General features: G+C 55.1%; 5 protein-coding genes across 7 annotated transcripts; 1 reads left to right on the top strand and 4 right to left on the bottom strand.

The window, feature by feature from the left end:
• Positions 1–20900: 20900 nt before the first annotated feature.
• On the bottom strand, positions 20901–33182 carry FXYD5 (FXYD domain containing ion transport regulator 5). Its single transcript, XM_026010386.2, has 10 exons — positions 33081–33182; positions 32459–32686; positions 31694–31754; positions 30195–30278; positions 29417–29470; positions 27912–28031; positions 24725–24820; positions 23630–23659; positions 23478–23552; positions 20901–21233 (listed from the first exon to the last, which is right to left on the bottom strand). The coding sequence occupies exons 1-10, from the start codon at positions 33180–33182 to the stop codon at positions 21184–21186; spliced, it is 900 nt and encodes a 299-aa protein (XP_025866171.2). The 3' UTR covers positions 20901–21183.
• FXYD7 (FXYD domain containing ion transport regulator 7) lies at positions 32973–42133 on the bottom strand. Of its 2 annotated transcripts, none has more exons than XM_026010369.2 (6): positions 41902–42133; positions 38030–38059; positions 35834–35908; positions 35657–35699; positions 35482–35522; positions 32973–33378 (listed from the first exon to the last, which is right to left on the bottom strand). In XM_026010369.2, the coding sequence occupies exons 1-6, from the start codon at positions 41930–41932 to the stop codon at positions 33356–33358; spliced, it is 243 nt and encodes an 80-aa protein (XP_025866154.1). In that variant the 5' UTR covers positions 41933–42133; the 3' UTR covers positions 32973–33355. The 2 variants fall into 2 exon arrangements, with proteins under 2 accessions (XP_025866154.1, XP_025866155.1); XM_026010370.2 differs by having other exon boundaries at positions 35666–35699; positions 41902–42075.
• Positions 42134–42221: 88 nt separating this feature from the next.
• Positions 42222–46597, bottom strand: FXYD1 (FXYD domain containing ion transport regulator 1). 2 transcript variants are annotated; one of them, XM_026010382.2, is made up of 8 exons: positions 46458–46597; positions 45222–45286; positions 44717–44749; positions 44092–44166; positions 43648–43684; positions 42716–42765; positions 42467–42518; positions 42222–42358 (listed from the first exon to the last, which is right to left on the bottom strand). In XM_026010382.2, the coding sequence occupies exons 2-7, from the start codon at positions 45280–45282 to the stop codon at positions 42496–42498; spliced, it is 279 nt and encodes a 92-aa protein (XP_025866167.1). In that variant the 5' UTR covers positions 45283–45286; positions 46458–46597; the 3' UTR covers positions 42222–42358; positions 42467–42495. The 2 variants fall into 2 exon arrangements, with proteins under 2 accessions (XP_025866167.1, XP_025866168.1); XM_026010383.2 differs by lacking the exon at positions 46458–46597 and adding an exon at positions 45559–45710.
• A 2678-nt stretch (positions 46598–49275) lies between these two features.
• LGI4 (leucine rich repeat LGI family member 4) lies at positions 49276–58447 on the top strand. The gene is made up of 9 exons (XM_026010285.2): positions 49276–51115; positions 51513–51584; positions 51796–51867; positions 53173–53244; positions 53371–53442; positions 53676–53845; positions 55961–56125; positions 56226–56731; positions 57534–58447. Exons 1-9 carry the CDS (start codon positions 50955–50957, stop codon positions 57846–57848), a joined length of 1605 nt encoding a protein of 534 aa, XP_025866070.1. The 5' UTR covers positions 49276–50954; the 3' UTR covers positions 57849–58447.
• An 885-nt stretch (positions 58448–59332) lies between these two features.
• Positions 59333–65367, bottom strand: FXYD3 (FXYD domain containing ion transport regulator 3). Its single transcript, XM_072750852.1, is given in 8 exon segments — positions 59333–59547; positions 59677–59714; positions 60017–60123; positions 60126–60208; positions 60928–60951; positions 61056–61088; positions 62174–62227; positions 65283–65367. Coding segments are annotated over 7 exon segments (345 nt in total). The 5' UTR covers positions 62214–62227; positions 65283–65367; the 3' UTR covers positions 59333–59527.
• Positions 65368–67662: the final 2295 nt, after the last annotated feature.

Raw genomic sequence — 67662 nt, 5'->3', positions numbered from 1 at the left:
GAAATTCAATCCTCCCATCTTTTTTTTGAGGGGGGGGGGTGAGGGTGGGGAGGGTGAGGGGGTGCGGAGCTTCAGTCAGATGCTAATGGAAACTCTCTTCTGGCCAGAGCTTCCTACTCCCCAGGGGCCATGCCCACGTTCCAGGCTCTGGTTCTGAAGTCACAAGGATTTGGTGGGTGTTTCAGTCAGGATTCAACCCGAGAAGCAGAACCACTAAGACATATCTATAAATAGCCAGGAAGGCACTTGTTACTGGATCTGATCTTATGCAATCTGGGGAGTTAGCAGAGGGAGCAGTCTCTCTTAGGGTGTTGCCTCTGAGTCGCCTCTGAGTCTGATGCGGGAACTTGGAGTCCCAGGGCAGGCAGTCAGGAAGGGGACATGCACGTCAGGTCAGGGAGAGCAGGAATTAGCAGGAGCACCCAGCACAGGCTGGACTCCAGAGGAGGGATGGAGCCTCCGTCAATTCCTGTTGCCTCTGACGACCTCGGTGGTGTACGTGTCCTGCTGGAGCCAGAACCCTTTGTGGTGGTGGTGGGGGGGTGAGGTTGGGGGGCGGTGGGGAAGGGGGTGTTGAATACACACCTGGCCCAGGAGCTAGGAAGCTGAAAGGAGGTTCCAGGGGAAGGCGGAGCCCTTTCAGGACCAATGGAGTGAGCCAGCCCATAAAGGACAGCATGTATGAGCTTCTAAGCAGCTGATTCTTACCCAAACCTTGCCCCAAATCTTCCATAAGAATCCCTCCTTTGGGCTCAGCCTTGCTGGAAGCACACTGAAAAAGGCCTTCTGGGAAATGTAGTTCAATGTAAGCAACCGAATACATTACAAAACCACCACACCACAGTCTACCCCTTGTCACCTCGCAGGTACACACGTCCTTAAACCACACTTAATCACCAAAGAGAATAGCAGAGTCATGCTTTAACTAGAGCATACATCTGGGGATCCCCGGGGGGCTCAATGGTTTGAGCGCCTGCCTTCGGCCCAGGGCGTGATCCTGGAGACCCGGGATCGAGTCCAATGTTTGGGTCCCTGCATGGAGCCTGCTTCTCCCTATGCCTGTGTCTCTGCCTCTCTGTCTCTCTCATGGATAAATTAAAAAAAAAAATAGTATACATCTGTGCCAGCTAAAACTCAGAATTTGCTAGCACTTTCCTGAGGAGAAAATAGAATCTCTCTTGTTTTGGTTATGGTTGATGCTCATTCTTCTCGTAGCTGATTCTATACCTTTGATATCCTGTAGTTTACATATTGAGAAGTAAACCTAACCACTATGGACACATCCTGTGTTAGCTAACAAGGGGAAAGAGAGAAAGAAAATTAAAATATGTGTGTTTTTTTTCTTTTTCTTTTTTTAAATATGTGTGTTTTAATAAACACACACACACAAGCATATTCATTCTGAAAAAGGGAAGCAATATTTATTTCTACCTGTATAGCTGCTACAATTCTTATTTCTGTGCGGGCTCACGGCTGGCATTTATAGTTCTGTTTATAACTACCTTTCCCATTACCCATCTGCTGTGGTCTAAATGTTTGGGTTCCCCCCCCCCACATTCATATATTGAAATTCTGATTACCAATATGATGATATTATGTGATGGGGCCTTTGGGGGTGATTAAGTCAGGGGGTGGAGCCCTTATGAATGGAACGCTTATAAGAAGAGACCCTAGAGAGCTCCCCAGCCCCTTGGACCATGTAAGGATATAATGAGAAGTCTGAACCCAGAAGAGGGCCCTTACCCAACCATGCCAGCACCCTCATCTTGGACTTCCAGCCTTGAGAAGTTTGCGAAAGAAATTTCCATTGTTTATAAGCTACTCTGCCTGTGGTTATAGCAGCTAAATGGACTAAGACACCACTCCATGTTCACTCTGCCCTCAGCAGCCACCTTGTCTGGCCATGAATCTCTGGTAGGATTTAAATCAATGGTGAGTTTACCATTTTATTTTTCTTATGTATCCCCTGGGTACAGTGATACGGACAGAGAAACCTTGAATTTGGGTGCCTTAAATTTCGTTTTCTGGCCTATTTGTTCTGGCTAGAACTTCCAGGACTATGTTGAATAGAAGTGGTGAAAGTAGCATCCTTGCCTTGTTCCTGATCTTACAGGCAAAGCTTCCAGTCTTTCACTATCAAGCATGATGTTGGTTGTAGGTTTTTCACACATATCTTTCATTACACTGAGCCAGTGTCCTATTCCTAGTTTATCAAGTGTATTTTTAAATCATGAAAGAGTGTTGAGTTTTGTCTGTTGAGTTTTGTCAGTGCTTTTTCTGCATCAGTTGATATTATCCTTCATTCTGTTTATCCAATCTATTACACTGATTGATTGCCATATGTTAAACCATCTTTGCATTCCAGGAATAAATCTCACTTGGTTATGTTTGTAATACTTTTAATATACTGCTGAATTTGGTTTGCTTGTATTCTGTTGGGAATTTTTGCATCATGTTCATAAGGGATATTGGTCTTGAGTTTTCTTTTTTTAAAAAAATATTTTATTTATTTATTCATGAGGGACACAGAGAGACTGGCAGAGACACAGGCAGAGGGAGAAGCAGGCTCCCTGCAAGGAGCCCAATGTGGGACTCGATCCTGGATCCTGGGATCATGCCCTGAGCCACCCAAGCATCCCGGTCTTGAGTTTTCTTATAGTGTTTTTGTCTGGATTTGGTATCAGGATTATTCTGGTTTCATAGAATGAGTTAGGACATATTCTTTTCAATTTTTTGGAAAAGTTTGAGAAGCATTGGTAATAGTTTTTCTTTAAATTTTTGGAATGATTCACTACTGAAGCCATCAAGTCTGGGACTTTCTGTTGTTGGGAGGTTTTGATTACTGATTCAATCTCCTTACTAGTTGTAGGTCTATTCAGATTTTCTATTTCTTCGTGATTTAGTTTTGTCAAGTTTTGTGTTTCATTTCATCTTTGTCCATTTCATCTGCATTGTCTAATTAGTTCACAGAACTTTTATAATCTTTTTTTTTAAAGATTTATTTATTTATTCATGAGAGACACAGAGAGAGAGAGGCAGAGGCACAGGCAGAGGGAGAAGCAGGGTCCCTGCAGGGGATTCAAATTCCAAGATCACGCCCTGAGCCCAAGGCAGACGCCCAACCGCTTAGCCACCCAGGAGTCCCTATAATCCTTTTTATTTCTGTAGAATTGGTAGTAATGTCTCCACTTTCATTTCTGATTTTCATAATTTGTATCTTCTCTCTTTTTCTCTTAGTCCATTGAGCTAAAAGTCTTGGCAGTTTTGTTCATCTTTGCAAAGAAACAACTTTTTAAACAGTTTTTAATTTTAATTCCAGTTTAATTTCTGGTGTAGAATTTTAATTTTAATTCCAGTTTAATTTCAGTAATTCAGTACATAACCCAGTACTCATTGTGATAAGTGTACTCTTTAATCCCCTTCACCCATTTCACCCATTCCCCATCGACCTCCCCTCTGAGAACCATCAGTTTGTTCTCTATATTTCAAAGAATCAGCTTTTGATTTCATTGATTTTCTCTATTGTATTTCTATTCTCTACTTTGTTCATCTCTGCCCTAATCTTTATGTTTCCTTCCTGTGCTAGCTCTGGGTTTACTCTGTGCTTCCCTTTGTAGTGCCTTGGGCTATAAAGTTAGGTTGTTGATTTGCATTCTTGCTTTTCAACATAAGCCTCTCAGCAATAAATTTCCTCTAGCACTGCTTTCACTCATCCCATAAGTTCTGATAGGTCATGTCTTCATTTTCATTTGTCTGAACTTTCTAATTCCCTTGTGACTTTTCTTTGACCCGTTGATTTTTTTAAGTGTGTTGTTTAATTTTGTGAATTTGTTCAGCTTTCCTTCTGTGACTGGTTTCTAACTTCATCTCATTGCGGTCAAAAAAGATATTTTGTGTGACACCTATCTTTTAATATGTAATGAGACTTACCTGGTAACCTGATCTACAATATATCCTGAAAAATGTCCTGAGTGCGCCCTTGGGAAGAATGTGTATGCCGTGCTTGGGTAGCAGGTCCTATATGTCTATTAGATCTTCTTGGTTTATTGTCTTGTTTGAGTCTTCTGTTTCCCTCCTTATTTTTCGTCTGGTTGTTCTATTCACTATTGAGAGGGAGTATTAGCATCTCCTGCTGCCATTGTAGCATGGTGTACTATCTCTTATTTCTATTCTGTCAGTTTTTGCATTGTATATGTTCATAGTCTGTTACTAGATATGTAAAGTTTATAATTCTTTTTTTTAAGATTTTATTTGTTCATTTTAGAGAGAAAGAGAGGGAGGAGAGGGAGAGTGATAAGCAGACTCCATACTGATTGCAGAGCCTGATGCAGGCTCAATCCCATGACCCTGAGATCATGACGCGACCTGAAATCAAGAGTCAGATGCTTAACTGATGGAGCCACCCACGTGCCCCTAACAGTTTATAATTCTATCTTCTTGTTATATTGTACTTTTTCTTAAAACATAATCTACTACTTTGTCTCTTTTAACATTGTAATTTAAAGTCCATTTGGTCTGTTATGAGTATAACCGCCCTGCTCTCTTTGGGTTACTCTTTGTTGTTGTTGTTTAAGATTATTTATTTATTTATTTATTTGTTTGTTTGTTTATTTATTTATTGGAGAGCGAGAAGGAGAGACAGAGAGAGAGAACATGAAGGGGGGGGGAGGAGCACAGGGAGAGAGAGAAGCAGACTTCCCGCTGAGCAGGGAGTCTGATGTCAGGCTCCATCCCAGGACCTCGAGATCATGAGCTGAGCTGAAGGCAAACCAACTTAGCCAACTGAGCCACCCAGGCACTCCTTTTGGTTACTCTTTGAGAGGAATATATTTTTCCATCCCTTTCCTTCCAATCTATTTTCAATATATTTGTGGATTCCGATTATTTTAATCTATTCAATCTATTTGTGTATTTAATTCTCAGTATGACTTTTTAGATCCAATCTCTTTGGATCTAAAATGAGTCTCTTGTAGATGGCATATATATATATTTTTTATTCCTCCTGCCAGTCTCTGTCTTTTGTCTGGTGAGTTTTTTGGGTTTTGTTTTTTTTTTTTTTTAAGAGCCTGATGTGGGACTCTGTCATGGGACCAGGATCACACCCTGAGCCGAAGGCAGCTGCTCAACCACTGAGCTACCCAGGCGTCCCTTGACTGGAGGGTCTAATTCATTTCCATTTATAGTAATTATTGATAAGAAGGGGTATCATTTCTGCCACTTTCCTATTTGATTTCCAGATGTTTATAGCTTTTTAGTCTCTCATTTCCTACCTTAATATCTTCTTTTTTTAAATTTTTTTTAAATTTTTTTTTAATTTTTATTTATTCATGATAGTCACAGAGAGAGAGAGGCAGAGACACAGGCGGAGGGAGAAGCAGGCTCCATGCACCGGGAGCCCGATGTGGGACTCGATCCCGGGGCCTCCAGGATCGCGCCCTGGGCCAAAGGCAGGAGCCAAACCGCTGCGCCACCCAGGGATCCCAATATCTTCTTTTATATTTGACTTTTTTGTAATGAAGTATTTAAATTTCTTTCTCATTTCCTTTGTGTATATTTGATAGCTATTTTCTTTTCCGTTGCAATGGGGACTATATTTAACATCCTAAAGTTATAAGACTCTGACTTGAATTTATACTAGCTTAATTTCAACAAAATACAAAAACTTTGCTTCTTAACAGCTCTGTTCCCACCCCTTTTGGTTGTTGATGTCATACAATTACATCTTTAGACATTCTGTGCCCGAAAACACAAATTAAGAATTCTTTTGAATGGATTAGTCTCAAATTATGTAGAAAACAAAATGTGGCGTTAGAAACCAAAGTCACAATAGTAGTAGCTTTTAGACTAATAATTTTTAAAATGTCTCTCAGATAAGATAGCAAACAAAAAGTACAGTTATAAATCATTATTAAAATAATGTTAGCTTTGGGATGCCTGGATGTCTCAGTGAATGAGCATCTGTGTTTGGCTCAGGGCATGATCTCGGGGGTCCAGGATTGAGTCCCACGTTGAGCTCCTTGTGGGGAGCCTGCTTCTTCCTGTGCCTATGTCTCTGCCTCTTTCTCTCTCTGTGTCTCTCATGAATAAATAAATATAAATATTTTTTTAAATGTTAGCTTCTTAAATGCCCATATGTGATATTGTAATTTATAATAAGAAATATATATGTAGTCTCCAACCTCATTCCTGCACAGAGCTCCTAAAACCCTCAGAGTGATAAAGATGTCTTTGTTATGTTAATGAGGTGATTCTTGGACCTGTGCCTAAGGATGAGAGACATTGCCAGTGGAGCCAACAATGTGACTAGAGATTTGGAACTTTCCACATTACCACCCACCTCCTGGGAAGGGAAGGGCCTGAAGGTTGAGTTGAATCACCAATCTTGCCTATGTCATGAAGCCTCCATAAGAATCCAAAAAGATGGGGGTTCATAGAGGTTCTGAGTGGTGAAGACACGGACATCTGGGGAGAGTGATGCACTCAGAGAGGACATGGAAAGAGGACCTTGCTCCATGCATCTCTTCTATCTGGCTGTTCTTGAGTTACATTCTTTTATAACCAGCAATAAACCAGTATTCTAGTAAGTAAAATATTTCCCTGAGTTCTGTGAGCCACTCTAGCCAACTAATTGAACCCAAGGAGGAGGTCATGGGAACCTCTGATTTACAGCCAATTGCTCAGAAGCACAGGCGACAACGTGGACTTCTAATTGGCATCTGAAGGGGAGGTAGTCTTGTAGGACTGAGCCCTCAACCTGTGGAATCTGATGCTATCTCAGAGTAGATAGTGTCAAAACTGTGAAATTGTAGGACACCTATCTGTGTAGGAAAATTGCTTGGTGTGGGGGAAAAAAAAACCCACGTCAGAATTGGGTACAGAATCTCACCACGTATTTTCCTTTATTGAGATCTTCATTTCCTTATATGGCTTCCAGGTACTATCTAGTCTTTTCATATCACCCCACAGAACCACTTTAATCATTCTTGTGGTGGAACAAACTCCCTCAGCTTACTTTTAAAATATGAGAATATTTTGATTTTGTTCTCACTTTTGAAAGACAGTTGCTGGATATCAAATTCTTGGTTAACAGTGTTTTTTTTTTTTTTCTTTTAGATCTTTGAATATATCAGCCCACTGCCTTCTGTCTTCCAAAGTATCTGATGAGAAATCTGCTGAAAATCACATTGAGGATCTCCTGTACATAACAAGTCACTTTTCTCTTGCTGTTCTCATGATCCTATCTTTTTCATTTTGGCTTTTGGAAAGTATCTATGCTCACAACTATACCGCCAATGCACATTTCTTTGGCTTTTGAAAGTTTAACTATAATGTGTTTCAGTATGGGGCTCTTTGAGTTCATTTTGCTTCGAGTTTGTTGAGATTATTAGATGTTTATATTAATGTCTTTCATCAACTGTGGGAAGTTCTCAGCCATTATTTCTTCAAATATGCTCTCTGTGCCTTTCTCTCTTCTCCTTCTAGCACTCCCAGAATGTGTGTATTGGCCCACTTAATGGTGTTCCATAGGTCATTTAGGTCTGTTTGCCTTTCAATCTTTTTTCTTTCTGTTCCTCATACTCAATAATTTCCATTGTTCTCTCTTCAAATGCACCAATTCTTTTTTCCGTCTGCTCAAATCTGCTATGGAATCCCCCTAGTGAATTTTTCATCTCACCTATTATACATTTAAATTCCAGAACTTCTTTTAGGTTTCTTTTCAGGTTTTCTGTCTTTATTGATATTTCCATTTAGCTCATATATCATTTTGTTGACTTTCCCCACATATTCTTTTAGTTATTTGAACTTCTTGAAGGCAGTTGTTTTAAAGTCTTTGTCTAGAGCTGGGGAACTGAAATGTCACCAGACATTTTTCAGGGGCAGTTTTGGTTGCTTTATTTTTTTCCTTTGAATGGGTCACATTTTCCTGTTTCTTTGTATGCCTCGTGATTTTTTTTTAAAATGGAGATTTGAATATAATAATGTAATCTGGAAATCAGATTCTCCTCATCCTCAGAAATTGCTGTTTTTTATTATTGGTTTTGTTTATTGTTTTTTTTCTTTTTTTAAGATTTTATTTATTTATTCATAAGAGACACACAGAGAAAAGAAGAAACATAGGCAGATGGAGAAGCAGGCTCCTCACAGGGAGCCTGATGTGGGACTCAATCTCCAGACCCAGGATCACACTCTGAGCAGATGCTCAACCACTGAGCCACCCAGGCATCCCTGTTTCTTTTTCTTTCTTTCTTTCTTTCTTTCTTTCTTTCTTTCTTTCTTTCTTTCTTTCTTTCTTTCTTTTAAGATTTTATTTATTTATTCATGAGAGACACAGAGAGAGAAAGGCAGAGACACAAGCAGAGGGAGAAGCAGGCTCCATGCAGGGAGCCCAATGTGGGACTCGATCCCAGGTCTCCAGGACATGTCCCTTGGCCGAACGTGGTGTTAAACCACTGAGGCACCCAGCCTGCCCTGTTTTGGTTTTTTAAAAAGAAATTGTTATAGGCTGTCTCTGTGCTAAGAATCAGCCTGGAGTGTAAATTTAAGGTCTTCTGAGGTCTTTTCTGATCTTGCATCTTTCCTTTTTCCTTGTTTATGAATGTCCCAGTCTTTAGTATCTGGCTCCCAAAAGGGGAAAAAGAGAAAAATGAAGGTGGGGATAAAAAAGCACCAGCTCTTTAAATCCCCTGGAAGTCACATCAGCTGGAGAGGAAGAGACTGAAACAATGTGAGGGCTTTTGGAAGGTTTATCTGCCCCTTTATCTGCACCTCTGTCATCAGAAGCAGCAGCCTCTGGAAAACAGTATGGAGATTCCTCAAAAAGTTAAAAATAGAGCTACTCTATGATCCAGCAATTGCACTACTAGGTATTTATCCAAAAGATACAAACATAGTGATTTAAAGGGGCACATGCGCCTCAATGTTTATAGCAGCAATGTCCACAATAACCAAAATATGGAAATGTAGACAGATCAATGGAGAAAGAGAATGTGGTGTATATATAATAGAATATTACTCAGCCATCAAAAAGAATGAAATCTGGCCATTTGCATTGACAGGGATGGAACCGAAGGGTATTATGCTAAGCGAAATAAGTCAGAGAAAAACAAATACCATATGATTTTACTCATATGTAGACTTTAAGAAACAAAACAGCTAAACATGGGGGAAGGGAAGTAAAAATAAAATAAGATGAAAATTGAGAGGGAGGTAAACCAAAAGAGACACTGAACGCTAGAAACAAACTGAGGGTTACTGGAGGGGATGGGAGTGGGGGGAAGGGATAACTGGTTGATGGACTTTAAGGAGGGCACTTGATGTAATGAGCACTAGGTGTCATATGCAACTGATGAATTACTAAATTCTACCTCTGAAACTTAAATAAAGAAATAAAGAAATAAAGAAATAAAGAAATAAAGAAATAAAGCAAGCAGCAGTCAGCGATCAGACCACTGATCCTCTATATTTGGAGGACAAGGTGCTTTTTGCCCTCTTTGGACCTGCAGGATGTGTGTAAGCTGCTGCAGAAACATGTTCACAGCTGCTTGCCACAGGGCTGGGGCTGGCGGGTGGGAAGCTGCTACTCTGCTAAGAGCGAAAATTGACTAAAATTAACCACAATTTACCATCCAAGCCTTCCTCTGGAAATTTTCAGACTTCAATAGTCTCCAGAGTTCTAAAATGAGTCTGCCAGTGCAATTGCTGTCCAGGTGGGGAGACAGATTCCTCGTGCTTCCTCCTTTGCCATCTTCCCAGAATCCTCCTGGGGTTTCTTTGTGGGATGATGAAAATGTTCTAATACCAATTGTAGTGAAGGTTCTATATATCTGTGAATATATAAAAAACCATTAGCACGTACACTTTAAAGAAATGGATTGTATGGTGTGTCAATTTTATTACAAGAAAGTGGTTATTTAAACCAAAAAATGCTGCTCTTTCCATGAGGAAAGCAGTTCATTGTAATCAACCTGCCATCATCAAGCTGACTGATCCTCTTGAGGAATGGTGCCATACCAGGGGATTTAGTGCTGGTCTTTGTTGCTGGAAGACTGGGCACTTATCAGCGGCAGTAGCCAGATCTGCCTTTGCGAGAGGAAGTTCTCACTGCTGACCCCACGCACAGTTCCCATGACTCCACCACCGTGGTGACATCGTTAATGAGCTGGCTGGGCGATGACAGGAGTGGCTAGGAAAAGTAGCTGACTGGTGTCCACAAAATGGGTTATTCTATCTTCCTAAAATCTTATTTTCTGAGGTCACTCTGGTGAACATTCGCATGGGACACAATTGTCTTCCTCTCCTGCAGAGGTCTCTCTACTTATCTCTTCCTCAGACCTCTTTGTAGCCGTCCCAACCATCTAGCCAAGCCATTAGTCACAACTGATGAATTGATATGGATCCATATTTCTGGGCATCTCTTATTTCAGTCAAAATGGGCAACCGGGTGCACCGCTCAAATTTCTGCCCATTGGCAAAATCTCCCTTTACCCCCGTCCTTCAAGGTGTCCCAGAATGGGGCTGTAGTGATGCAGCTGTCTACTTCTGGGTGACGCCTCCGTGTCCTGCAGAACTATATGTAAACCAGAGTTTTACTATTTGTAAAACCTGAGGTTTTTTTTTTCTTCTCAGCCAACCATAGAGAACTCTCCATTAGCCATAGGTGAGGTTTGAGAGAGAGAAGGCACTGAAGCAGGAGTCAGGGATCTGGACATAGGGGCATCTTCCTTGGGCAAAGTACTTTTATTGCCCTTCCGGCCTGCTAGAGCCATCTTGTACAAGCCACTTCCCCAGATTGCTGCTGTGCATGCCTGACTATGTGACTTCTTGGATCACACAACAGATAATGACAAGTAGCTCAATTTGCATAGTATCTTAGTGACCAGAGGTCAAATATTTAGTCTTGACTAAAGCCCAGTAGAAAGCCAAGAAGTTTCTCAAAGGTAGAATGATTATTTTCAGAGAATGACATGGCTTTGCTCCAAAATCCTACAGGTCTGCAGTGTGATTCACCTGTAGGGGGCTGCCAGTCTCCAAACAGCATCCCTATCTACCACTGACATGTCAAGCACCAAGTGTCATATCATATTAGCCTGAATCTGCTGCAGAGCTTTCTCTCATTCTGGATCCACTCAAAACTGGCAGCTTTTCAAGTTACTCAGTAGATGAGCTACAGCAGCATTCCCAAGTGAGGTGTATGTGGACTCCAAATTCCAAAGAGGCTCCCGAGGCATTGTGTCTTTATTTTGGTGTCAGGAGGGGCCATGGGCAGCAACTTCGCCTTCACTTAGGAAGGAATATCTCAACATGCCCCAAATCACTGCACTGCAAGAATATTCACTGAAGTGATAGGCCACAAATTTTTGTGGGTGTGATTTATTTCCCACTCTCTGGCATGCAACTGTCTTACCAATGTGTCTAAAGTAGTTGCTACTTCTTTTTCATCAGACCCCATCATCATCATATCATCCATGTAATGGGCCAGCATGATGTCCTATGGAGAAGGAAGGTGACTAAGGTCGGTCCAGACTAGAGTATGACAGAGGGCTGGAGCACTGGTATATCTCTGAGCTGGGGCAGTAAAGGTGTTTCTGGCTTTGCCAGCTGAAAACAAACTTCTTCTGATGGTCTTTACTATCAGGTAGAGATTTAAAAAAAAACACACACACACACATTTTCCAGATCAATAACTGAATAATAGGTCCCGGGAGTTGCATTGATTGCTCCATCAACAAAACCCCATTTGGAACAACAGCAGCAGCAGTTGGAGCCACCACCTCCTTAAGTTTATGATGATCCACTGTCATCCTCTCAGATCCCTCTGTCCTCTGCACAGGCCAGATAGGTAAGTTGATGGGGTTGTGGTGGGAATCACCACTCTTGTATCTTTTAAGTCTTAGTGATGGCCCCAATTTCTGCAATCCGCCCAGGAACACAGTATTGCTTTTGGTTTAGTAGTTGCATAGGCCGAGAGAGTTCTAGTGGCTTCCACTTGGCTTTTCCAACCATTATATTTTTCACTCCATGGTTCAGGGAACCAATGTTGGAATTCTCCTAATTGCTCACTATGTCTATCCCAATTATGCATTTCCACATTGAACAAAAATCCACAGGGTGGATTCAGTGACCAGTTAGGCCTCTTGTGAGACAGAACTTCCCCTAAATTTCGTCGATCACCTGATCTCCACAGCCCCCCTCTGACTAGTGAACCACTAGTTCCTGGGATTCCAGGAACTAGAGTCAGTTCCCTCTCAGTGTCCAGTAATCCTTGGAAAATCTGATTATTTCCTTCCTCCCCACCCCTCAGTGTGCAGCTGCCTGGTAAATGGCCACAGGTCTCCTTGGAGAAATCTAGGAGAAAGATGAACAGCATACATTTTTGGCTGGGTAACAGGGTCCTTCCTCAAAGCAACCTGGCCTCTCCTTTCATCGGAGGCTCTAGTGTACGAAGTGATTGAGGTTGCACGACTCCGTTTTGGTCATTCAGGTCAGGTTCGTTCACTAGACCCAGAACTCACCCACAGATTCAGATCAAGCAAGACTTTAGTAGGCTGCCCACCTATGTCATGTCTGAGGATGCCATGACGAACTAGGAAATGCCAAGGAGCTCTGCAAGTCAAACTATTCCCATTATTGTTTGGCCTTCACTATCCACTGTGGAAACCATGCCATCTTCCCTTTGGTGTGGGAGTGGCCCCAGGATCCCTGCTACCCCTGGTTCCTTCATGCCTCTTGCATTCCCCGATCAACGACAGCCATTTCCACTAGAGTTTCTGACCTTCCAAGAAGAGCCACCCTGGAGCTCTTCAAGGATGCTAGGACTCCTTCTTATGAATTTATTTCTGACAGCCACATGACAGCTAATGATAGCGATATCACTGCGGCTCTCTGACCCCCCAGCCGATGTGTGTGTCTAATAAGCAGTCTTAATGACAGAGCCACTCAATAGTCTAATCTTTCTAAGCCTGTGTAGATTTCTTTCCAGCTTTACTGAGGTTTTATTGGTAAGTAAAAAATTCTGTATATTTAAAGCATACAGTGTATTACTTTGATATATGCATACAAGGTGAAATGATTACCATCATCAAGCTAATTAACATTTTCATCATCTCTGTGTGTGTGTGGGGGGGTGAGAACACCTAAGATCTATTCTCTTAGCAAAATTCAGTATTACTAGAATAAATAGTTACTAACTATGATCAGTATGCTGTACTTTAGATCTCCAGAATTTACTCATCTCATATGACTGGAACTTTATGCCCTCTGACCAACATCTCCCCATTTCCCCCATCTCCCAGCCTCTGGCAACCACCACTCCACTCTCTGCTTTTATGAATTTGATTTTTATAGATTCCACTTATAAGTAATATCATGCAGTATTTATTTCTCTGTGTCTGGCTGATTCTACTTAGCACAGTGTCCTCCAGGTGCCAAGCCTTTTGGATACCTTCCTCTATAGCAGGAGTCAGCAAACCAAAATCCAGCGTGCAGGCTGTTTTGTATGGCCTGCAGGCTAAAAATGGTTCTCACATTTTTAAAAAATTTATTTGAGAGAGAGAGAGTGTGTGCGTGCACGAGTGGTGGCGGTGGGGGGCGGGTTGGGGGGAGAACAGAGGGAGAGGGACAAGCAAACTCCATGCTGAGCACAGAGCTCAATGCGGAGGCTCCATCCCATGACCCTGAGATCATGACTTGAGCTGAAATCAAGAGCTGGATGCTTGACCAACTGGGCCACCCAGGTGCCCTGGTTTTCACATTTTTAATTGAGATAAAAACAAAAGAAGAATAATATAGTGTGACACATGCAAATGATATGAAATTCACATTTCAGTGGCCATAAATAAACTTTTATTGGGACACAGCCATGCTCATTCCTTTACAAATTGTCTTTGACTGCTTTTCTGCCATCATGCCAGAGCTGCAGCTGACACTGGCCTGCAAACCTTAAAACATGTATTATCTGGCCTTTTACAGAAAACGTTTGCTGACTCATGCTCTGTGGGTACATCAAGGAACCTCTGACATTTTGACCTAGTGCAGGCCACGTTTGGGGTTATATGTCAGTCAAACAACCAAGCAAAACATCAGAGATATTCTTAGACCCTTCTAGTCAAACATTGAAGCCAGAATCTCTGTTTAGTGGGCCAAATCAATACATTTGGCCTGATCCAACTTTATATCCCGCCACCACCTTGATTCAGCACACCGAAGACCCATTTCCATACACATCCTGCAGTTGTCTGTTGATATAAATGGGCAAATGGAAACTGGCAATTGTTTCGGCGACTTCCTCATGGGTCATACTTTGTTCCTCGCCCTTTGGGTTCTGTTGAGACTTGAGTCTGGATATAGGTCTTAGAGGCAAGGAAAGGCTGTAGAGGCATCAGCAGCTCCTTGCCAGGCAGCTACCTTAGGGAGGGCCATTTCGGTTTCTTCAAGCAAGAGGAGACTAACCTTCCCAGGCAGGGGTGCAGACTTACTCGACGGGCAAAGAAGAGGTGACAGCCTTATTAGGGTCTGCCCATGCATCCCGATTCCAATTTTTTTGTCTCCTGTTCCTTCCCATTCAATGCCCTTGTGTTAACAAAAGGACCCTGCGAGGTTGCAAGTTCCACGTGGATTGTAATTCAGCCACCCACAGGAATGTCACTTTGGAGTGTGATTTTCAGGACTCTAGGCCCTGTGTCTGGGGGAAATGAGTTTCTTCCCTTGTAGTCACAGAAACTTTCAAGTCCCTTGGACAGCTCTTGAGCTGAGGATGTAAAGCTCTGAGCTCACCGTTTTCTTTCCCTGAGTTTTCCAGCAGTGGTAGAGGCAACCAACCAACTCATCAGGAGCCTTATTTTTACTAAAGTGTTCTATGGAAGCAAATACTCGGTCACCCGGAGCCTTGTCCCTGATATGGGAGGCTACTGGCCCTGATCTGAGTAACTGCTCTGCCATCAGATGCCATGGACATCACTGGAAACAGGGTCATTAATGCCTTTAAATCTAATTAGATCAGAGAACCAGTTGGCAAACCCTGACCACCATCATGGAAAACAAAGAGCCCCAAGGAGTTTGTTGGTGGGGTGGGGAGGAGGCCGAGTTTCTCCCAAGTTAAGGATGTGAGGACTCTGCCTATTTTTATTCAAATATGAAAGGAAAAGGTAATTCTTAAGACCAGAGTCTGTGGACACCTCCAGGGGACAGAAGGCTGAACCTCAGACTTGGAAAAGACATCCGGGAATCTCTCCTGTTCATCTGCTGCCCCAAGCCCTTCTGGCCTAAGACGCTTTTTTCTGCTGTGGTGTCTGAGCGGCAGCCTCCTCCCCCACTCTTAAATCAGGGGAGAGGTTGGAAGTTCCATGAGCATTGTAATTCAGCCACCCACAGGAATATCACTTTGAGTGTGTTTTTCAGAACTCTAGGCCCTGTGTCAATGGGAAATAAGAGTTTCCCATAGAAAACCCCATAACTCATCTGTAAGATTTGTTTTTTCTGGAACCATTCTCAGACCAAATTCTGTATCAGCAGTGCAGAACTACCGACAAACAGATGGACAGATGGACAGATACACACACATACACACACACACACACACAATTTGTTACAGGAATTGGACCCTTCACAACTGTGGGAGCTGGGTAAGCTGTCTCTGTAAGGCTGTCGTCCCGGTGCTTGACGCTGGAACTTGAAGTCCACGGCTCAGGCAGGCGGTCAGGAGGGAAAGAGAAGTGCGCAAGGTCAGGAGGAGCAAGAACAATCTGGAACCTACCAACACGAGTTGGAGTTCATGAGGATGGACTGAACCACATGCCACTCTTGTCACCTGTGACCAAGGGGGCGCGAGGTCCCGCTGAAGCCAGGGCCCTCCACGCAGGGCAAGGCAGGAAGCTGATGCAGAACTTGGAGGAGCTGAAAGAGGAGGAGGTAGGAAGAGATGCAGGCCTGGCTGTTGCCTTCGGCCGATGAGACAAGTCACAGATAAGCGACAGCTAGCGCGGGGAGGCCACAAAATGGCTGGGGCTCCAACCTCTACCCCGCAATCTCCCATGAGAACTTCTCTTGCGGCCCACCCTCACCAGGAGCGTAGAGGGAGGGGAATGCAGGGATGCATGGGTAGAGGGAGGGGAATGCAGGCATGCATGGGTTAAATGTCCCTTAATCCAGCCGAGTGGACACCTCACAGAGCCACCTCATGGGGTGTTTCAAAGCCGGTTTGATCTCCCCACCAGCTGGAACTCGCCAGCCGCACTAAAAGCAACACCTCATTGTCGCAAGCATTGCAAGTCCCTCCCGACACCCCAAGAGAAGCACAAGGTAGGCCCATGTGAAGAAAGTAGACTCCTTCCAGTTAGTGCGATTTGGCCTCAATTCCTCCAGAACAAGAAGCTTGTCGGGATTGTACTCAGGAGCCTGGCCGCATTACAAGAGCGATTCCATTAGGCCTTGGCAAGCCCTCTCTCCCCTGATGTAAGAGTGGGGGAGGAGGCTGCCGCTCAGACACCACAGCAGAAAAAGGGGTCTTAGGCCAGAAGGGCTTGGGGCAGCAGATGAACAGGAGAGATTCCCGGATGTCTTTTCTGAGTCTGAGGTTCAGCCTTCTGTCCCCTGGAGGTGTCCACAGACTCTGGCCTTAAGAATTACCTTTTCCTTTCATATTTGAATAAAAATAGGCAGAGTCCCCACTTCCTTAACTTGGGGGAAACTCGGCCTCCTCCCCACCCCATCAACAAACTCCTGGGGGCTCTTTGTTTTCCATGATGGTGGTCAGGGTGTCATGGACTTAACGAAAAGACTACATTTCCCGATTTCTCTTTGCAGGTAGAGGTGGCCAGTCAGAAGTAAGTAGAAGTCTTTGCGAGGGGATCCCCGGATTCCCTTTTTAAAAGGACGAGACTTACCTAGGGGTGCCTCCCCCTCCACACCTTTTTCTTTCCTTCTTGCTTTTTCTCCTCTGGAGTATGACACGATGGCTGAGGCCCCTGCAGCCGTTTTGTGATCTTGAGGATTAGAGCCACATGCTGAGGACGGCAGAGCAGTAATGACACCAAAGGACCCCTTCTCCGGCCCCGGACTATAGACTCCATCGTTTGCTACGTGAGGGAGAAATAAATCACCTGGTTGAGCCCCTGTTGTTTCTGGCTTATGTCTCTTGACATTGAACATGGTTTCTGCTTCCAGACTTCTTGGTATGTGAGATTAATTAATTAATTTCCTTTGTGGCAATACCCGGTGCCCTCGCTGTAAGAAGATGGTGGTTTCCTACCCTCTTGAACTCAAACGTGGTTGTGTGATTTTCTCTGGCCGATGAAATGCGAGCAGGTCCCTTCTGGCAGAGGCTACAAGAGCCAGCGTGCGTCTCACCTCATTCTCTCTTCTTTCTGTCGCTGATAACCAGAGACGTTTCCGATGGTGACTTCGTCATCAGCTTAGGTCACATCATTGCTCCCAGCCGACCCATGACGACCATGGGGTATGAGTACAAACAGACCTTTGCTGTTGTAAGTCCCAGAGATTTTGAGATTATTACTGTCACTTTCCAGCAAAAATGGGTTGGCTTGATATAGGCGATGAGGAGCTGACAAGCTTTTTGGGAAGGCTAGTGGGGTGGGCTCTAGGCTCACTCTGCGAATGATTCCTGGAAACCAGCCTATAAGGAAAACTTTGCCTCTACCCCCGTGTGTTGCTTGTTTACCCTCACGCTGCCACCACACCAAGCAACTCTCTGCGACACGAGCTGGGTGTCCTACAGTTCAAGTCGACACTGACCAGACTTAACGCAGACCCCACAGGTTAAGGGCTCTGTCCCCTGCGGCTGCCCCTCCCCCACCTCTGATGCCAGTTGCTGGTAGGTCCCAGGTTACCCACAACTTCTGTCAAATTTGACTACAATTGGGAGGTTCCCATGATTCCCTCACCTCGGATTTGATTATTTGCTAGAACAGCCCGTAGAACCAGTTTATCGCACAAGGAAGGATACGATGAAGGATACAGAGGAACAACCAGGTAAAGAGACACGCAGGGCGAGGTCTAGAAGAATCCTGAGAATGGGAGCTTCTGTCCCCCGTGCAGCTGGGTGGGTCACCACCCCGCCAGCGTGTGGCTGCGTTCACCAGACAGGCTGCTCTCTGAACCCTATAATTTGGGGGCTTTTATGGAGGCTTCATCATGTAGGCAGGACGGACCATTAACTCAATTTCCAGCCTCTGTTCCCCCTCCAGAGGATCGGGTGGTGGGACTGGAAGTTCCATGCTTCTGATCATGAGGTGGTCTTTCCGGTGGCCAGACCCACCCAGGAGCCCACCACACTCTGCCTCCTTCGAACAAAAGATACTCCTGTCACCCAGGAAATCCCGAGGAGCTGTGTGCCAGGAACTGGGAGCAAAACCCAACATACCCATTTCCTAAAACCCAACATACCTATTTCCTATTATTTTCCAATAACCGGACCAACCCACTTGGGGAGCTTCTCTCTCCACCTCGGTGGCAAGGGCCTCCCCCACCGCCATCCGCGGCACCTTCAGAATCCTGTTGCTCCGTCTCTGATCCAGGACCTGGAGGTCAGCACCGCCCAAGGCAGAACTGCCTTTTTGTTTCCAATTTTGTTGTGCTCCGTGTTGAGGCACAACTTGCGTGTGTTAAGCACGCAGGTCTGAAGCGAATGGTTCAGGCGGTGTTGACCAGTAGATACCTTCATGTAGCCTGCGCCACCGTCGTGGTGCAGGATGTGTCGGGCCTTCGAGAACGTTTCCTCGGGCCTCTCCTCAGCCAGCGCCACCCCCCCCCCCCCACGGGAAAGGCAACACGATGTAGTAAAGGCAGCCGTTACTCTGACCATCACTTCTTCTTCTTATTCCAGAACTTCCTACCTACAAGCGGTATTACACAGTCTGTGCTCTTTGGTATCAGGCTCCTTTCACTCAGGATACTGCGCCGTGATTCATCCGTGTCGCCGCGTGCACCACTGTTTCTCCTGTTCGTGTTGAGTGGTGTCCCATCACAGCACCTGCCAGCTGTGTTCACTCGGTGTGTGTATAATACATCATGTGCATACACGAATGACACCGCCTCCCGTCGGGGTAGGCATCTGAGTACCAGGTGGTGGATGCCAAGCAAAAATATTTTGAGAATCTCCCCTAGATGCATCCATCACATACTCTACGTGTCACATCTATAATACGCATGTGTCATACATGTCTACGCATGTACAGAGTATATACCACATGTGTACATATGCCATATACGCATATAATACATGCTTGTTTTCAATGGATTTATCCTGTTTATTTTTTTATTTGAGAGAGAGAGAGAGTGCAAGCAGGGGTAGGAGCAGAGGGCAGGGGAGAGGGAGGAGCAGAGGGAGGGGGAACAGGAAGGAGGAGGAAGAACCTCCAGGAGACTCTGTGCTGCACGTGGAGCCTGACACAGGGCTCCATCCCATGACCCTGAGATCGTGACCTGAGACGAAACCAAGAGTCAGTCGCTTAACTGACTGAGCCCCCCTCCCCGGGGGCCCCTCAATGGATTGAATCCTTATGGCTAACTTCTCCTTACATGAAGCCATACTGGTTTTCCATACATGAATGTTCCTTTTAAAATAAATGTATTAAGTTTAAAAAGGAGGTGATGTCTTGAAAAAAGTGAGTAATGATACAGGTAGGATGAAAATGTGCCAAAAATTGAGGAGAGTATATAAAGAGTCAGATTATTTGGGATATATTCTGATATTTTTCTTTTACATTTTATTGTTTTTCTTTCTTTTTTTAAAAATATTTTATTTCTTTATTCATGAGAGAGAGAGGGAGAGAAGCAGAGGCACAGGCAGTGGGAGAAGCAGGCTCCATGCAGAGAGCCGGATGTGGGACTCGATCCCGGGTCTCCAGGATCACGCCCTGGGCTGAAGGCAGCGCTAAACCGCTGAGCCACCAGGCTGCCCTGTTTTTCTTTCTTTTTTAAAAAGATTTTATCTATTTATTCATGAGAGACACACACAGAGAAGCATAGACGCAGGCAGAGGGAGAAGCAGGCTCCCTGCAGGGAGCCCCAGATGGGACTCAATCCCAGGACCCCGGGATCACACCCTGAGCCAAAGGCAGATGCTCAACTGCTGAGCCACCCAGGCGCCCCTCTTTTTCTTTTTTTATGCTACCCACAGCTCACGAAACTGATTTCACAACCCGTGAATAGGCTGTGACCTGAGGTCTGTGAACTCTTGTTATGCAACCACTTGTGAACAGGACCTCGTGTCTTTACCTTGTCCTGATGGCCCTTACCCAGGCTTCAGAGGGCCTGCTCTGGCTTGATCCAGTTGGGTCCCTCTCCAGGGCCTGCAGGAAGTGCCCACAGAGCCTGTGGCCTTTCTCGACCCTGCTCTGGGCCCCGGAATTCCCTGCCCAAACTACCCCGAGCCCCCGTCTCCAGGCCCTGTGTGGCCTTCTTGGTAGGCAGGCCCCTACACCGAGAGGTGGCCCAGAGGCAGTCACTTCGGCAGGGGGTGTAGATGGAGTCTGGATGTGTGGGCTGGGGTGTCCGCACCCATGTGTGAGGCCCCTCATGATGGTGGAAGGATCTGGAGTGTGAAGAAAAGTGGACCGCTGGGAGGCCCGGAGCCAGTTACCAATACCACCTCCCGATGGGCCCTGGACACCCATTGGACACCAGGCTCTGCACACGCACAGGCCAAGGGGCCCAAAGTGCCGGGGGCAGAGCCCAGTGCAGACGTTCCCACTGGCCAGAGTCCCCCATGGCCTGCCCTCCCATCCCTCCTGCCTCACACCAGCCAGGCTGTGTTCACTGTGACCCCGTCCTTGGCTGTTGAGTCTGTGACCCCTCCCTTTATTCCTCAGGGCACCTGTGTCCGTCCTGGCTGCTTCTTCCTGCCACCCCCCCCACCCCAGTCATGAATGATCAGAGACCACGGGCAAGGACCACAGTGCTTTACTTTTCATCTGAACAGAATGGATAATGGGGGGGGGGGGCAGTGCCCAGGGAGCCGGGCAGCCCTCAGGGTGGGCAGGGTGGGGAGCAGAGGGGCCTCGGGCCGTCAGCCCCGGCTCTGGCTCCATCCGGGTCTTCCCTCCCAGGCTGGGCTTTACTGACTATTCTGTAGGAGAGGGGAGGGAGGAGGCTGGGCACGGTGAGCTGGTGAGGACTCAGTCCTGGGGTGCCCATCGATGGGGTTGCCGGCCCCTACTTCCGAGGGCCTCACCTGTTATAATTCCGACATAACTGGGGTAACCGCCTACATTTGCCACCTGTGGGTGAAGGAGAAGGTTCCGTCATGAGTCAAACAACATCCATCACTGCACGCTCTGGGTGCTGGAGACGAGGCCCATCAACCCCGCCGCTCCGGAAGCTCCAGGGCAGCCTCCGCAACCCCCCTCCGCCCCCAGACACACAGGAGCCCTTTGAAAACCCAGCCTCGCTTGTGTGTCACTCATTCATCCAGCGAACATTTACTATGCGCCTACTATGTGCCAGGCTCTGATCTCGACCCTGGGAGCCAAGCTGGGAACAGGAGTGAATCAAATCCCTGTCCTGGGGGAGGTGACTTTCTAGTCGAGGAGATGCTCGGCAATGAGAAAAACGACTCCGTCAAGTGTATGGACAGTGTCAGATGGTGACGCGTGCCAGGAAGGAGGCAGGGAGGCCCAGGGGCCGGGGGCATCCTCATGGCGCTGGCTACAGGGGCCTCACTGAGCAGGGGACTTTTGAGCACACTGAAGGAGGTGAGGGGGGAGCCATGTGGACATCTAGAGGAGGGGTGTTCCCTGGAAAGGCAGAGGGAATGGCCAGTCCAAAGGCCCTGAGGGAGGAGGAGACGGGGGGGGGGGGGGGGGGGGGCTTAAGGCACAGCAGGGGAGTCAGGGGGGCTGCATCAAAGCGAATGAGGGGGGGACATTTCGGAAGACAGGTCACCTGACTGCCGCCCTTGCCTCCTCACCTCTTTCTACTCCCCGCCGGGCTCATGCGGCCCCAGCCACCCCCCCTTCGGCAGGGGGTGTAGAAGGGGCCTCTTCCTGTGGTTATTGCTCAGCTCACTCTTGCCTCTGGGGCTTCACCTTTGCTGCTCCCTTTACCTGTTTTCCTAAACCGTCTTTCTCACCATCAAGAATGAGCTCTGATTCGATCTCTTTAGAGGGAGTGTCGCCCCCATCCCTGTTGGCCTGTCATTCTGCTGTATCTTCCTTACAGCAATGACCTCTCAGCGTCCACTCCGCTCGGTCACGCACTTAGACTATTTACGGTCAGCCCCCCACTGGCTGTGAGGTCCCTGAGGGTGAGGACCAGGGCACAGGGTGAAGACAGAACAGGTGCCCACAAACCGTTGTCACCGGAACAATTTACGGCCCCAGAGCTCATTTTGGGCTCTACACCCACACAGACCTGGGTCCAGTCCTTCCCGAATTTCTGTGTGCCATCTGGACAGACCCCTCCGGTCTCGGAGCCTCACTTTCCCCACAGCGGTGGGGACAGGGCAGGGGGTGCAGACAGGGACCCGCACACAGTCGGGATCAAGGAACAGGTGTTTATGACTGAGGCTACGGTACCCTGGCGCTGGATTCTGCGCTGCCGGCAGGCGTTAGGGACCTCTTCCGGGGGCTGTTCGTGCCCCCCACCCCCGCCCTAGACAAAATAGAAGCTGTGGCGTGTGCATCCTCCTGATGGCGGAGTTGGGCAGGAGCGGGAATAAAACTTGGTGTAAAAAAAGGTTTCACTGAGAGCTTGCAAACTGGCGGCCTGCGTGTTCCAGTTAATCAGCAGCATTTTAAAGGCTGTTTTAAAAATTAGTTTTTCTGCGTGTTCTTCTCTCCGTGCCCCCAGCCGTCGGGCAACACTTACCCCACGCAATGCTGCCCCTGCCCCGCAAGCGACGGCATCCCCTGGCCCCTGGCCTTCTAGCTGAGCCCCGGCAGGGTGGGGGTGACCCCCCTGCCCCCGCCACCCCTGCTCCCTCCTGGTGGGCTTACAGTGGGGCGGGGGCTGGAGCTGCAGCTCCTGCTGGGGGGGCCCCTGCCTATCGGTCTGTCTCCCCAGCAGTCCCTGGCGTGGTGGCTGCCTCCCGTCACCTGTCACCCCTCCTGGCTGCCGGGACACAGCTCTCCGTGGCGGGGACCCTGCGAACAAGCCCAGGGCGGCCTCCTGGAGCGAAGACTATGAGGTGAACGCCCATGCACCCACAAAAACAGAGCCCCCTGCCGACCCGTGCCTGAGCCCAGGTGCCTGAATAAACCCAGCTGGGACCCCAAGAACCAGCCAGCCGCACCCCGCTGACATTTCCAAATTGCACACTTAAGAGCTAAGCAAACGGTGATCATTTGAAGCCGCCGACTTCTGGGTGGTTTATAGGGATCTGCAGCTAATATGCGTCCTTTAAAACAACTCTGTCCCGGGCGCCTTCAAGGACTGAGCCCCCCCGTCAAGGTGCCAGGGAAGGCCTCCTCGCTCCCGATCTCGGGGTCCAGGGGTCCACCGCCCCCCACAGCCCCGGTTCTTACTCGTGAGGATGACAATGCCCGTGATGAACAGCACAGCTGCGACCAGCAGCCCCCGCTTCCGGAGAGTGTCCTCGTCTACAGAGGGAAGAGCGGAGAATGGCAAGAGCTGCCTCCCTGCCTCCCGCCTCCCACATCCTCCGGGGGTAACTCACCGTAGGAGAAGGGGTCGTCCTCGCTGGAACCTGGGGGCACACAGGGAGCAAGTCAGAGTTCGGCAAAAATTGTGGAGGGACGCAGTGGATGGCAGAGTCGGGGGCAGGGGTGGGGTAGGTGTGTAGCTTGGGCCTCGGCCTTGGGCAACTTAGAACAAAAGCCTCCGTGGCACACCCCGTGGCTCCCACCTCCCCACCTCAGCTCCTCACTCGCCCGCTCACCCAGATGCTCCAGCCCCCCCGGCCGCCCTGCTGGTGGCCATGCCCGGCCCCTCTCACCTCAGGGCCTTTGCACTGGCCGCTGCCTCTGCCCGGAACACCCCCGCCCAGACATCCACGCGACTCCCCCTCTGCTCCCTCTCAGGGAGGTCTCCCTGGCCCTTTATGGGAAATACTCTCCAGTCACCTCTGACTCTATCTAACGCTGCTTCATTTCTCTTCAAAGCAGCTTTAAAGCAGCTGATACATAATTCTTATGATTATGACTTATTGTCTCTACCGCCCCCCACCCCACCAGAATGTCTGCTCCACGAGGGAAGAGATTTTGGTCCATCCTGTTCACTGCTGTATCTCTGGTGCCGAGGACACAGTGGGTGCTTGAGAATATGTCTTGAATGAATGAATGAATGAATGAATGAACTCTCTTTGTGACCCGTGGACGTGTCATTCTCATCCATTCAGTGGGGCTGGCTGGGCAGGAAGCGGAAGGTAAGACCATGAGGGGACGGATCAAGGTGTCCCTGAAGCAGAGCCCCCTGCTGGCCCCCCAAACTGATCTCAGGCGCAGGAGTAGGTCCAGCTGAGACCAGAAGAACCTCTCGACTGAGCCCAGACTGAACTTCCAAACTCCAGACTCGGGAGCTCCAGACTCGTGGTTGTCCTCCTAAGCCGCTGCAGTCATGCGTGGATTCATTCGTCTATCCGGACACTTTTTGGCTTTCTACCTTATACCCCCATCCGCCCAGCCCTCAAGTCACGTATCCACCTGACACATGGTCACGGAGCACTAGTTCACGCCGGGCAGGGTTCCAGGTGCCAGAAATACACAGAGAATAGGAAATAGCCTGTTCCCAGTCTGGGAAGAGAGTTACTGACCAGTTGGCCCGACTGGGGGGTCCCGCCTGATGTCTCTGCCTGGAGACTGTCTCTTGGAGAGCGTGGTGCCTTTGGTGGGTTCAGGAGAAGGAGTTGCTAAAAGGTAGCAGAGGGTGGAAGTGAGTCGTAGAGGAAACAGGGGATGATGGGGACGATGTCGCTGCACGTGTGTACCCAGGAGACACTCCCCTCCACGTCTACACATGCAGGGGGCAGGAGCGGTATCCCCCCACTCCTAACCTGGGCGCAGCGGGAAGGTAGGTGTGGAAATATTGACCAGCCTGCACCCCCTGGTTAAGACCAGCTGTCCCATCCCCCTGGCTCCTCCCCCAGGACCTCCTGGGCTGCCTCACAATGGGAGACGCAAAGGAGAGTGTGTGTCTGAGCCAAGCAGGGGGCCCCCAGGACGGGGCCCAGCACCGGGAGACGCAGAGCCTAGGGGTACTGGTTGGTTGTAAAATACTTTGTAGGTCACTTCTGCTCCCAGACCAAAAATACTAGACGGTTCCTCTCCTTTAAAAAGTCGATGCCACGGGGCACCTGGGTGGCTCAGTGGGTTAAGCATCTGCCTTCAGCTCAAATCACGATCCCGAGGTCCTGGGATCGAACCCGACGTCGGGCTTCTGGCTCAGCAGGAACCCTGTTTCTCCCTCTCTCTCTGCCTCTCCCCCCACTTGTGCTCTCTCTCTCTCTGTGTCAAATAAAAAAATAAAATCTAAATTTAAAAAAGCCAATGCCCCAAGGAAAATATCTGCCCTGCTGACACTGAGAAGTGTTCCCAGTGAAGTGGTCACCCCTGTCTGAGGCCCTACTATGAAGCCAACAGGCAGAAAAACTGCCTCACAGAGCCCAGGCTCCCAGGCCAATCTCAGCACCTCACTTTTTTTTTTTTAAGATGCTATTTATTGGAGAGAGACTGAGAGCACTGAGCAGGGCAGAGGGAGAGGGAGAGGGAGAAGCAGGCTCCCCACCTCCAAGCGGGGAGCCTGATGCGGGGCCTCCATCCCAGGATTCTGAGACTGTGACCTGGACCAAAGGCAAACGCTTGACCTACTGAGCCCCCCAGGCGCCCCAGCACCTCACTCCTTAAGTATGAACCGAAGGCAAGGATCCCGAGATGTTCAGCGGGAGGCTCGAGCCAGACAGTGAATGCAAAGGACAGCCTGGGTGCTGCGTGGTGCTCAGGCACGCTGGCCCTAGAGAGCCTGGGCTCAAACGCTGGTTCTGCCGCTCTGGGCTGTGTGGCCTAGGGCGGCACAGTAACCTCTCTGGGCCTCCGCTGCCCTCCTGTAAATCGAGGTACAGACAGTCCCTCCCACGCGGGGGCGGGGCGGGGGGGGGCAGTCCCTCCCACGCAGGGGGGCTGGGAGCCATGAACGAGTGAGCACAGTGCTCACTCTGGGCAAATGCCTCCTGTCGCTGTTACCACGTGCTGGCTCTCAGACCTCCCTGCTTCCAGAAGCATCTTCCTCTTTCTTGGGGGGACCGCTCCCCCCCCCCCCCCCCCCCCCGTCCCGTCTCCCCCCCCCCCCAACGGCCTCCTGGGTCTATCAGAACGCAGGCCACAAGGGGGAGCTTGTGACCCAGTCTCCTCCTTCCCTGGGACCTTCCAACTTCCAAGTAGGCTTGGGAGGCACAGCTGGGAGAAGTTAGGGAGCTCTGGAGCTTGCCCCGGGGGTGGACGCGGTGGGGGGGGGCAGGAGCCAGTTCCTCACCAGGTGGGAGACAAGACCCAGCACCAGAGAAACACAGACGAAGGAGAGAGAGAGGCACTGGGGGCGGGCGGTCCTGCCCAGGTTCTGGGTGACCCCAAGGCTCCTCGAAGGCTTTTACCACTTGGCTCCATGACACCCCCGCCCCCAGCCCACTTGAATGCCTGTCACGCGTAATCAGGAACACGATATAATAACACAGAGTGACTCTGTGTTATTATCAGGACTCAGGTCAACCAGGACTCACAGCAAGCAAAGATGTGAGAAGGTTTTCTCAACGGGGAGGTGTGGACACAGTCACCGTCCCCTCACCCTCCCTCTTTCGGAAAATAGAAGAGTTCTTCTCCGAGACGCTTCGTTTCTATCTGTTGTGAAATTGTTTTAGTAGACAGGCTCTGTCAGAATTAGGGGCTTCACTGCCATCACTGGAAAACTATAACAAGGATAAAAATCCACATGGGGGATGACATGGCCTTAGAGGCGATGGTCTTGTGCAGTGCCCAGTCTGCACAACTGTGCATACATGTCAGCCTGGGAATGGCCCAAGCTACAGTACTTTCCAGTAGGGGCTACTCCTCAAATATGAGTCAGAAAGACCTTGAGGCCACCTGCTACCTTCCCCTCTGGCTCAGCTTCCTTTCCCATGCCTCTAAAATGTTAACTACTCGCTGGTCCCGGGGAGAACTACCTCTTCCCTGACTCCAGGTCTATGCTGTTCAGGCAGAGCTGATCCTGCTCTCCAGCCCCACAGTGGGCACAAGACTCAGGCCTAACCAGTCAGAGTAGTCCATGTCCCCGGCTCCCCCGCCACCCCCAGCCAGACATGGGCATGTGACCCCAGGTGGGCCAATGACAGTCCATTAAACACCTTGGGCTAGAGATGAGAAAGAGAAGCGCTCTACCTGCTGGGTGTGTGACCTAAATAGAACTATGGGACTATCTGTGCCACCAGGAGAACTTGAGGATGTAGATAACAGGGCTGAGAGACAGAGCAAGCCAGTTATGATGACAGTGCTTGAGCACCTTGATCCAGCTGTTCCTGAAACCATGATTCTGGATTTTACAGAACATATATAGCCAATGAATCTATTTTAGCTTTAGTTGCCTTTGCAGTATTTTGCAACCGAAAAGCTCCTGCTCTCACATGAACAGGTACATAAAGGAAAAAAACCCACACCCACATTTCCAAGGCACCAGCCCTATAAAGGAACCTGAATGAGAGTCCCAAGTCCAATCAGGTTTGGGGAATGCTTGCTGCAAATAAGCATTAATAAGACTCCAAGAAGTCCTGCCACAAAGAAATGTGTTTAACTTTAACTCAGAGTTTCCCTTGGACCGCAAAGCAAAACAGATGTCTCGAAAATGTATTAACAACTCCCCAAACGGGTGCTCCGAGAAATGTGCTCGGGGAGCTGCTGACCCAGATAGAGAATTAAACAAAATTTGCATGTTGCCCTTCTAGTTCCAGGGCCTACCTCTCAGGCTGCTCTTGCCCGTTGTCATCGTCGTCGCCATCGCCCCATCTGCTGCTAGAAGCTCAGACGCTTCCGGGGGTTGTGGGGTCTGGGTCCCCTCCATCTGCTCCCATGTTATTCCTACTCGGGTTGGATGAGCGAGGGGAGGGTGAGCAACGAGTGAATCAGGGACACTCAGGTCCACAAAACAGCAAGGGGCCCTCTCCCCTCCCCAGGCTGGTGAAAATCGAAGCTGTTCAGGCAGCAGGTGTCACTGCCTGGGTGGAAAAGGGGGGGACGCGATGGCCCAGGGCTGGTGGTGGGGCTGATCCGTGCAGCCATTTCCCAAGTGGCTTTGGAGACACGTTGTCTCCTCCCCCCACCCTCCCCGCCCTGCGTCGTGTTGTGGGTGAAAGCCAGGCCCTCGGGCCAGGCTCCAGGGTGCCGGTCCCAGCTGTGCATCCCTGACTTGCTGCGACGCCTCAAGTGAGTCACTCCAAGCCTCTGTTTCCCTGTCTGTCAAGTGAGGTTGCTGCACCTCAGCGGGCTTGTGTGGGGATCAAATGATCCCCCAAACACAGGTAAGACATTGGGAACCGCGGCCGAGGTACAAGAAGCGCTTAGAGGCATTTGCTCAAGGAGCGGGGAGCGAGGCTGCTTATTGTGGCAACAGGTGCAGCAGAGGAGACCAAGGTGTTCGGGAGCTGGGCATGGTTTCACCCCCACGCACGGGCCCCCACACACCAGCACACGCGACGCGATCAGTGTTACATGGGAACTGGGAGGAGCCCCCCAACATACCCTTGCATGGGGCGGGTGGAGAAAGTTGCAGGACAGCAATCATTTTGCAAATGACCGGCTCACAAAAACATACCGCGGCCAGCATAGTTTCTGCCCGCAATACCCAGGGGGCACAGCACCACTGGGGGGCCCCCCCAATCCGGTGCTCGCAGTGGGGGCCTCTCAGAGACCAGAGTGGGGAACACAGCAAGGGATTTCATCTCGCCTATATGAATTTTATTACTTCCAAGCAGAACGTGTTTCTGGACGGCTGTATCGTTAAATATTGACGGAGAAAATCGGGGAGCCCTTTTTTGAATTCCGTTATACCGCAAGAAAGAGTTCAAAAGTGGTCTGAACACTCAAAAAGGGGAAAAGATGCAGAGATGCAAGGAAGGCAAGAATGGCCTCGGCACATGGCGGGGTTGTAAAGCTCCATATATATGCCGTGAGCTGGGAGCTGGTTACACGGCGGTTCAGGTTAGGGTTTTCTCTGAAGTTGTACATTTATGGGGGGTTTTAGGGGTACTTTTCTATATGCGTATTATTTTTCATGCTTTCGGAAGATTTGTTTTGAAAGACGTGGATGTGGGCAGCTGGCTGCCCCACCACAAAGTAAACCGGAGGATTCAGAGCTGGGGAACTGAAATGAGTAACCAAGAACCCAGAGTGTCGGGGGAAGAGGGGGAGCAGTGTCTGTCCCGGGCCCACGCTGCCTCCCCCTCCGCCTCCCCCGCCCCGCTCACCACTAGTCTGCAGGCCCATCCGAGGTGTGGACTGGGGTTCCCGGTGGACTGTGTCTGGAGTCCGCGAAACAGGGGCAGGAGAGAGAGACAAGATGCGGAGAAGGTCCGTGGATGGAGAAACAACTCAATTTTGACATCATCGAAATGACTTCGTTAACCGAGTCATTTGCTATCAGCCCTGCCTGAGCCTCAGACCTCCCCTGCCTCAGCCGTCCCCTCCCGCAGAGGCACTCTCCCCTACTCAGAACCCATCTGCCTCTGGGAAGAGCCCCTGGAAGTTTCTTTATGAACCACCCTTCCCTGGCTCTGTGTCCACTCATGCACTGAGGCTGGCTCCAGCCTTGGTGGAGGTTGAACCTGAGACCCGGGACTGGCCGACCGGCTTTGGCCTGTGGCCACAACGATCACCCCACGGTGGGACATGTCACCTGAGCCTGGGCAGGGACATTCAGTCACGGGATGTTTGCTGGATTGGGACTAGGGGGAGTCCCCTTTCCTCTGGCTTCTTAGCAGGTAGGTCTCTAGGGGCCATCCTGGCCCCGTAAAAGGAAAATCCCGCTTGAGAATGAAGCCAACACAGGAGAAATAGAGCCGAGAGGCGGCGACAGGCTCCTGAGAGCATCCTCTGAGCACCTAGACCAATCCGTGCCTGAAGGTCTATCACCAGACTTTCCAGTTGAACAAACCCCAAATTCCCAAGCGGTCCGAGCTTGAGATTTTTGTGGCTTTTGTGATTTGCAGTGACAGGATCTTGACAGATCCATCCCTCTTTCCTTACCTGGGACTGGTGGGGTCAAGGCATTAGTGTTCACACTGGTTAGATCTGCTGGAGAAATGGATGTGGTCTCCTTCAATATCTGTCCTGAGAAATCAAGGGCGAGGAGTCAGAGAGGAGCCTCTGGTGCCCCTTCTCTCACCAGCCCCCCCTACCCTCCCTTCGGAAGCTGTGGGTGGTAACTCGGGACACCTGGTAGAGCAGCGGGAGGACATTTGAAGGGGGGGGTGTATCCATCCTCGGCCCTGGAGGTGTTTTAAGAAACCCCTGAGGACAGGACCTGAACCCCAGCCCGTCTGCCTGTCCTTGTGGGATGGGAGGAGCGATCTAGCCCTGCGAGCCCGGGGCCTGAAGTCGGGTCCGGGCCCTGGTCTCAAATTCTCCTCCCAGCAACTTCCTCGCTCCGCTCCGTGACCTGGAGCAGGTGAAGTCCTCTCTCTGCGCTTCAGCTGTCTCACCTGTCTCACCTGTGGGGACACCTGGATCTACTTCTCGGGGCTGTAGGGAGGGCGAAAGGACACGGCAGAGGGAAGCCTCTCCCCCACCCCTGGATACGCAGTCGGTTACAGCCACTGCCCGCCACCTCCTCTCTGGCCTGGACCCCCTCCCAGGGCTCCCTGGCCTCACCCCTGCCCCCTGCAGTCTGCTCCCCGTCAATAGCCAGAGAGAGCCTGTGGACCCTGGGTCAGGGCAAGGCCCTGCTGGCTCCAACTCCCTCCCCCCTTGCTCCAAATAAAAGCCAAAAGACTCATGGGGCCCTCCCCCTGGTCTGTGACTACTTGGTGGCTGGCTGAAAGAACACATGAAAACCATTTTATCAAAGGCCAACGGGGGCGGCTTCAGTGGAGGGTAGGCCCTGGTTCCAGGGGCAAGAAAGGCGGTCGTCTCCCGGCCTCGCCACTCACTAGCCTCCGGCACAGGGCACTGCCCTTTGCGGAGCCTCAGTACCCTCATCCATAAAATGGGCACGACAGTCCGTATAACCGAGTGGAGATCGACATGAGTTCACACATGCAGCACCTGCCAGGTAGGAAGCCCCTGCAAATGCCCACCCCGGTCCTGCCTTCGAGAAACGCTTCCTAGGCCAAGAGTGAAACACCCCCAACTCTTGGGCGAGCCCCAGCTGGCCCCCCCCCTTGCCTAACCGTGTATCACCCCGTATCCAGGCAGCTGCTTTGCTGGGCGCCCGGGGTTCCTGGCTGCTCAGTAGAAAACTGACACCAATGTCCCCGCCAAATCAAACTCAGTGGGTTCTTCTTGGAGGTGAAATGGAGGATGCTCAGCAGGACAGGCTCTGGCCAGACTCATTGGAAGCGGCCACCCAGGTGCGAGGTGCCCAAAGAGGGTGTAACCCTGGGCCCCTCACCGACACCTCACTTCCTGGTGCTGGCTCAGTAGGAGGGTGAAGACGCAGGGCGGGGCAGCCGAATTCACCAGGTGCCGGTGCCAGTGCCCTCCAGGTGGGGGACTCTGGGGCGGAGGGGGCAAGAGCTCGGCCTTACCTCTGGAGGGGAGAATCAGGCCAACGATGGTGAGGAGACACAGGTGACCAGAGAGCGACATCTATGGCGTGAGCAGGAGCTGGGGTCAGCTATGACGTCACTGAGGCAGGCCCAGGGCTGCAGCCACCCCTCCCACCGGCCCCCCAGCCCGGTGGGATCCTGCAGCCCCTTCTTTACCCCCAGGCAGCACCCCTGGCTTCAAGGGGCCCCTGCCAGGGCGGACAGCTGGTTCCCAGGGCGGGCGGAGGGTTTTAGGAGTGGAGGCCCCGGCACCCACCCCCTTCTTCCATCCACAGGTCCCCAAAGAAAACAAGAAGCATCCGAGCAATCTGGGCTTCCAGGAGCAGCCACCGCACAGGGCCCCAAGAGCTCCCCCTCCCCAGACTGACCCCGCGGGGCCCAGGAGGGCTGGGGGGCCGGTGCCTCCCTCTGGGGCTGTCCCCAGGGCCCAGGAGTCAGCAAGGAGGGGAAAGAGGAAGAATGAGTAATGTGCTCCCGATCTCAGAGGAAAAAGTGAGCTGGTGCGAGGGGCCTGGCGCCGCCGGAGCGGGACGGACGGAGCGGGATGCGGGGCACCTCCGGGCCGGTGGGGGGGCGGGGCGGGGAGGCGGCGGGGGGCAGAGGAGCCGCAGCCCCCGGGGCGCCCCGGCCGGCGCGGGACGTGCGCAGGGTGGGGGCGGCCGCCCGACGAGCGCGGTCCCCCGCACCTGAGCCCGGCCCCGGGCAGAGGGGAGGCGGCGCGGGCGGAGCGCAGGAGAGACTCACGTCCGAGCTGGGGGTCCCGAGCCGGCAGCCTCGTGGGCAGAGGGCGGCGGCGGCGGCGGCCGGGCGGAGGGTGTGGCCAGGGGAGCGCTGGCGGGCGGGGACCGAGACGGGCTCAGTCATTTCCTCTCGGGTTTCCTGGCTTCGGAGCCCGCGGTGGGAGCAGGAGGGGGAGACGCTGAGGGCGACGGGGGGCAGGGGTGGGGGCCGGGCGGCGGCCTCCGCCCAGCGCTGGGGGAGGGAGGGTGGGGACGAGCGGGCAGGTCCCGTGGGTGGGGCTCCGTGGGGGGGCGGGGAAGAGACGAGCCGGGAAGGGGCAACTGGGGAGGGGACGTCGGGCAGGGGAGGGGCGGGGGAGGGGAGGCTCCCGGGTCTCTGAGAGGTGACGGGCCCTGGGGCGCTGGGGGAGGCGAGGGAGGAGGAGGGGGCAAGTGTGGGCGTGGGCAGAGCTCCCGCGGGGTTCAGTTTTGTCCTCTCCCCCCGTTTGGTCCCCACAGATGAGAACTTACAGACAGAACAGGGGAAAAAACCAAATGCACATTTATTAAGCTCAAGACAGACTCCAAGGGTGCAGGGCAACCGATCTTCTTCGGAGGGGAGACAGGGAGGTGCCGGGGAGCAGTACGTGGGGATCCTGGGGGGCTGGGGCTGGGCTCCCGGACCCCAGGAGCTGGAGGCCTGAGTCCCCGGATCCGGGATGCACACGGGCTCTTTGGGGGGTCGTCATTGCCAAGGCCTGGGGAGGGGCAGCAGGGTGCAGCGGCACCAGCCTCGGGTGGGTGGGGCGGCTCATTCGGGGGAGCGCTCCCCGGCGCAAGGCTGGGGTCCCCACCGCCTCCACCCGGTCCTCAGGCTTCCGCACTCAGGCAGGGACAGCAGTGGAGGTGCCCAGGGCTGGTCTTACACGCCGCCACCTCCAGGGGCTGGGGGAGGGAGGGAGGTGGCACAGAGACAGAGAGAGGGGAGCGTCACAGCTGTGATCACCCACCTGCTGCACCTGGGCAAGCAGCCCCCTCCCACAGCCGCTGGGGCCCCCCAGCCTCCCATGGGAGCCAGACCCCCAGGGATTGTCACCCTTGAGCTAACACTGGGGAACTAGGGACCCCTGGGTGGCTTTTGTCCTGCCCCAGGGGACACTGTCACGGAAGGGAACACACTTGAGGCTAGAGACCCCTGGGCCAGGCTGAGCCTTTCTGGGATGTCCCCCTGGTGCCCAAAAGGGGGGGCTCCATCTCCTCCCATGTCCCCAACCTCCTCTGACCCTCCCACCCCAGTCACACACCCTGTCTCCCCAACACGTGGCCGCAGGCGGAATTCCTCTGTTTCTCACCCATCCGGGACCATCACTCGGCTGAGTGGGTCCCAGTCCTGTGACTTTGCCCCGGGAGCAGGGCCACCCCCTCCCCCCCAGGCTCCCGAGAAGTCACCCGCGCACCCCCACCAGGGGTTTTAAATCTCACAAAAACAAAAGGAAACAAAACCCATGAAATTCCACACCAAATCCCCCAGCACTGAGTACCCCAAGGCCCACTTTTTAGCCCTAAGAGCTTTAGGAGAGGCAGGGAGACTCCCCTTTCTGATGTTTCCCGTCCCCGGAAAGGATGCGGCTCCACTAAAAACAGGTCAAGATATTTTTACAGAATTTGAATTAACACCCCAAGGAGTCTCAATCCTGCTTATTCCCTCCTACAGCCTAATCTCTGCCCATCTTCCTTCACCCCTTCCACCCACCTACACCCCCTCTCCCCACCCCCACCCCTCACACTACCACACCCCTCACCCCTGCACACCCCAACCCACTCCCTCCCTCCACGCCCTCCATCCCCCCATGCCCCACACCACTCACCCTTTCACACTCCAACACCCTTCACCCCCCACCCCCTCATGCTCCCCCACCCCTCACCCACTCACACTCCCACACCCCTCACCCCTCCACACCCCTACCCACTTGCTCCACACCCTCCACCCCCTTACGCCCCCCACCCCTTACCCCCTCACACTTTTACACCCTTTATCCCTCCACCCCCACCCCACCCCTTCCATGCCCTCCACCCCTCACCCCTTCACACTCCAATCCCCTCCACAGTCCCACCCCCTCGCATTCCTACACCTTTCACCCCCTCACTCTTACACCCCTCACCCCTTCACCCCCCACCCCCTCACACTCTTACACCCCTTCTCCTTCCACCACCCACCCCACCCCCTCCATACCCTCCACCCTTTCACCCCCCACCCTCACCCCTCCACCCCCTCTGTGGCCTCCCCCCAACACTTCCATCCCCTTCCTCTCCTATCCTCCCCCTCCACCCTCCACCCCCTCACACACCCTCCATCCTCTTCACTCTTTCTGCTTTTCCTGTACTTTCCATCCCCACGCTCCTTACATCCCCGCATTCTCTTTTCCAAAATCAGCTTTTAAAATCTGTATTCTATGCATTTCTCCTCTTGTTATTTTGCTACAATTATTCAAAAACACTTCCCTCCATTCCCCCCCACCCCCTCTCTCCTTCCCCTTCTCTTTCCTCCCCTCCTTCCTTTTTCTTTCTTTTTTCTCTTTTTAAGTCATCTCTACCCCCACGTGGGGCTCGAACTCCCAGCCCTGAGATCAAGGGTCGCAAGCTCCACCCACGGAGCCATCCAGGTGCCCCCCTCCTTCCTTTTTCTAGGTCATTTCATCCTCATTCTTCCCACCTGAACAGTAAAGTCTGGAAAACATCCCCTCTTCCCACCTCCCCTAGCACCTGCTCTGTGCCCCTGGGACTGTGGCCCCTCTGGTCACAGACTTGTGGCTCCCTCCCCTGGAGCATCAGCACCCCCCCCCCCCCCTGGGCTTCCACACTCATCTCTGGGAAGCTTCCATGGACCCTTGAGCACCGTCCCCACATCCCAGGGACTCGCCATGGTTTAAGCTCTCCTACCCACAGCCTGGCGCAGGCGGGGTCCGCAGGGACAACCAGCGCAGCTCCCCTTGCCCTTCCTGCCCCCACCTCCCCTCCTCCCAGAACCACAGCCTTCCTCACCCTCACCTGAGGAGGGAAGCTCCGACTTACAGGATTTGCATGTTGGGCTGTGGAAGCAAAGACCAAGAGAAAAGCATCAAGAAATCCAATAGCCGCAGGCTTTGCGTTAGATGTTGTGCAAGCACCCCTGCACCCCGGGCTGCCCCCACCCCTCTCCTCGCTCTCCCCTCTGCTGCCAGACCTCTCAGACCTGGAGTCCGCCTTCCTGCACTTCACCTTCTTGCCTGTTAGGAGACAGACACAACGAGACAGGGCATGAGGGGCTGGACAAAGGCCGGCGGGGAAGCTGTAGGTGCCCAGGGCCCCCGACGCGGCCCTCTGTGAGGTGCTTTGGAGCCCAGGAAAGGGTCACACTTACTGATGATGATGAGAATGCCCAGCAGGAACAATATGGTGGCCAGAGTCATGCCCACAGTCTGTACAGTGTCATAGTCTGGGGGAGATAAGGGAGCGCATCAACGTGGGTAGTACGCAGCCCTCCCTGGAGCCTTGACTCGGCCAGGGGCGCAGAGTCCAGGGATGCTGTAGGCTGCGCTGGGGCCCCCCCAGTGTGAGGATGGACAGCAGGAGCTTGGGAGCTCCTGGACCTCTTTACCCTCCCCCCTCCTCTAGATGCCTTGTACATACAGAAAACCATGCATGCTCTGCGTCATGTATCGCAGACACATACATCTCACCTCCTGTCACGGCCTCCTCCCCGGTCCTGTCCACCACTGTCACCTGTCTGAACCATCGCAGCAAGCAAGCCGCTCTGTGGTCTCCCCACACCCCAGTCTCAGGGATCCTGCCAACACCTAAGTCGGATCGGGGTCCCTGAGCTCAGAGCGCCCCACCCTGCCCTGGCTTCCATTGCATTCCAAGGAAAAGCCAAAAACTCCTCACCATAGCCCACCTAGTCCTGCATCACCTGGTCCCTGTCCCTTCTCAGACCTCACCCCACCCCGCTTGCTTCTTCAGTCTCCTGCCCCAGGCAATCTGGTCTTTCTGCCTCTCCTGGAACAGATTAAGTATGGTCCTACCTCAGGGCCTTTGCATCTGCTGTTCCCTCTACCTAAAAAGCTCTCTCCCCAGTATTTCTTCCTTACCAATTTCTGGGCTTTATTCAAATGTCGGCGAAACCTTCTCTGAAGCCTTGTCTATTTAGAATTTCCCATCCTCTCCTCAATACTTTGTAATCCCATTCTTTCCTTATCTTCCTTCATAAGAAGCATTCTTGTCCAATATGCCACAGGAAATACAGTTGACCCTTGAACAACGTGCAGGTCCCCTTATATGCAGATTTTTCAATAAATATTGCACAGCGCTCTAAACGTATTTTCTCTGCCTTATTAATTTATTTTTATTTTTATTTTTTTAGTAAGCTCTACACCCAACCTGGGGCTTGAACTCACAACCCCGAGATCCAGAGTCACATGCTCTACTGACCGAGCCAGCCAGGCACCCCTCTTCCTTCTAATTTTCTTAATAACATTTTTCCTCTAGTTCCCTGGGTTGTCAGAATACAGTATATAATACACATAACATACAAAATGTGTGTTAATCGACTATATCTTCTGTAAGGCTTCTAATCAACAGTAGGCCATGGGTAGTTAAGTTTTGGGGGAGTCAAGAGTTATATGTGGATTTTCAACTGCATGGGGGGTCGGCACCCCTTAATCCCCACATTGTTCAAGGGTTGATTGCATTTATTGGAATATGAATGTATAGAGCACCCCCTCTGTACCAGCAGTTGTCCAGGCCTCTGCCTCAGGGAATTGACTTTCATAGTGTGATAAAGGCTTCAACAAAATAAAATGAAACATCAGGGCCATGTGACTATGGCTAGATGTATCTGTGGCTCCTGTTGGCAGAGAGTCAGGAAGAGCCTCTCCTAGCAGAACAGTCAATATTTGATCTGAGCCCTGAAGAAGGAAAGGGAGCCTTAGTCAGCTGTTTGGAGAGCTGGATGAGGAGTATTCCTGGCAGAGGATACAGCACGTGCAAAGGCCCTGAGGTGGGAAAGAATTTGGCATATTGGAGGAACAGAATGAGTGAGCAAAGGTAGAGGGGTGTTTAGAGAGGGAGCCAGGGCCAGGTCTGCTAGACCTGGGGGTAACTTCTTCAAGCCTCCATGCCGTGGGGGTGATTTAACGGCATCACTCAAGTAAATCTTTCCCACAATCCTCATACGTAAGAACTAATACTATCCCTTATTTACAGAAGAGCCCAGAGAGGAAAAGTTGCCTGCTCAAGGCCACACTGCTGCTAGCAAGGAGATGAGCCAGGATTCAAACCCGGGCAGCCTGGCCTCCGAGCTGTATGCCTCTCTGATGACCACCATGTACGATCCCAGAGTCCTGGTGAAGCCTGAAGGAGGTCCAGAGAGGGTACCCCTCAAAATCTGGTTTTGCCCTCTGAGCCCAGCTGGTGTAAACCGAACCCGCATGGTCACATGGCCAGTGGCCCAGCAGGTATCTGTTGCCGGGGCTGAAGCCACTTCAGCAATTACTTGTGAGGACCTGCAACCACCCCTTTATCCAGCCCCAGGGTACCCTCATCAGAATCTGCCACTCACCATAGTAAAATGGGTCAGGCTCCTGAGGAACTGTGGGAAGGAAGGCAGGAAAAGAGAGAGAGGGGAAAAAATATTTCAACACTGGGTTTCTTAACATTTCTGAGGCTCCAGATGGGGCCACTGGTCCAAGGTTTCTGGGTAGAAATCAGATAAAGATGCCCCTTGATCTGAATGATACAGCTTCATGCATGGCAGGACACAAGGCTTGAAGAGTGGAGCATAGGATGGATTCCAGCCCCCTACTCACACCATTAGTCAGTACCTTCCCTTGTTCAGTGCACAACCTACCAAACTGTACATGGCAGTCTTGGTCCTAGTCCCCTGTGGAAATCTGAGGCAAGCTATGGACTCATTTCCTGAAAAACACATACACACTCCCATTTGCATATGATGCTGGGTTAACAGACTCCAATCCCACTGGTAAACCGCTGAGTAGACCAGCTTCCCCCAAATACTCCGTAAAACTCCCCAGTCATCTGACAGCTCCAAAAAACTCAGGCGCTGTCCCTACTATTCTCATCCGCTCTCCCCTGCCACCAAATCCTATGCAGGGAAGCTGTCCTATAATATACCCTGTATTATACTACATAGGATATATACTTGATGACTTATTTCCAAGCCATCACCAATTTTAAGATTCAAAATTGATTTCATAGTAGCTTTCTGGGTGTGTGTGTGTGTGTGTGTGTGTGTGTGAATATGTATGTAACTCTATCATCCAAAACATACCCATCCATTAGAGGACTCACCCCAATTTCAGAAATGTTACTGTGTAGATAAAATGCGTGTGTGGGGGGGTATTTATCTCTCCCCCTCACCCACCTCCCTGTTCCAAACCATATCCCCCTTCAGGAGAACTCATTCCCATTCGAGAAGCCCATCCTGATGGCTCCCTAATTCCTGAGAGCTCTCAGTATGTTCTTTCTTGGCTAGAGCAGAATTCGGCACAGTGTGCCCCACCAGGCGAGGGGGACCAGGAATGTCAGGGCCATGCCAGGTACCGGCATCAGTGCTCTCTTCCAGGATCCGGGGAGGATGGCAACTGCCTTGAGACTGGGGGAGGCCACGTGACTAACTCTGGCCACTGAACTGTGAGCCCAGGTGTCCCATCTCTTCCAGGCTGGACATTTAAGAGCTCTTAGCAGAGCTCCCTGTGGCCATTGGCCCGGTGACATGAAGCTTTCTCTGGTGAGTAGGGACCCCCGGCTGACCTGTGATGGGCATATGGTGTGAGAGTTCCACCTTGGTTGTCACAAACCCCTGAGTGACACTGTTTAAGATGTTTACACTTGCCTTTAAGACAAAAAAAAAAAAAAAGTCCCAATTTTCCATGTGTGATGGTGATACCAAATGAAGCTAATTACGTTTTTTTTTTTTTAAGCGAATCCTTGAAAGGAAAAATACTAAATATGAGTGTGGGGAACATCTGGATAGGCCAAAAACTGTGGAGGTGGTCCTCGAAAGTGTCAAGATGGGGAAACGCTATTTTAGAGTCGTATGTGCTATCTTAGCTCCCCCCCTCCACCAGATGGGGAGTAGATTTGTTTGACTCCTCTGCCATTAATCGTGGCATTTATAAAAATCTTTCGGGGAAGTTTTCTAGGATGAATGAAAGAAAAAATGAATAAATGAGTGAGCGAGTGAATGAATGAATGAATGAATGAATGAGAGCCCCTGCTAGGCTTTGGAAGCTGCATCAGAGGTGGAGTGGACGGATTATCCAGATTTGTCTCCTGTGTTTCCAAACACTCTGCCCTCCTTAACCGTCAGAAGCCCACCGGATGAGCACCTGCTCCAGAATCCTCTTTGGTGCCACCCTGGGTGCCCCGTGCTCTATGCAGAAGTCCCTCTTCTGGTCCCTGCTGCCCCAGCAATCTGGTTCCTCAGGGCGAGGCTGGGCTAAGGGTGGAGCCAGGAGGCAGGAGGAGAAATGTGCACCACTCCTGGCTAGTTGCCAGGGAGACATCAGGAAGGAGGTGGTTGCTATGGCAACTGGGGCATCTTAAGAGGTGAAGAGAGGTGATGGGTCTGGGCACCCCCAGGCTGGGTGGGGTCCTGAGGGTTAGGTCTCTAACTCTAGGGCCAATCTTGACTCCCTCTGCTCCCTTTGTAGCTCCCATTGTCCCTGCAGGGCTGGCTTCTGGCCAAACCCAGGGTCCTTCTCAAGGATGGGGACCCAAGCCCAGCTGTGGCTCTGCATCCCCTTTCTGCTTGCCCCCTGATCTCTGACACGGTGGGAGAGCCCTCAGCTCCCTCCCCCATGCTCCCCCCCAATAATCCATTAATCAATTTAAGTGGTGCAACACACAACATGCTCTTCTTCACCCCCCCACTCCCCCCGCCCCGGGGTTTCCCAAGACCTGCGGTCCCCTCTTGTGCTGTGATTGGGGAAAAGGTGGGGGTGGGGGTGGGGCTGAGGCGTCTGTCCTCCCACCTCTGCCCGTCTGCTGCCATCGATCCTGTTAACCACCATCTCTGCAAAAAGAAGCCCTGGGCTCCCGCCAGGCCCGCTGGCTCAGCCCTGCCCCCTCTCCCTAGGGTGGCTTCCAGCCTCTGCAGCCCCCCCCCCCCCCGCCCTGCTTCAAATTCTGCAGATATGGCTCAGTGCAGCAGCCCCTGCCTGCCGGGAAGGGGGGCAGGGAAGGAGAGATCCGAGTGGAACTGGGGTTCCCTTCACCACCAGGGGTTCCTCAGCACCACTGGCCTATCCCCTCTGGCCCGGCTCTCTGTGCTGGAAACCCCACCCCCACCCCTACCCCTACTAGAGCATCCTTCCCCTTGTTCCTCCGCAGAGGCAGGCTCAAGAGCCGGCTGTCAGGGGGCAGTGGGGGTTTAAGTGGGTGAATAACTGGGTTAACCGTGTGAAATGTAAATCGCTGTGTGGCTAGCCGGGGTGAAGGAGGGACATCTGTGTGCACAGCCGAGTGCACCCTCCTGGACCAGACGACACCCCTGCATGTGGGCTGGGAAGGAGGGTCCCGCCACCCATTCCTGCCCCGGGGGGCTCACTGGGGGCTCACTGCAGTGGCTCGGCCCCACCCCATGCTGCTCCTCCTTCTGTCTGTCTCCCGCGCTGTGGGTCCTTCTCTCTCTCCTCCTCCTCGATGCCTTTCTCTGTGCCTCTGTCTCTGATTTTCTCTCTTTCTCTGCATCTCTTTCTATTGCTCTCTGTCTTCCCGTCACTCCCAATCTCTTCCAGCCCCGTATCCGTCCTCTCCCTCTGAGTCTCGGACTCTGGGTCGCCTGTCACCCTTGCTCGCTCTCTCTTTCAGACAATTTTCACATTCCTTTCCGTCTCCCTCTCTCTTCTGTCTCTTTCCATCTCTCTCTCACTTCCTCCGGCGCTCTCCCCTCCCCTGTCTTTCCATCCTTCTCCCTCCTTCCCGCGGAACCTGCCTGTCAGGGATTTCTGGAGACACCCACCACAGGAGCCAGCGCTGGGAAGGAGAGGGATGCACCCCCCCTGCCCACCTCGGAGACCCTGAGATTTGCAGGAGCCTCCGTGGCGGCCGAGCCCCCCGTTCCCACCCTCGAAGCCCGAAGCCCGGCTCTCCGCGTCCACTACCGCCGCTGTGCAGGACCAGCCGCCCGGTTGCCATAGCTACCGGTCCGCGCATCCCTTCTCCCGGGACTGCCGCTCTCCGACCGCGGGTCCCGCACGGGAACGACACCGCCGGGAGGGGGTGTCCCAGAGGCCTGGAGGGGCGCCAAGGGGTGCACTGCAGGGGCCGCCGCCCGTGGAAGAACGGACATCCCCTTCCCCATTCCCCTCCCTTTTCCGTACTGGCATCCCCCTCGATCCTCTCCCCTAAGCTCTAGGATCCCGGAGCCTCCCTGCCCACCCGCGCGCCCTCTCCCCAGGCGACGCTCACCCTTTGTGGGGGCCTGGGTCGGGGTCGCCATGCCGGGCCGGAGCAGGGGGCGGCTGGAGGCCGAGGCGGTGAAGGCGCGGCTGCAGCAGCTGGAAGCGGGACGGACTGATGTCGGGGGGAGATGGGGGGAGCCCTCGTGTGGGGGGGGCCGTAGCCAATGGGGGCCCGGAGAGCCCGCCCCCGTCCCGGCCACCCCCGCCCCCGCCCCCGCCCACTGCCGACGTCCCCGCCCCTTCCCCAAGGGTGGGGGCGCCCCCTGCCGGGGCCAAGGGGGCGCCCGGGCTTCCGCGCAGAGGGACTGACAGATCCACAAAGCGCCGTCAAGAGAGAAAAGCACGTTTTATTGAAGTCTGGGCGGCAGAGAGGAGCCTGCGGGGGCAGGGCTGGGGAAGAGGGCAGTCCAGGTGGCGGTGGGCGCACAGGTGGTGGGTGGGAGGCATCAGGCGCCAGGGGAATCCTGTGGGGGTGACAAAGGTGAGAGGCAAGAGAGCCCCCCAGCCACCCCGGCCCACCCTTCGCCCCCTTCTCCTCCCCCCGCCCCCCAGCCTAGCCCGAGCTGCAGGACCTGGCTGGGTTCCATCGCGCCAGGTGTCTCTACCGCCTGCGGGTGGACAGACCTGAGGGGGAACACGGAGAGTCCGGGCGTCAGGAGGGGCACCCTAGCTCCTGCGGAGCGGGAAGCAGCAGGGGGATCGGGGACCTCGGGTTTCAAAGCCAGCCCCCCCCACCTCGCACCCCGGGAGGGCCGGGAAAGGGGCTCGTGGAACCCGCCCTCACCCCCGCCCCAAAACACTCGAAATCTCCCCAGACTCACGGCGGATGGAGCTGCGGAAAGTTCCCTCCTCTTCATCAGGTTCCCCAGTCCTGGCAGAAGGAATTGGGGATGAAAACGGAGAGAGGCAGCCGCCCCCAGGACCCCTCCCTCCGCCAGGGCAGCCCTCACTTCACAGTCCCCTGCGCTGAGGGCTGGAGATGGGCGAGGAGCAGGCTCGGGGGCCGCCAGAAAATCGGGCGCACCCAGGAGCGGCTTAAACGTGTGCCAGGGGGTGCTGCTCCCAGTGCCTCCCGGAGCGCAGGGGAAGAGACTGGAAGTTGGTGGGGGAGGGGCGGCCGGCCTGGCGACAGCCTCGGTTAGAAAAACCCAGAGCCCTCATCTCCTCGTTGAGCGATCTTGGGCAAGTGGCTTCGCCTCCCTGTGCGCCGGTTTCCTCACCAGCAAAATGAGGTTAATAACAGCACCTACCTCCTATAGGGCTGTGGGGAGTAGAGAAGGCGATGAAACGGTGTCGGGCACGTGGCGCTAAATATTAGCTATTATTTAAAATGACACCCATGACTGTTTTAGCATGGAGAAGGTATTCATACGTTGCTTTAAGTTTTTATTTAAAGATGAATCAAAGAGCCAGGAACAGGACTCTGAGCTAAACTGGGCCGCCCAGTGCGGTGATCTCATTTCGCCGTGGCTCTTTCACAGCACTTATCACGCTTTGTGATTTTATATTTGTGGGGCTGTTGGAGCCCACGGCCGCCGCCCCCACTGGGCCGGGAGCTCAGCCAGGCGGGGAGGGCAGTTTATTTATTCACTGGTCCCCAGGGCTTGGCTTGGGGCTTGGCACACGTAGTAGGGGCTTAATACATTTTTGCGGAAAGGGCTCCGGCTGCGGGTCTGGCGGATGCCCTGCCTCACCCCCGCAGCGCCCCTCTAGAGCGAAAGTAGGTGAGTGAGAGCCCGGAGCGGCCTCTTACCTCTGCTGCTGGTTGAATTTGCACCGGCACCTTCTGCCTGCGGGTGGGGGTAGGAGGAGGCCGGGATTCAGCTCCGGGCGGGCACAGAGCGGCGCTGGTGAGCCGCCTGGGGCCGGGGAGGGGCGGAGCCGCAGGGATGGGGCGGGGCGAGGCGGAGGGGCGGGGCGGGGAGGAGGGGCGGGGCTAGGGCGGGGCGGCAGGGACGGCGTGGGCGGGGCGTGGGCGGGGCTAAGGCGGCAGGGGCGGGGCTAGGGTGGGGAGAAGGGGCGGGGCGGGGAGGAGGGGCGGGGCTAGGGCGGGGCGGCAGGGGTGGGGCGAGGCGGCAGGGGCGGGGCTAAGGCGGCAGGGGCGGGGCTAGGGCGGGGCGGGGCGGAGACCCGCGGCGAGGCGGGGACGCACACCACTGCACCCGCGGGGGTGGAGGCAGGGGCTGGGGGTACTCACTCAGGACGATGAGGATACCGAGGATGAAGAGGATCCCGGCGATGATGAGGCCTCCGATCCGCAGGGATTGGTAGTCTGTGGGCGGCAGGGAGGAGGGTGAGGGCAGGGAGGGGAGGAGGAAGGGGAGGAGAGGGGACAGAATGGGGAGGAGGGGGCCAGGAGGATCCGGGAGGGCAGAGGAGAACGGTGAGAGGAGGAAGTGGGAGCGGGATCAGGGAGAGAGATCGAGCGGGGTGCGAAGGAGAGGGAGGAGGTGGGCAGGGCAGGCGGGGAGGAGGCAGGAAACAAGGAAGTAGAGGAGGATGGTGGAGAGGGTGAGGGGACCGCAGAGGGGAGAGAGGGAGGCACAGCAGAGGATGAGCCATGAAGTACGCAGAGGTGACAGGAGGAGACTCAGAGAGGGACCAAGTAGACAGACACACAGAGACACAGACAAGGGCAGATCAAAACAGGGAGTCAGAGAGCCAGATCTCTGAGAGACACGAGAGACAGGAGAGTGACCGAGATACAAACACGGCGCCGGAGAGACAGGTGGACAAGGAGAAGAGAGGTAACGAGGACAGGACGGGCACACCTAGGCCATCCGCCCTCCCGGCTCCCCAGGAGATGCCTCTCCCTCCCTCACCGTAGGTGAACGGGTCGTGTTCCTGTGGCGCTTCTGGAAAGAGAAGGAAGTCAGAGGTTGGCTGCTTCCTGGGACTCTGCGCAGGGAAGGGCGTAAAGAGACCCTCTGGGGGCTTTACTCCCGTGGGCTGAGAGTCTGCGGACCGCTGGGCCCTGAGCAGGCTGCCCACCCTCCCCGGGCCTTAGCCGCCTCATCTGCACTGTGCTGGGTGGGGCGGGGGGCTCCTACCTGCCCCCGCTTCCTGTCTTATCCCCTGTTGTCAGTGATTCTGTCGTTTGAGGTTAGAGGCCTCCATCCCACCATCCGCCTTTGCCTGACCTTGCATCCGCTCCCCTGCCCCAAATACTAGCTGGTGTTTGGACCCACGCAAAGTCCCCAATTTCCTGGTACCCCAACCGACTGGGTGTAGGTTGGAGTCTCCAAGTTGGTTCTTTTGAAGGGCTTTCCCCTCCCCTGGCCTCCCTTGGGGCTGAGGTGGGTTGTGGGCTACCTGCCGTAGACTCACCTGCGGTGGCCGTGGTGAGGAAACCCACACAGAGAACCAAGATGTGGTGGAGAGGTGCCATCGTCCTGGGAGGCAGCAAGGGTCAAGAAATGTGTTCCCCGTCTCCCTCACCATTGGGGCTTGAACCCAAGGGGTTAAATCAGAGTCCAGGGGCTTAATTCCAAAAGTACCCATCATCCAGCTTGGCTACTGCTTCATGTGGACACGGTGTCCCCAAAACAAACCACCGTGGGGGTGGTACGACACACAGCGAGGGCAGGGGTGAGACACACACAGCCCACGGGGGTCGCCCAAGGCCTGGGCCTCCCGACAGCAGGCCCCAGGTTCCCACACCTACCCCGTGGGAAGAGCAGGATGGCTCACCCCACCAGGTGGAGACACAGACACACGCCGTGAGGGGTGAGCGACGCTGCAGCCCAAGACACGCCCAAGGGCCACCTGCCCACACACAGGGCCTCGCTGTGTCCGTGTAATATCCCGGCTCCCCTGGCCTCGGCCGCTGGCCGGCTCTGCCTGACCCCGGGTATAAATATCTCCCACTTCACCCTGGAGGAATTTGCCTCACACAGGCCACCATGGCAACAGCCTTCCTTCCCCCACTCGGGGGTCACGCACAACCCTGCCGGGTGAGGCCCGGCTGCCACATCGTTACAGGCTGCCCCTGGGGGAAAGGCCACCCCCTTCTCTTCTGGAAATGATGAGAACAGGGATAAACATCCCCTCCGCCTGCCTCTGGGTGACATCTCTCACAGGCGGACACCACCAGGCGAGTGGCATGAGGCCCAGAGCAGCGGGGCTGAGAGACGGAAGACAGATGCCAGGGCCAGGGACACACACAGACACACAGACACACAGACACACACACATACGCAATGGGGCTGGAATGGAGACAACGCCTACTCCCCAAACCTCTGGTTTGAGCAAGACATGGGGTGGAGACACGGTCACTAAAACGATACTGTTCATCTGAGCCTCCAGTGCCCCCCAAAAGTGACGCCACCCGACCTACACACATCAGTGTTCAAAACCCACCCCAGCCTGCACACGCAGCAGCAGGGGAGGGGGAGTCGCACCCACACTCGGCTCCTGGGGAACCCCACGGCCGTCCCAACCACACTCCCTTCCTCTTGGGTCTGGCCTGCCTGGGAAGCCACGGGCCGGCCACTCCTGCTCCCAAAATAGGTGGCGTGGCCAGGCCAGGGGTGAGGCCTGGGGGGGAGGGCAGGGGACGCTCACCCCAGTCAGGCTGTCCCCTGCTGAAAGAAGGCCCCCAAACGTCCGGCTGTGCCGGGGGTGAGCACTTTGGACCCCCTGGCCCAGAGCTGGTCCTGCGCCGCCCTCAGCGGTCTCCCCTCCCAGCCCCACCCCACCCCTACCCTCCCCAACCGGCAGCTGTAACTGGAGCCCGGGCTGGAGGGGGGCCAGGGGGCGGCCCCCAGCCCAGACCGCCCTGGCCCGCTAGGTTAACTCTCTCAGCTCAGACGGAGGAGCCAGGGCGGGATGGCGGGGGAGGGTGCTGGCAGGGAGCTCCGGCTCACGGACACGCACCCGCACCCACACAGGCAGGCACCCACGCTCCACCCCGGGGCGCCTCTGCCCTGCGGTGGGCCGGTGGGTGTCGGGGATTTTCTGGGAGGCTCCCTGGGCATTGGGCCGGTCGGGGCCTAGGTCACCCTGTCTGAATGCTTCGGAGCCCGCTGACCCCCGACCCCAGCGTTCTGCGGAGACCTGGTGGGCACCGCAGGGCTGTTGTGGGAGCATTTCAGTGTGTGTACATTGTCTGCTGCTGACGGTGAGTTCACCCAGGAGTGCACACCACACACACACACACACACACACACAAGACTCCATTTACGTAGGCAGAAAATCAAACAAATACGTATGTGCTCCTACATACAAACACAGAGACAGACACACAGAGGATAACACACCCGTGGAGAAACCCAAAGACACACCCGTACAGCCGATACCTCTTACACCAGTCACAAAACACGGACAGATACATCTGTATACACACGCCACACACACGCACACACACACACGCACATTCGTTCGCGTGGATGCCCGTACAGAGACACAAAGACCGAGCCACACAGGTGTGCACCCTTACAAATGGCCACACCCTTGTGAAGACGCACTCACAAATGGCTGTACAGAAACACACCAGTACACACACCGCACATCAATGCATTCAAAGGCACGGACGCCCAGCCAGCCCTCCCACGGCTTCCGGGATGCGAAGGCCCACGGACCATGTACATATGCACGTGGGTCCCTGCATATACCTCTGCGGGTACAAGAGAGACGGAAACTCTGTCAAGGGCTCAGGTGTAAGACCAGCCACTCTTACAACCACAAAACACACACACACACACACACACACACACACACACACACTGTGTTCATACCCTCATGCACCGGCAAATAGGACATAGCTGGCCACTCAGCCATAGGCAGACAGGCCTACACACTTGTGTTGACACACTTGGAGACACCACCCAATGTGCGGTGATGTGTTTAACCCCGAACCCCCCCTTTCCTGATCTCATGTGGCCTGTAGGACTCTCTGGAGAACAGCACACGGTGTCCTCACGAGCGGGCCAGATTCGTAGGTACAGGTGACAGAGAAACCTGGGGCCGGGTCTGAGCTCTGCCGCTGGTGGTTGTGCGACATTGAGCAGCCCATGTGACCTCTCTATGCCTTAGTTTTCTGTCCTATAAAATGGAGAAATCACCAAGAGCGTATGTAAAACGCTGAGGCCAACACAGTCCTATTATGAACCCCGTTTTAGAGATGAGCAAAACAAGGGTCAGCACAGTGGAGCTAATTCTCCTGAGGTCCCTGGTGGTTAAGGACAGAAACCGCCGGCACGCTGAAGGAGTCAGACGTGGGCTCCGGCTCTGTAGGACGCAGTTTCAGGGGCAGGTGGACACGCTCGCACGTGCTCACACGATACGTGTGTGTGCGTGTGTGTGCGTGTGTGTGTGTACGGTCTCAGAGGAGCCTCAGAGGTGGCTTTGAAATGCACCCTCATCCCTGTACATCTGAGCCTCTGCCCCCCGTGGCCCTGCACCCCTGGGTCACCAGCAGGCCTTGGTTAATGATAACCAGGATGTTTATGCAGCCGTGGGGAGGGCTGACAGCGGAGCAGGGAAGTCAAGCAGGGCTGGGGGCACCCGGCCAGCTGCAGCCAGTCCTTGGCATCTCCTCCTCACAAGGCCGACAGCTCCAGAGTGGAGCAGCTCAGCCACTTCCGTGCTAGGTGACGTTGGGCACATGACATAACCGCTCTGAGGCTCAGTTTCTCCTACTGTAGCACAGAGATAAAATCGTAGTCACCTCAGAGGGAAGCTGGGATGATTATCTGAAGCGATCCGTGGAAAGCATTTAGAACAAAGCCTGGCCAACAGTGAGTGACTAAAAAAAAGGTTAGCTAGTGTCACTGTCGTCATCATCATCCTCTTTGCAAACCCAAGTGAGAACGCTGCTGGCCGGGGACGCTGTATGGATTTACGCCTGTGTCCCCCCTGTGTCCCTGGCACAAGTTCTTCATCTTTGCAAAGGCTTTGGAAAGAAGTTTATCACCTCTGCTTTATAGCCGAGGTAACCAAGTCCCGAAGGCCTTGCTCAAATCACAGAGCCATTCGGGTGCAGGACAAGCACTGGGATCCAGAATCCACCTGCAGGCCTGCCGGCCACCGTGGGGGGCCCGCCCTGCACTGGTCCACAAGCGGGGGCCACCGCCCCCCTCATCTCATGGACTGTTCTACACACTGGGGAAGTGGGAGCCACCAATTGCCCCACTTGACAGATGGGGAAACTGAGGACCAGGGAGCCAGATGACTTGCCGGAGCCACGCAGAGCTGAGTCTGTGATCCCTCCTGAGCTGGTGCTGTCGAGCCTCCTGACCTCCGAGTCTTCTGGGTGTGCGTGGCCGTAGCCGGAGAGGCTGTGTGTTTTCCTCAGGGTGGGGAGGAGGGTGGGTTGGTTTAGTTCGGTCCAGGGCCATGAAGCGAATCGATAAACCTCTTCATACCTCATTTTTTCCATCTGCAAAGTGGGGATCAGTAGTATGACTCCCTTCACAGGGTTGTTGTGGGAGCTGATCACATTCGTGTTAAGTCAGGCACACAGCAAGGGCTCAATGATTATTACTACGACTATTTCGGGTTGGGTACAAGTGTCATTTATTTCTTTTTCTTTTTTTAATTCTTTCTTCCTAAAAGGCTTAATTTCTTTATTCTCGAGAGACACACACGGAGAGAGGCAGAGACACAGGCAGAGGGAGAAGCAGGCTCCGTGCGGAGCCCCACGCGGGATTCGATCCCAGGACCCGGGGATCACATCCTGAGCCGAAGGCAGATGCTCAACCGCTGAGCCACCCACCCAGGCGTCCGTATTTATTTTTCTTACTTAATGGACAGAATCTATCCAAATTGCTAAAAGCTTAGTCCAAATGAAAATGACCAATATCCATGAGCTCTGGTCCCCCAGGAGGGAACACAAAGTCACGCGGAGAGGCCCTGGAGCTGGCTGCCTGGGCTCCAGAGCTGGCCCTGCCCCAGTCCCTAACCCAAATCTCAAGTTGACTTGACCTCCCTCCTCAGTGTTTCCATCTGTAAAACAGCCACGTAAGAGGATCAGCCTCAGAGGGTGCGGCGAGCTCAGCATGAGCTGAGAGACGAAGTGTCAGGACAGGGCCTAGCGCAGAGCCAACGCCGAGGAAGGGGGTGGCATCCTCACCATCGGTTTCCCCTGGAGTCGGCTCCTTATCCCAGTGGGTGGTTGGTACTCAGGGGGTTAATTTGAGGCGGGGCCGGCGGCTGTGGGCTCCGGGCAGGGCTGCTGTCCCGCCGAGTGTGGCCACCAGAGGGAGCAGCTGGCCCCCTCTGAGGCTTGGGGCCCGGCTCATCACACCCTCCGGGGAGGGGGCTGGCTGGGCGAGCCCAGGATGGGACCAGCACCCCCCCTTCCCCGGGGTCGCTCCTGCCATCCCACCCCCACCTGCAGAGCCATCCACTCCCCACCCTGGTGACACGCTCCTCACACACCGAGTGGGGTGGAGCGGGGTGGAGGGGGCATCTGGGGAGGGGGCCGGCTGAGAGGGGTCAGGGCAGCTCCAGCCCTTGCAGCCCCTCCCCTCCCATGGGGCCATCCAGTCCCTTCCTTAGGGCCGCTCTTCCTATGGCCTCTGACCCCCTCCTCCCGCCGCGGCAGTGCCCAGCGGCGCACCCGGTGCCCCAGTGAGTCCTTTTCCCAAACCTCCAAGGAGAAGGGGCGTGGGAGGAAGGGGAGAAGGGGAATTGGAAGGGGCCGTGAGAAATAAAGACACCAGACAGAGGGACACACACACACAGACACACACACACACACACACACACACACACACACAGGCCGACAGACGGACAGAGACAGAAACAGAGAGAGACAAAGAAACAGAGATAGAGAGACAAACGGAACTAAAGACAGAGAGTGGGAAGCGGACTAACTCACTGAGTCAGAGAGAGAGAGAGAGAGAGAGAGAGAGAGAGAGAGAACCAAGAAAATTAGACGCCCAGGGCATACAGGAAGAGAAGGCAGCTGAAGGAGAGACGAAGGGAGAGACGCGGCGGCCGCGCTGTGCCAGCCGGCCGGATGGGGGGCCGCCCGGCGGGGCGGAGGTAGTGGCCCCGAGCCACCCACCGCGCGGGTGGGCATCGAGCAGAGAGCGGCGGCGGCAGGGGTGAGGGGGCATGGGAGGGGCGGGCGTGCTGCTGCTGCTGCTGGCGGGGGCCGGCGCCTGGAGGCCCCCCAAGGGAAAGTGCCCCCTGAGCTGCTCCTGCTCCAAGGACAGCGCCCTGTGCGAGGGCTCTCCGGACCTGCCCGACAGCTTCTCCCCGACGCTGCTGTCGCTGTGAGTGTCACAGTGGGTGAGGACCTGGGGCCCCAGGGGCCGGGGGCAGGGCGTGCGGGGTCCCTGAGGAAGCCGGGACCCTCCAGGATCTTGGGAGGTGGGCAGCAAGGGCTGTCGGGATGCCTCGAAGGGAGCTGCTGGGATGTGGACAGGAGCCGAAGGGAAACTCCAAAGCCCAGGGCAGCATTTGGGGCTCCAGGTGGGGGGCGCGGGGCAGACGGGGTTGGGGGGCTGGATGTCGCCAGGATCCTTGCCAAGTGAGGAGGGCCAATGCCTGTTTCCCTAGGATGGAAAGGAAAGACATCCAGGGTTGGGGCGGCGTGCCAGTGTCCCCCAGACAGGAGACGGCTCTGGGGCGGGACCGGAGCATTGGGGTGGTTTTCTCCTCCGTCCCCAGCTCACTCGTTAGGACTGGAGTCACCCAGCTGAAGGCCGGCAGCTTCCTGAGGGTGCCCACCCTACACCTGCTGTGAGTGCGGCTCAGCTGAGCCGAGGACAAGCTCGAGGGAGTGGGTGGGTGTTGGCACAGGTGCGTGGGGGGGGGGGGGTGTGCACAGAGGTGTACGTGCACGTACAGGTGTGTGTGACCGTGTCCATGTGGGTGGAGGGTGGGAGCCAATGTTTAAATCTCATGGGGGGCAGTAATTTTGGGGAAAAAACTCTTCTTGCTCCCTTGGCAGCCTCTTCACATCCAACTCCTTCTCGGTGATTGAGGACGATGCCTTTGCGGGCCTGTCCCACCTGCGGTACCTGTGAGTGAGGCCAGGGGATGGGGACAGGGGTGGGGGCTTGGGAGAGGAAGTTGGGGGCGGGGAATCTGTGGCTCTGAGAGTAGAGGCAGGTAGGGCCTTATTGGCATGGGTAGGGGGAGTGTCTGGACAAGGGTCCCTCTTGGAGGGCGAGAGGCCTGGCGTCTTGGGCTCCTGCTCAGCTGTGTGATCCCGGCCTGCTCACCTCCCCTCTCTGTGCCACAAGATCCACAGCCCCAAGACTGTTTCTGGCTCTCTACCTGACTCAGGGGAGCCCAGGGAGAGTAAAAGAGGCCAGAGATAGGAAATACTTCAAATGAACAGGAAACAGCTCTGAGATGGTGATGGTGGTACTGGTGGTGGTAGTGGTGGTGGTGACAGTGTGACAACACCAGCATTGGTGTCGGTGTCAGTGATCACGATGTTGATGGTGATCCTGTCGCTGCTGCTCACAGGGAAGGGGTGTCCTTAATAATTAAGGACAATGAAGTGGGGATGATGTTGGTCACAATGGCAGACCCAATGGTGCTGGTGCTGGTGCTGGCAGTGAAGTTTGAGGGGCTGGTGTTGCTACTATCAGTGTTGTGGGTGTTGGTAATTACAGCATCGGTGTCGCTGTTGGCAACGGCTGTGGGGGATGCTGGTGTTGGTGCAAGGGCAACGTTGCTGGCCCCGGGTTTGGTGGCGATGATGGAGGTGTTGATGTGTATGGAAGTTGTGGCGGTGGTGGTGCTGGGGGTGACGGTGACGTTGGTATTGGCAACGCCGGTACCTGTGCTGAAGCCTTGATAATAGTGGCAGTGTTGGTGATGACGGTGGCAGTCCTGTTGGGGCCACCGTGAAGGCTGTGTTGCCGGTGACGCTTATCAGTATAGCTGGGTAAGGCTTGGCGACGATGCTGTTGGTGTGGACGACGGGAGTGGGTGGTGATGCTGGTGCTGGTGGCGGTGGTGGCACAGTATGGTGTGGATGACAGTAACAGTCACTGGCACCGGGGTTGGTGATGGCGACAGGGGCACATCTGACAGGTGTTGGTCAGATGGATGACGGTGGAGGTGCTGGCGGTGATACTGGAGCGAGTGCTGGTGTCGGTGGTCCTGTGGTGGCAGTGGTGGTGATGCGGTGGCAGTGCTCACTGTCAGGCTGGCAGTGAGCCCAGGGTTAGGTTCTTGGCTCCTGGGATGATAGTGGGGAACCTTGGGGAGGAGAGTTTCCTGGGGAGGCTTCGGTGGGCTGAGTTTCCCCAAACGCTCCGTGGCCACCGCAGGGACCCGAGGGCCTCCCCCTCACCCCACCTTCCCTCCACAGCTTCATTGAGGACAATGAGATTGGCTCCATCTCTAAGAACGCGCTCAGAGGACTTCGCTCACTCACACACCTGTGCGTGCCTCCCCCACTCGCTCACCAGCCCACCCAGACAGCCCCCCAGCCCCAGCCCCAGCCCCCAGGGACACAGGGGAGCCGGGTAGCTGGTGACAGCCCCTCCTCCTTCTCTCCTTCCACCAGGAGCCTGGCCAATAACAATCTCGAGACCCTCCCCAGATTCCTGTTCCGAGGCCTGGAGACCCTAACTCATGTGTGAGGCTCAAGGGGGCTGGGTGGCTCCGGGGAGTCTGGGGATGCTGGAGAGGGACGGGAATGGCTGTGCCCACTTTTGGTCGACACAGATCAGTATGCGATGGTTCTTCCGTATTTTTCACACACCGCCTCTGGGGCCTCATCCTGAACCTTTGCCCGGGGAGGGGGCGGCGGACGTGGCCTCCAGGGGGGTGGAAGCCAGGTCGCAGCCCCTCCCCGGCCTCTTGCCCCAGGGACCTCCGTGGGAACCCGTTCCAGTGTGACTGCCGTGTCCTCTGGCTGCTGCAGTGGATGCCCACCGTGAATGCCAGCGTGGGGACCGGGGCCTGCGCTGGCCCCACCGCTCTGGCCCACATGCAGCTCCGCCACCTGGACCCCAAGACGTTCAAGTGCAGAGCCATAGGTGGGGGCTTTCCCGGCAGGGTGGGAGGGACCGCAGGGGTTCCAGAAGAAGGCGGGAGATCAGGGGAATGGCTCCCAGGGCTGGAGGGCTCACCTCGCTCCCTGCTCTGCTGTTTCCCAGCTTGTGAGACCCTGGGCATGAGCATCGGCTCCCTGAGCCTCAGTTTCCTCATCCGTAAAATGGAGGTAATAAGCCGTGACATAGGATTGCAGCGAGAATTCAGTGATGCATCCACCCACGCCCGCATTTGGCGCAGAGCCTTGGATGGGAGGCCCTCACAAGTGTTCACTCTGGTGGTTGTTATTCATATAAAAAATGACCATTTACAAATACTTGCTATGATACTTGCTATTTTGCTTTTCCATAAATACATTTTGGCACCTTTATGGGTCCTGGGCCATGCAAGAGGCACAGCAGGGATGAGGATGGCCCCGGCTCTTGCGCTCCCCAAGCCCGCAGCACAGAGACGGTGGAGAGTGAGAGCCCAAAGTGCTCAGGGCCGGGGTGGGGGAAGCCCACCTGCAGGCGCCCCGAGCCAGGGCCAGTGCCAGGGGAAGGTGGAGCAGGAGGGCCAGGGACGGCTTCCCGAAGGAGTGGGTATTTGAGATCAAATCCGAAGGCTACTAATATAATCATCAATTCTTACCATCATCTCAGCGTAAGACGTGTTTTTGGTTTGTGGGACTCCTAGAACCAGAGAAGTTAACTTAGGGTCACAAGCAGTCACTGAGGGCCGCTCTGTGTCCTGCCCTGTGAGAGGCGATGGGTGCACCATGGTAACCCAGATGGCCGTGGGCCCTGCCCTCAGAAGCCCTGGTGGGTGAGGATGTAGATATTAAACAAAATGCTGCAGAAACAAATGTATGCTACACGTTGTGCAAACCCAGGGAGCGATGAGGGAGATGAAGGGGACGGAGCGGTCCCACTTCCACGGGGCATCGGAGAAGGCTTCTCCGAAGAGTTGGCTTTACATCCAGATGTAGCTCAGTGAGGTTCAGAGGGAAGGGCACTCAAGATAGAGGGAACAGCATGTGCAAGGGTCCTGAGGCAGCAGTCTGTCCTGCCTGCAGATCACAGGCAGGCAGCACCTTGGGGGACTGAGTGAAGGGAAAGACACAGGTGAGGCTGAAGGCAGCAGGGGCCTCACTGTGTAGGGCTTTGAAAGCTCACAGACAGCAGAGTGGACTTTAAAGGCTGGGGGAACCCGCGGGGGGTTTCGAGCAGGGAGAGGGGGTGATGATATGATGGACATTTTTAATAGACCCACCTTTGCGTGGGCATCCTTGGTAGCTCGGTTCGTTGCTTCAACCCTGGGGCCTGGAAACAGGGCCTGGCACATGGAGTGGGGTATTATAACCAGGAGTCCATCACCCGGCTCCCCCCTCACCGTGCCGGGCCACCTTGGTGCATCAATACCGTAAAAGCTAAGTTGCTGTAACAAAGAGGCTCGAAATACCACGAATTAAAGACGACCGAAGGGTCTGAGGTGAGCAGTCGAGGCGGGTGGGGCAGCCCCCGGGTGTCGTCCTGGTTTTCTCGTGGTTGAAACGGAGTTGTCGCACATCCATCTGCCAGGTCATGGGGAGAAGGGGAAAGAGACCAAGTCCAGGGGAGCCGTTGCCAAACGAGCGAGCGAGCATTGCCCCCATCACTTGGCTCTTTTCCGCTGGGAACCCGGCCTGGACATGGCCACACCTAATATCAGGAGGGAGGCGTCGGGGGCAGCGCTGGGATAAGGTGGCCTGCAGCTGGCCAGCTCTGCGCCCCAGTTCTTTCATGGAAGGGGGGAAGGATGGATTGTGCTGCGCAACCGGCTGCCTGAGCCTCTCAGCCTTGGATCCCTCGTCTGTAAAACGGACGGAATGGGATGTCCCCCAGAGGGAGCTTGGGGAGGTGAATGAACGAATAACCATGCGGTTCCTAAGCGATGAGTTGATGCCAGGCAGCTTAGGAAATCAAGGATCACCATCTTGTCGTGACTTGATCCACCAACCGATAGGAAGATTCCGCTGTAAGTCCCGCTGGGGCGCACACCGCAGCGGTCCTCGTTGCAGAGATGTGCAAACCGAGGCTCGGCGACGAGGGCCCTGCCTGACTCTCTCCCGCCACCCCCAGAGCTGTCCTGGTTCCAGACGGTCGGGGAGTCGGCGCTGGGCGTGGAGTCTTTCTCCTACCAGGGGGAGCCCCACATGGTCCTGGCACAGCCCTTTGCCGGCCGCTGCTTGATCCTGGCCTGGGACTACAGCCTGCAGCGCTTCCGGCCCGAGGAAGAGCTGTCCGGTGAGCGCCCCGCCTCCGTCCTCCCCGCGCCCCACAGCCGCCTGGTGGGCCTGCCCTGCTGGCGGCCTAACCCGGGGCCTGCTCCCCGACGCCCCCACAGCGCCCTCCGTGGTGTCCTGCAAGCCGCTGGTCCTGGGCCCGCGCCTCTTCGTGCTGGCCGCCCGCCTGTGGGGGGGCTCCCAGCTGTGGGCCCGGCCCGGCCCCGGCCTGCGCCTGGCGCCCACTCAGGCCCTGGCCCCGCGGCGGCTGCTGCGGCCCAATGACGCCGAGCTCCTGTGGCTGGACGGGCAGCCCTGCTTCGTGGTGGCCGACGCCTCCAAGGCGGGCAGCACCACGCTGCTGTGCCAGGACGGGCCCGGCTTCTACCCCCGCCAGAGCCTGCACGCCTGGCACCGGGACACGGACGCCGAGGCCCTGGAGCTGGACGGCCGGCCGCACCTGCTGCTGGCCTCCGCCTCGCAGCGGCCCGTGCTCTTCCACTGGCTCGGGGGCCGCTTCGAGAGGCGCACGGACATCCCCGAGGCCGAGGACGTCTATGCCACGCGCCACTTCCAGGCTGGCGGGGACGTGTTCCTGTGCCTGACGCGCTACATCGGGGACTCCATGGTGAGGCTGGGCCTGCTCGGGGTGGGGGCCAAGCCGAATCCCCTCGGGGCTGGCTTTTCAGCGCTGGCCCCCTGATGTGGGCTGGTCTTCGGGCACTGACCCCGCCTTGCACGCAGGCCTCCAAACTCTGAGCTGACCTTCGAACTCTGACCCCACCTAATGTACTGATCCTTGACGTCTGGCCACCCCAACACCGACTCCAAGACCACTATGACTCCTCAAGGCTGGCTGACCATAAGCCACTTCCTACCCCCAACCCTGACACTGGTCCCTAACCCCAGCTCCGTAACAATGACGCACTCTAAGACTTACATTTGGCCACAACCACCACACGCTGGACCCCCCAGGGCTGAGGGCCCACCCCCCTCCAGCATTCCCCTTCTGGGGTGAGGAACAGCCAAGTGGAGCGCTCTGGGCCTACAAGGCGGAGTCAGGCGTTCACAGGACACGTGTGTAGGGAGCAGACTGGGTGCAGGGATGGGAGTGGAGAGCCAGGGAAGAGGCGGCAGTCACGGAGGGAGGTGACTGTGGCGGGGGGAGTGCGGCCAGAGGAGACGGAGAAATAGACACCCTCATAGGAAAAACCCACAGATTCTACGTGGGGTGCGAGGGAGAGCGAGGAGAGGCCAGGAACGACCTGGCGTCTGGGGCCTGGGCAGCTGGGCGGTGACAGGTGTGAAGGTAAGAAAGCTGTGGGAGTTTAGGGACCTCCAGGCCGGTCCAGGTGCTCCGAAGCCCCGAGGACACGGGCAGACCCGGGCCTCCTGGACCCCAGGCCCTAACCAGCGGCCGCACTTCACAGGTCATGCGCTGGGACGGCTCCATGTTCCGCCTGCTGCAGCAAGTCCCCTCGCGAGGTGCCCACGTCTTCCAGCCCCTGCTCATCGCCAGGGACCAGCTGGCCATCCTGGGCAGCGACTTCGCCTTCAGCCAGGTCTTCCGCCTCGAGCCTGACAAGGGGCTCCTGGAGCCACTGCAGGAGCTGGGGCCCCCAGCCTTGGTGGCCCCTCGCGCCTTTGCTCACGTCACCATGGCCGGCAGACGCTTCCTCTTCGCCGCTTGCTTCAAGGGCCCCACACAGATCTACCAGCACCACGAGTTAGACCTGAGCGCCTGAGACCCGCGGGGGCCTTGGGCATGGCCCGGAGGGCGGGGGCACCGGCGCGGCAGCCCAGGCCTCTGGACTCCCCCCTGCACCGGCCTCCTGGTGCCTGCGAGGTCCTGACCACAGGCCAAGTTCAAGGCGAGAGCTGGCCCTCGGGTCTGACGTCACGTCTCTAAGGATGACGTGGGGGCGCGGGCCGGGGCGCTGCGAGGGCCCGGGGTACAGAGGCCACGCCGGGTGCCGCCACGCCGGGTGCCGCGCAGAGCCCCACGAGGTCCGCAGGCGCCCGTCCCGCCCGCACCCACCCGCCCTGCTCCCGGGAAAGGGCCGAGGAGCAGCCAGCAGTCCCCTCCCCCTAAGCGCAGTCCGGCCAATCGCGTTTAGCGCCCGCCTCCGTGACGTCATCAGTCGCCGGGCGCGGTTCCCCGCCGGGCTTGCTGAGGGCCTCTGCTGCCTGTGCGCATGCCCGCTGCCGAGGCGGAAGCCCAGCGTGTGGGCCCTCTGCGCGTGCGCGGGGGAACCGGTGGGAAAGCGGGAGCTGCCCGTCTCCGCCGAGGGGCGGGGCTGAGGACCGGAAGTGTATGAGCTCAATAAACGCGCTGTGCACCTGCCGCGCTCGTGGGTGGGGGTACTTGGGAGAGGTGTTTCCTGAGTGGCCGGGGCGGGGGCGGGAGTGGTGACCCAGGAGCTGTATTGTGGGGGTGGAGGGGTCCCGGGGGTGCATCTTGGCTGCCCTGGTGCGCATTCGCTTGCCCCATGAGTGTGAGCTCATGGTTGGGGGTGGGGGGGTCATGGGATGTTCAAGGGATTTTAGGGCCTTATTAGGGGACAAGTCGCTGGATTATTGTGGGTCTCTTCTTGGGGTCCTGTCTCAGGGCATTGTAGGAGATCATTTTGGGTGTTTTAAAGGGTTTGAGGCATTTCATGGGGTGGCCCTCGGGGGCATCTTGGAGATCTTCCTGGGCATGGGGGGTTTCAGAGGAGTCTGTGGCTCCTTGGAGGTTCTCACACCGTATGGCCACTATATATTATTAGGAGTGCCGTGGGGCATTATTTAAAGGCCTCACGGGGACAGTTGGGTATTAGGAAGGGTTTTCTATAATAAAGTGGGGTCTCGGGGGTGGGTAGGAGGGTCATGCGGTCTTACTATTAAAATCATAAGCTATCTGACTGCTCCTATCATGGTAGGAACATCCACACCTTTGTTTTCCTGGGATGGTCTCAGTGTCCCCTTGAACGTCCCAGCAGTGCATCTGGTTAGAGCTCTCTTTCACCCCCCAAAGTGTCCACCATTTGGCTACTAGAAAAATCTTAAATTGTGCTTGTGGTTCCCCTAGCCTTGGAGGCAGAGGGTGGGCCGCATGCCACTCAGCAGGTCTTGGGCTTTTCCCAACAAGGAGATTCAGCTTCCAGCTTCTGCACCAGCTGCCAGTGTGCATCCACCTTCCAGTCCTCAAAAGCCCACCCCCGTGTACACATAGGGAGTCTTGAGGCTCTTTGGACAGGAGGCGAGATCAATGTTAAGAATACAAATTGGACAAAAAGACCCCTCCGGAGAGAGGTAAGATGAAGCCCTGGCAAGGTGGTCTGAGGCAAGGAAGGAGAATTCTATCCTGGTGTCCGGGCTCCTGTGCAGAGCCAGGACTTGAGGGAAGAGAAGGGACCTCTATGTCCTTTTGGGTGATGCATCCTCAGCAGTTCTGGGCAGAGCCTGGGAGAGATGATGGGTCCGCTTGTGAGAGCAGATGGAGTTTTTTTCCCCAAGGCACGTGCACACACTCCCACGCACCCACCCCTCCCATCCTGTGTTCCCTGCACGCCCATTCTGTTCCTGTCTTACCTGGAGTGATGAGAGGTGGGGCGTCCCCCGGATGGTGGCTAGGGAAAGAAAAGCGGTGAGATCTGTATCCACCCACCTGTCCTCTCCCTCAAGCCTAGAGGATTCTCAGCTTGCCCCGACATAGCTTCCTGGCTATTTTTCCTGGAATGGGAGCAAAGCTTTCCAGGATTCAGGGCCCTCTGAAGACTATCAGCTCCGAAGAATAAACCTGGGAAATCTCAGTGGCGGGAATTCTCCAGGGCAGAGCTGGGAGGCCTCTTTCTGCAAGATTTAGCTCTTTTCACCGGTGAAATGTGTTCACTGCTTAGTGTGAAGCGGACACGCAGGGAACCCATCTTACCTGGGCTTCTGGCTGAACTTGCATTTGCATTTCCCACCTGTTGGGGGAGAAAGAACGGTTTGGGGGAGGGGACCCACAGCGCTGCCCTGCCAGCGGGCCACCAGGGTCCCCACTCACTCATGAGGACGATGATGCCGATGGTGCACAGAACCGCGGCACAGATGAGCCCACCGATCCGGAGCCTCTGCCAGTCTAGGAGAAACCCAGAGGAGGCGATCGATGCCTGCCTGTGTCCTCCCCAGCCCAACCTCCCTCCATTCGACAGGTAGGTATCGGGCGCCTTATGACGGGCAGGGAGCTGGGGACACGGAGCCGAGAGGACAGCAGCCCCCCAGCCCTCCCTTTACCCAACAAACAAGCGATAAGAGATTTAATGGAAGGTCAGGTGGAGATAAGCTTATCTGTCTGAAGACAAATAAGCAGAGCCAGGGAACAAAAAGTCAGAGGGCAGCTCTTTTAGGGAGGGTGGTCAGGGAAGGCCTCTCTGGGCAGGGACCCGAGGAGGCAAGGCAGGGGGCCATGGCAGAGGGATCAGAAGGCACAAAGGTCTGGAGGCTTGGAGTGTGTGTGCTGTGTCTGAGCAACAGCAGGGAGGCCACCCAGGCGGTTGTCGCAAGGCGAGCCTCCTCCCAGCAGTGGATTTGAACCCTAACAACGGCTCCTTGTGAACCGCCTGGCTTCCTGTGTGCGTCTCTCCTGCTGGAAGGGAACCTTCCCAAGGACCAGACTGGCAGGGCTCGTTCCTTTTATTATTGTCGACAGTTCAGTGCCCGCCCCCCATCCCTGCCTCTTCCTATCCTCACCCCTGTTTCACGCACATCAGACCCCTGCCCGACCTGTGGGGGCCCCTTGGCACAAAGTGGGCTGTGGGGAGGGGGTAGTGGCTGGGAGACAGCGGCACTAATTCTCACCATAGTAGAAAGGACTGTCTTTATCTGCAAGGAAAGAAAAAAAAGAACATGAGTCCAGGACAACAGCCAGGAGGGCAGGGGTGTGGGGAAGAATTTGGGGGCGAGCCTGGTGGACGTGTCTGACTCACCTTCTGGGTCGTTGGCCTCCAGGGCAGGCAGGCCTGCTGGGAGAAGCAGGAAGGAGAGGGGATGGCCATGCTGGCCCCAGCAATGCCGGCAGGCAGGGCCGCAGGGCCTCGGGGGCCTTGAGAGAGGGTCCCCTGGTGGACAGTCACCCCACACACACACCTGCTGAGGGCACAGGGGTCTGGCCCCAACCCCGGAGAGCCCCGCCTGAATGCTGCCTCCCTAAATCCGTTTTACTCGGGGTGTCTTTGGACCACCCCTCCACCTGGTGCTTCCAGACACCTGGCTAACCCTGCCTCCTGCAGAAACGGAGCAACATTCTTGTCACGCTGACAGATGGTACCGGTTCCCATCTCAGAGCCTCGTCCACACCGCACCTGTTCTGGTGTGTGCTCACCACTTCCTTTTAGAGCGAATTACTAATTATAAACCCAATACACTGTATTTAAAAGAAATGCAGCTTTCTATCACTACCCTGAATGGAATGCCAGTCTTGCCTAATGTAAGGGATAAAAAATACAATAAAAGCAAAGGACTAGGATTACATTCTGGCCAGAAGCAGCAGGCTACCTGAGCTCTGGCCCTAAGCTCTGTTCTTTTTGTCAAAGAGCCATTAATAAGTTTTAATTATATTTAAAGCACAAGCACATAGTGCTTACTCCGTACTAGGCCCCGTTCTAACCGCTTTTGACATACTAACTTGCATCATCCTCACGACGACAGCGCTAAGTACGGACCAGTATTGTCCTCATTTTTACAGCTGGGGAAATTGAGGATTCCTGTAGCTGCTGTATCCACTAAGCTCCCAGTTACCTCTCCTAATAAGGTGCTGGGGAGGTGGTAAAGACACAGCACACAGGGCTGAGCCGTCCCATCAAGGAGGCCTCAAGACGGTGACTCTGCAGCAGTGTGAGCCGCTGTCTCCGTGTGTACTTTGCAGCCACCGGTTCCCCCTCAAGGAGATGCTGTCTGGGTAGTCACCACCCCACAGGGGAGGCAGGAAGCACGAGAGAGAGACACACATACGCGCACACACACACACACACACACACACGTGGGGCTTTGCCACCCCTCAGTGGAGGGGTTTGGGGAAAAGGCAGCCCGGGGCACAGGTGCTCACCTGCCAGGAAGATGAGCAGGCTCAGGACCACCTTTTGCATGTCAGCGAGCTGGCCTGGAGGGGTTGGGGGGGTGGGGAGGGTCCAGCTTTAGCAGGGCCTCTGGTTCCCGATCCTCTCCTACTCTGCTCCCACCCAGGGTACACAGCTCGCCCCGGGGCAGAAAGGCTGGCACTAACCCCCCCGCCCCCACCCCCGGCTGGAAGGTAAGAAGGAGCCGCAGAGTACAGGGGGGTGGGCGACGACGGAGACCTGGCAAGGAGCTGCAGTAATAACTCACTGGACACCGGTTTGGGGCTTTACGGGAATCGCCCTGGTGACCAAAAGAGGGAGGCGCTGTCTGCTGCCATCCCCATCTTACGGTTGGGGAAACTGAGGCCCTGAAAGGTTAAAATGGGTGCGCAGGGTCACCTTGCCAGGGAGCAGGATTTAAAGCAGCCTGGCTCTGCAGCCGCTGTTTGTCACTCAGGACTCTCAGGGCCTCGGGGTGTTTTGGGAAACAGGATATTGGGAGCCAGGTGGCAGGAGGCCCGGGTTCCCGGGTGTGTCTCCCAGAGACAGCTCGGAGCTTGCCCGCCCTGCCCGGGCTCTGCAGACCTTGGGCTGGGCCCCGGGTCAGGCCGGAGCTGGCTCCTTAGGCTGCTCAGAGCAGGATGTGCAGAGGAGAGCACTGGAGCCTGGGGTGGAGGTGGTGGAGGTGCGGGGGGGATGGGGTGGGGGTGGGGGCCAGAGCAGGGAGGAACCACCTGGCTGCAGCCCCAGCCCCATCTGTCTCCACACCCTCGAAGCCCTGGTTTCTGCGCTGCCCCAGCCCCTACCCCTGCCCCTACCCCTGCCCCAGCTCCTGCCCCTGCCCCACTTCTGCCCCTGCCCCTGCCCCAGCTCCTGCCCCTGCCCAGCCCTTACCCCCGCCCCTGCCCCTGCCCCAGCTCCTGCCAAGCTCCTCTTGGCAGCTCTTATTTCCTCTTTCCCCAGACAGGGCTGTGCAGCATAAAGAATCCCTCCGTCCCTTTCCTGGTCTGGTATCAGCCCACCCTGCCCCCATCCTGAGTGCCTGAGATAAGCCCCATCTCTCTGTGCACCCCCCCATGTCCCCTCTCTGCCCCTGCCCCAGCCCTTGCTCCTGCCCCTGCGCCAGCCCCTGCCCCAGCCCCTGCCCCTGCCCCGCTGCCACAAGCATACACTGTCAAAATGCTGACAGCCAGAACTCGCCTGTCCTCCGACCCATCCTGTGCTGGGCGCTGCCCAGCGACCTTGCTGTGTCTTCACCCATTGCACCCCCTGGCACCCCTGGAGGTGATCTGTCCCAGCCCTCATTTCACTGAGCCCCTGGACGTTCCCTGTTCCATCCCCAGGATCCTCTCTACAGCTGAAGAGAACCACCCATCTCTCTCCGATCTCTCTCCCTCCGTACCCTCCACGTAACCCCCATCTCGAGTTTCTTTCTCCTTCCTGCCTGCTCTCACACACTCCTCCCTGTCCCTGTGCCCACTCAGGTCCTGGCAATCCTCTCAGCGGTTAACCCCCTACAGTGGACTCAAATGCAACCATTTCTTGCAGGAGGGGCCTGTAGCTTTGGGGAGCATTACTAAGGCGTTTAGGACCCCAGAGATTTGGGGAGAAGAGCTGGAGCAGGTGTGTGGGCAGGACAGCCTGGTGGCTCAGGGCGCAGGTCTGTAGCAGGACCACCTATCCTCTAAAGCTGCCTCGTGGGCATCTGGGTGGCTCAGTGGTTGAGCATATGCCTTCAGCTCAGGTCGTGATCTCAGGGTCCTGGGATCGAGTCCCACCTCGGGCTCCCTGCGAGAAGCCTGCTTTTCCCTCTGCCTATGTCCCTGCCTCTCTCTGTGTTTCTCATGAATAAAAAAATAAAATCCTTAAAAAATAAATAATACATAAAGCTACCTCGTGAGGCTTTGTCACCCGAGAGGATGCCTCCGTAGTGAGAGCTAGGGCCTACTTGAGCGGTTACCCCATGCCAGGCACTGGTCTCAGCTCTTCACACTTACCCACTCATGGAATCTTCGCCGCTCAATGATGTTGGCACCGTGGTCGCCCCACGTTGCTGCCACGGCCTCGTAACCCCTGCTCACTCAGCTTAGTGCTCTCTGCTTCACCCAGGGCCCAGAGTCCCAGCTCTGAAACCTCTTCCCATGGAATGCACCAAGTCCCCCCGGCTGTGAGGGCTCTGTTACTCCCCATCCCCAGGGCCTGTCCGGGCGTCCCTGGCACAGGGGAGACCTAGGGGTGATCTCAGCTGCACCCCAGCCCCAGGGCAAACTTTCCAGCCTGGCTCTCCTGCAGTGCAGGCTGCCCTCACCTTCCCTTCCTGGCCCAGGCTGCTATTGGAAGGGGCCCTGAGCTGCTCCCGAAGGGACTGTAGTTGGTGTGAGGACTTGGAGACGATGACAGCCTGCAGATGGGGGCTCTAAACACCCCTCTGGGCTCCCTCCCTGCCCTGCAGGTCCCAACACCAGTGCGATGGCCGGTTCCACCGCCTGCGCTCTGCTGGCCTCTCTGTGACGGTGGCCATCAAGCCCACGCAGAATGACTCCCCCATGTCCCTGGAATTTCCTACCCAACTCCCCACTTTATAGCTTCCCCAGGAAGCCACCATCCCCTTTCCTGAGAAGTCTCCAGGACCCACACTCCTCAATCCCTAGACACCCCAAGTCCACCCCGCCGCCCACGCATCCACTCTGATACCCTCAATCTGGCCCTGATCCACCTGGATACCCCCGTCCACCCAGGCACCCCTCTCCAACGCTGTCCACCCAGATATGCCCAACCTAGATGCTTCTGGTCCACTCCGACACCCGCGATCCACCCAGGCACCCCGCTCCCACATGTGGACCTTACCCTCGTCCCAGCTCACTCACCCAGCCCCCTCAAGGCAAAATGATCAGGGTGGGGGGGGACCCCCCCCATCAGGCCAATGGAAGATGCTTTGTCTAATCTCCTGCCTCCTGCTCCTTACCCCCCCCCCCCCGGAAAAATCCTTGCAAGGAGGAAGTTCTAGTTAGTGTCTTTAACAGAGATCAGTGGGAAAGCTGCAGTGGTTTGGGGGCAGAGCCAAGAGGGTGTTGGAGGGAGGGGACCCCAGCCGCTCACCTGTGTGGCTCCCCAGAAGGCTTGGAAAGTTCTGGGAGAGAGGGGAGGGAATGCGGCTGCTAAGCCTGAGTCCTGCCTTTATCCGCAGCTGCCACGCCCTAGGCAAACCTGGGCAGGTAGAGAACAAGTCGTAGAGAACAAGTCGGACTCCCTAAAGCTCTGGGGCTCTCTCACCCCATTCCTGCTCTTAAAGAGACAGCTCCCACATCCTTCTTCCCAGCCAGGGTGCTCCCTGAGGCCCCCAAGGTCACAGCAGCCTCAGGTAGGCGGAGGGGATCTGCTCCTCGCATCAGGAGAGGGGGCTTTCTTCAATGTCTCGCCCCCGTGGAAGGGACCTGGAAGGAAGAAGGTTGAGGTCTCCAACAGCAAAGCTTCTGTCTGGAAGAATGGTGGGGGGAAGGCGAGGCACTGGGGTGATAATCTCATGTCTGTCACTTAGATTGTGTGCTACACTTGGTCCAGGAGGGCTTGGTGGCAGTATCGGGATATCTGAAGTCCCTTTCCAGATCGCCTGTTGCTTCCGACCCCTTGAGGGTCAGCAGAAGATGCTGATAGGACCAAGGTCATGAGGTGGGAGCGGGGGTGCACAAGGGCTAGGAGTGGAAGGGTGGGCGCCTTCGGGCTTTAGACCATGACCTCGCTCCCAAGTGCCCAACGTGCCCTGGAGAGATTGGGAACTGGTTTCTGAGCATGGGCAGACCTTCCTAGCTCGGGCTCTTCCCGAGGGTGCTGGGAGCCAGATGCCTGGGTCCAGGCCGAGGGCGTTGGGGTGGAGGCTGCCTCCCACTCCGGATAAGACCATTGCGCAGCGGTGCAAGGCCCCCTCCCTCCCTCCCCCCTCCTGCCCCTCCTCCTCATGGCATTCCTTCTGGCTGGGGTCTGTGTAGGCCCCCACATGGTCCTCGTTGGGGTGCCCCCTCCCCCTAATTCTGCCTTTTTAGACAGAGGGACTTTTGTCTGGGGGCTGGATGGAGAACAAGGCGCCTTTGAGTGGCTGGCGGAGGATTGGGGTCATGGGGAGGGGCAGGGCCAGGAAAGGGGTGGCTCTGCACTGGCCACCAGCTGGACTCCAGGCGACCCCCAACACCATCTCGGGGGCGGGGAGGAGGGCTGCAGGAGCCAGGCCAGGGAGAGTGCGGAGTGCAGGATGGGGAAAGGGGGTTTCCGAGGTCAAGACTCTGCTGGGGGTTGTCTGCTGGGGGTTGTCCGTGGGGCCAGGGAGAAAGGACCCCCCCACTTCCTAGCAGGAAGGGCTGGGGAAGCAAGGAAGGCAAGCCCAGATACACGCTTTCTTTATGTGGCTCCCTCAGGCAGTTTTTCAATCCCAGGCCTAGACTAGGACAAGGCCTTCCCCGCCCTGCTCCCATTAAGACCCTACAAGGAGTGGAGGGGGCACTTGGGGTGAGAGGCTCCATCAAAGTGGGAGGTTCAGGGGGAGACAGAAACAGTCAAGGGAGGCCTGGAGGGGATGATCCCAGTGCAGCTAAGGGGGTCTTTTGTCTCGGGGAAGACAGCCTCTCTTGCCCAGACTTTCAAGATGCAATGTCCCTGGGAAGACCCCCTAGGTGCTCTTGGGGGTTGGGTGGTGTCTCCCTCTGCTGGGAAGTGCAGGAACTGCAGGCATCAGGGAGAAGAGGCCTGAGCTCAGGGCTGGACTGTCCTTTACCTGGGCCTGCGTCTGCAAACTGAGATGCCAAGGGGGCCAGGCAAGGATTGTGAACGAGTGCAGCAGGACGGGCACGAGACCACAGGGCGCGCTGGCAGCTGGGCAAACGGGAGAACTATTGTCCTGTTTAAAAGGCAGCCACCCATGGGATCCCTGGGTGGCTCAGGGGTTGAGCGCCTGCCTTCAGCGCAGGGCGTGATCCTGGAGTTCCCAGGATCGAGTCCCACATGGGCCTCCCTGCATGGAGCCTGCTTCTCCCTCTGCCCCGCCCCCCTCTCTCATGAATAAATAAATAAAATCTTAAAAAAAAAAAAAGGCAGCCACCCAAACACGACTGGAACAAGCTCCGTGCACAGAGAGGACATCTCGCTACTATGGGCGCAGAAAAAAGCAAGATATATAGGAGTATGCTGCCTTTGGGGGCCGTGGAGAATGTATTTGCATACACTTGTTCATGAATGAAATAACTCTGGTTAGTGAGAGGCTGGGGGGCTGGCACCAAAGGAGACGCCTCCCTCTTGTACCTTTTGAATTTTTATATTCTGAAAATGTCCTACTTCAAAATAAGTATAATTAAAAGCCATCAAGGATCGTCTCCACACCATCCCAGGCAATTGCTGTTATATTTTCAATTGATATTAGGGACCCGAATCTTTACACGGAATTCCCGATATGAAAAGTTGGTTCAGGGGCGCCTGGCTGGCTCGGTGGGTT

Source organism: Vulpes vulpes, chromosome 1 (assembly GCF_048418805.1).
Source record: "Vulpes vulpes isolate BD-2025 chromosome 1, VulVul3, whole genome shotgun sequence".
Lineage (NCBI taxonomy): Eukaryota > Metazoa > Chordata > Mammalia > Carnivora > Canidae > Vulpes > Vulpes vulpes.
This window is presented reverse-complemented; position numbering and strand designations above follow the sequence as displayed.

Excerpts from the sequence above, each read along its gene's own strand:
- FXYD1 (XM_026010382.2), bottom strand. The coding sequence starts at position 45,282 with ATGGCACCTCTCCACCACATCTTGGTTCTCTGTGTGGGTTTCCTCACC. Across the intron at positions 44,167-44,716 it reads ACACGACCCGTTCACCTACG|ACTACCAATCCCTGCGGATC; the intron begins GTGAGGGAGGGA and ends TGCCGCCCACAG. Across the intron at positions 42,519-42,715 it reads TTTCCGCAGCTCCATCCGCC|GTCTGTCCACCCGCAGGCGG; the intron begins GTGAGTCTGGGG and ends GTTCCCCCTCAG.
- FXYD5 (XM_026010386.2), bottom strand. The coding sequence starts at position 33,182 with ATGACGACCCCCCAAAGAGCCCGTGTGCATCCCGGATCCGGGGACTCA. Across the intron at positions 32,687-33,080 it reads CAGCCCCCCAGGATCCCCAC|CGCTGGGCGGAGGCCGCCGC; the intron begins GTACTGCTCCCC and ends TCCCTCCCCCAG. Across the intron at positions 24,821-27,911 it reads GGGCAAGAGCAGCCTGAGAG|CAACTCCTTCTCCTGAACCC; the intron begins GTAGGCCCTGGA and ends GCTACCTTTTAG.
- LGI4 (XM_026010285.2), top strand. The coding sequence starts at position 50,955 with ATGGGAGGGGCGGGCGTGCTGCTGCTGCTGCTGGCGGGGGCCGGCGCC. Across the intron at positions 53,443-53,675 it reads CTGGAGACCCTAACTCATGT|GGACCTCCGTGGGAACCCGT; the intron begins GTGAGGCTCAAG and ends CTCTTGCCCCAG. Across the intron at positions 56,126-56,225 it reads GCCCGAGGAAGAGCTGTCCG|CGCCCTCCGTGGTGTCCTGC; the intron begins GTGAGCGCCCCG and ends ACGCCCCCACAG.
- FXYD7 (XM_026010369.2), bottom strand. The coding sequence starts at position 41,932 with ATGGCGACCCCGACCCAGGCCCCCACAAAGG. Across the intron at positions 35,909-38,029 it reads GCCTGACCCATTTTACTATG|ACTATGACACTGTACAGACT; the intron begins GTGAGTGGCAGA and ends TATCTCCCCCAG. Across the intron at positions 35,700-35,833 it reads GGGCATTCTCATCATCATCA|GCAAGAAGGTGAAGTGCAGG; the intron begins GTAAGTGTGACC and ends GTCTCCTAACAG.